The sequence below is a fragment of the Dreissena polymorpha genome, chromosome 3 (genome assembly GCF_020536995.1).
Source record: "Dreissena polymorpha isolate Duluth1 chromosome 3, UMN_Dpol_1.0, whole genome shotgun sequence".
Taxonomy (NCBI): Eukaryota; Metazoa; Mollusca; class Bivalvia; order Myida; family Dreissenidae; genus Dreissena; species Dreissena polymorpha.
Window position 1 is genome coordinate 110,858,373 of NC_068357.1, and position 68,535 is coordinate 110,926,907.

The 68,535-nt window shown below is 35.7% G+C and overlaps 1 protein-coding gene, 1 long non-coding RNA gene and 2 pseudogenes across 2 annotated transcripts; 2 read left to right on the forward strand and 2 right to left on the reverse strand.

Moving 5' to 3' along the window:
- Window positions 1-6,551: 6,551 nt before the first annotated feature.
- Window positions 6,552-54,154, reverse strand: LOC127871015 (beta-1,4-mannosyltransferase egh-like; annotated as a pseudogene).
- LOC127871017 (nose resistant to fluoxetine protein 6-like) lies at window positions 9,462-12,069 on the forward strand. The gene is made up of 3 exons (XM_052413630.1): window positions 9,462-9,677; window positions 10,365-10,444; window positions 11,338-12,069. The coding sequence occupies exons 1-3, from the start codon at window positions 9,498-9,500 to the stop codon at window positions 11,591-11,593; spliced, it is 516 nt and encodes a 171-aa protein (XP_052269590.1). The 5' UTR covers window positions 9,462-9,497; the 3' UTR covers window positions 11,594-12,069.
- Window positions 17,030-54,448, reverse strand: LOC127871014 (beta-1,4-mannosyltransferase egh-like; annotated as a pseudogene).
- A 2,115-nt stretch (window positions 54,449-56,563) lies between these two features.
- LOC127871021 (uncharacterized) lies at window positions 56,564-59,566 on the forward strand. The gene is made up of 3 exons (XR_008045043.1): window positions 56,564-56,612; window positions 57,330-57,427; window positions 59,259-59,566. It is a non-coding gene; the product is annotated as an uncharacterized LOC127871021 (long non-coding RNA).
- The last annotated feature ends 8,969 nt before the right edge of the window (window positions 59,567-68,535 follow it).

A 68,535-nucleotide genomic window follows, 5' to 3' on the forward strand; every position in this document is an offset into this window, starting at 1 on the left:
CTTGATAGAGTATTTCTAGATAAAGACAACTTACCAGAAACAACTGGCGTTAGGCCACAAAAGAAAAGTTCAAAGCAATTATCTTTAACTGCTGACCCTTTGATGACAGATCCTCAGTTTAACAGTCATGTTCAATACATAACAACGGCATATATTTGATTTCATGCTCTGGTGGGCAACATGTATCCGACATAAGACAGCTATTGAACCATTTTACATATTTCTGAGTGGTGGAGCAAGAGTTGGACAGTCCCACGTTATACATGCAGTCTATGAAGCCATCACTCGTACTCTCGGAATATCCGGACAAGATTCTAGTCAGCCCACATTATTACTTACAGCTTCTACTGGCAAAGCTGCTGCACTTTTTTATGGACTCACCTTACACTCAGCCTTTAGACTGCCTGTGAAGGACAATACCAATACAAAACTACAGTATCGCAAGCCTGGTTCGGAAAAGCTAAATACATTGAGATCAAATTATACCAAACTCAAACTAATAATTGCAGATGATATTTCTATATTTGGTGCAAAGAACATGTCAAACTTATAATTGGACTTCCAAGACATATTTAAAGAAAACTGTGATCCGTTTGCAGGTATATCAATTCTTGCAATAGAAGATCTATTACAGCTGAACCCTGTTTGTGATAGGATTGTTTTCAAATTTAGTCCTGATGGATATGGGGCACTTGCTGGATCACTTTGGGTGCAGCTTTTCAAGCTTTATAAACTGCACACAATCACAGGTGGAAGTAACGTACCCTGGATAGTATTTTTATTTTTTATTTTTTAGGAGCCCAATATATTCAAATAAATATATAAAATCATGTTTAATGAGAAAAAAATTGACAAAGAGCCATGAAAAAAAATCCCCACCCTCTGATATTGGAATCATAACAAGGTCATTAACTAGAATTTATCATAGACCTGTCTTCGCTGGCCGTAAAAATGTCAAAAGTAGCTTTAATCAAAAGCATCCATTGATCCCCCTATGGGCAATTGGACAACCTTTCGAAAAAAGTTAACTTCAAAAATATCTGTCCAGCCGTTAACTCACAGTCGGTCAAAAACCGAGCAATATTTCGAGTCCGTTTGTCAACCCGAATAAATCTTCTACAGACTTTCAAACACTATTTTTGAGTTTTTGCCCCTTAATCGATAGCTCGCGTCCTATTACTTTGAAACAACGAAGCGTGTCAAATAATCTCGTGTCAGCGCCCTATGCTACCGACACTTTTTTCGTCATCAGGTTCGTATATGATACAGTCTTGTGAGGAAATATTAATTATTTATTCTAATTTTCCTGCTTCGTCAATATAATTATGCATCATTATACATGTGTATTTGCATTTATTATATGTTGTATTTAAATGACTGTTTACAACAGCAGTGTTCTCGTCGAAGCATAAGTAATCCACACCATGAATATCCTAGTATTACTTATTGTAATACGTAATGTATGTACATGTACACTATTTATCTATTAATTTACATAAATAATGTCCAATGTGTAATGTTAAGATCTTTTAAAACTCTACTTTGTATTCAGTTGCATGTGTTTTCCCGCCCTTGCAACTTCCCCTATGTGTTTCATTGGCTGTTTGATCTCGTATTGGTTCCACGTCAAGGACGATTTTAGGACATTTTTCGGGTCAAGGAAGTCTCCTCGAAGCAAAATCCAGTTTAGATGTAAAGTGTAGTCCCTGATAAGAATGTGTTAACTGCAAAGGCATATCAGTGACAACACTTTAAGCAAATACATTAAGCTCCGTTTTCACAGAGCACACCACATACAAATTGCCCGATGCTTAATGTACTTGTAATTACTTTCTCACGCATCTGTTTAATCTGCATGAGATAACAGGTAACGTCCGTGAACTCTCTCGTTTATATGACAGGCGTACTAGTTCGTAGGTCACCTCGTAGTAAACTATGCCGCTGCCGTCGCCGCCGCCCTCGTGTTTTACTTTCCCTTCCGCAACCCTAAGCGAGTCATTCATGGGAAAGAGCTGGAATCATTCTTCTAGGCGTAGTGCACGTTTCATTCGGTGGGCTTTTTCTACGTACAAAAGATGCCGGTATTTGCAATCGCTGCTCACTTGTGTGTAGAAGAGCTAGAAGAGGACATTTTTATTCGAATTTTGTGTAGACTTTAGAGCGAGCTGATACTTTTGTGAACAGTGTAACTTCACATGTAAACTTCCTTGTGAATTTGTCATTGTTATATATACTCATGTATATCATTAAGAGACTACCACTTGCCTTTTTAGAATGTATTGTCGCTTTCACAAGTTCGAATATTTTCGTATTTTTGAAAAAAAAAGTCATTAAAAATATTTTCTAACAAATCGTTAATGTTTTTAATGATATTAAATAAATAACGTATTAGTAATAAAAAATAAAGAATTCCTCGTGATTCGAAAGCGAGAGCTACTGCGCCACCCTGCGCCACGCGGGATTACATCTTGTAACCACAACATACACGCCATATTAGTAATCAACATATTTACCTAAATGCCGAGGAAAAAGTAATATATTTTTACCGATTTAGAAGGGTTATTATCTATAACTTAGCAATTGTGTGTAACATGTTTCTTATTCAGGAGTTTTATTTGACTTGTATAGACATACTCCAGTGATAAGTGATTTATTAATTGATGTATGTAACTTGAACATTGTAATTATTTATATTCAGCACGCAAGTCTGTAAAATTATCATGTATTAGTATGTGACGATAAGCTTGCTATGCTTAAGTCAAAATATATATTCTGCTCTGTTCTGTTCTATAAACATACTGTACACAGTCTTTTCGAATATGTGACAATTATTTTGACAATCGTCATTTGACCAAACTGTAAACACGTCCCTTTAAGTATGCGTTTACAGTATGATTAAGTTAAAGTGTTGACACTCGAAACTTTTTCAAAACCTTTTAATGTGTTCGATATCTTTTTTTTATTCTAAGAAAGAACATGTTGATGGTTATTCTGAATAATTGTTTGTTTTTGTTTTTAAAAGACGATCTTTTCATTAAAGCTAAAAGGTCAACAAACAGACACAGAGTGACAAAAAGAAGATAATGCTAGTGTATTTAACTGTTACATATTCACACTGCTTCCCCCATTTAATTTTTTCAAAACATTTCCATGGACAGCACACGTCAGCATCCTTTTTTCAGCGCATGCGCTTAACACGATTTATATAGAATAGTAAGCATAATACTAGTAGAATACCAGCGATATACTGCAGTATAATTCATTCCTAAGCTGCATGATTATATCCGTTCGCAACCATTAAGTTACTGGACACACGCAGCTTAATTTTGGCTAATGGTCACACTGTCACGAATCAGGGCTACGAATGAGCTACGATTGAGTCGCTACCAATTACTACGAAATTGTCAAAATTCGTAGGCCGCTACGATTTCAGTACGGAGCACTACGATGTGAGTACGGATTTCGACGAATCTACCATCAAAATGTTGGAAAACAAACAAGGAAAGATACGGACTGCTACTGATCGACGCGATTAAGTACGGAGCGCCACGAATCGGTACGATCGAACTACGAATCCGCTACGGTCTGGTACGATTAAGTACGATGCTACGCGAATCAGTACGATCTATCTACGTACCCGCTACGGTCTAGTTTCGGTAAGTACGAACTAGAACGGTCCGCTACGAAGCAGTGGGAATTGCGACGGACTGGTACGGACAGGTAGGAACGAACTACGATTTAACAATGCGCCCTCAGCCTCTTGTATTGTCATACACAAGATGCCTCCAATAGAAGAGAACATGCAAGCGGCAGCAACAGCGCGTAACAGAAATAATGGAATGGAAGCCGTGTCTGGGGAAGAGTCTTTGTGGCAGAATAGACATTAAGCATCGGAATCGCTGAGCGAAAATACCAAAAGCATTCCCCACAACTCTCCTGGCTCTAGAAGAGCGATAGTTTAAAATTCGCTCGTCCTTCTCAAGGCCTCGTCGTGAGAATGCTTCATGAGCAATGTCCTCATGGCAAATACATATTATCTGTGATGATATAGTATCCTATTGGTCTGTCGTCACCTGGAAGAGGTGTTGCTTCTGGCATGCCAATCAACCCCCTTTCGATTGCCAACTTTAGGTCGCTTTGATTCCAGATTTGTGCGTCGGAACATCCTCCTTGCGATCCAATATTTACCCATATGATTTGGTAATCGACGTCCACCAGGGCCATCAGCACAACAGAATGGTAACCTGTATAGTTTTAGCCACCGTTCTTGGGACATTGTTTGGCTACATGCTTTCCATCTAGAGCTCCAAAGGCATGTGGAAATTGCCATTTAGCCGCGAACTGATCGGCTATGGCCTTCCACTCCTCAGGCTCAGTAGGAGTCTGGATAACACCCCTAGCACATCAATGTACGGTAACTGCCCCCCCCCCTGTGGCCAAGAACCTTAAGGTAATTGCCAACTTCAAATCTGGATTGATGGACTGTCTGAACCAGGTGTGGTTCTTCGTGATCCTGGGACCAACGACCTGTAATAGCTCATGGAACATATCAGGCCCGATTCTGGTGAAGTTTCTAAATGCCTCCGGATCTTCAGCCATCAGTTCGGGCATCAAAGTATCGTATTGGGCGAGAGCGGGTCGTCTTGAAAGCCAGTCTCTTATCCACCACCTCATTTTACTTCTCTGATCTGATAAAGTTTGTAATTATTTATGTAGAAATATAGATTATGCTTAGGAAAGTGTGATTAATTTTGTATTTTATTATGTCGGCTTTTAATTTAACAAGTATTACATCACGTAAAAATTAGAGCAAGATTCAAAAGGCATATGAGTCAGACACTTACCTGCAAATTAAAAAATGTATTACTCGTAAGTTCAAATTCTAATATTTTCTAAATACGTAACTTTTAGCACAAAGCTATACTAGTTATACGATATTGAATCATTATTACCTCTGCGCATATCATCAAGCAGCTCGACTACGGCCTCTGCATTTTGTGCCATATCAATATCCAAGTGTAACAAATTTATCGCAAACGCTGGCGGTTCATGATTGTTTACTCAACAAATGCAAGTACGGTTGTTTTAATTTCAATGATGCATTTCATAATTTCAATGATGTTTTTCAGTAGCAATTTATTGTAGTGGACCGTACATGTCCGTACTGTTTCGTACTGAACTGAAGTACATCGTACAAGATCGTGCAAATTCCTGTATATCCGTAGTACAACGTACTAGAAGCGTGGCTTTCCGTAGTATATCCGTGGAATAATCGTAGCTTATACGTAGCGTAACCGTACCGCTCCGTAGTTCTTCGTATCAATCCGTAAAAGTTCTTGAAAATCTTTGGGCCTACGAAAAGGTACGGACGACGTTACGAACTAGTACGGATCACTACGGTTTAGTACGGACTGCTACGGATACGCTACGGTCGATAAATTCGTAGCAATTTTTTGAACATGTTCAAAATTTGTCAAGAGTCGCTACGGACATCCAAAAACTACTACGACTGATCACGGATCAAGTACGGAGAGCCACGGTTCAGTAAGGATAGCTACGAACTGTGCCGAAAAGTATTCGTAGCTCGTTCGTAGCTCTGATTCGTGACAGTGTGACCGAGGCATAATCTTCGTAGGATGGATCCCTCTTATAACAGTGATGTAATATTACTAAGCATGTCACATATTTAATTGATCTTGTAACTTTAACAAACACTTAACACACATAGATCTCGTATATATAGCGGCTGAACGGTCATTCTCTTAGGATTACTGTAGAACTATGTCAAATAATTTTACAACGATGTGTCTTCGTGATTTGTTTTTTATATTTATACTTAGTTTATTTTATCCAATAAAACCTTGGTACATGCGACCGTAACAAAAATGCACTTCGAATGACAAGGGAATAACCATACATTCGGTTTAGTGCAGGATTTAAAGCTGAGTGTAACATGATAGCAAAACAAGTTGATTCCTGCGCATTTTACGACATTTTTATGTGGGTACAATTGAGTCTTGTACAATTCATGCATTGACATAACTTGAAGTATAAAGAACAAACATGTATAAACATGTATAAACAACATTACAAAATATATGGATAACATCTTCAGGAATGGAAAATATAAAAGAAAATCGGGCTTTTGACCACGGAGTTATAAACAGTTAACACGAGAGGGTATACGCGACCACCAACTTGCATCACAATTAGCACAATAACATGGTATATTGCGTATGTATGTATTGTACTGTATTATTGTGTAAAAATGAACTCTAAGTTATTTATTGAGGCAAAAACAGACACACGCACTGTTTCAATGTGCGAACGATCTCGTAATCAAGGTAGATCACTATAGATGAGCAGGTGTATATTGGTTGTATGAGTTGTCTTTCAAGTGATGAACTACATCCTTACTTTTGGACGGTAACACGAAAACATTTTCAGTTTCTAATTAAATATGTATGAAAGGTCGATGACCGTATGTCACACTGTGTCAATTTGTGAAAAACTATCTACACAAAACAACAAAATAAATAAATGCACTATGATAAGGCTCGATTTTTGTTTGCATAATTCCCATTAGCCCTGAATTTTATTAGATCAAGTCCATGTCGATCTGAGACGATTGTAGTTTCGTTTGTTTCTGTGTTTCCTTCATAACGATATGGAAGCCACCGGAATTGCGCGTGTTGAATCCGTACACCGACGCGATGGCATCCAGACAGGCCGCCAGTGGGATAACGGGAATTGTAGCGAAAATAAGCAATAGTTTTCTAAATAGTCCATATTTTCGCGAGCTAAATGATTTTATTGATCCGAATGTAAACAAGAACAGAATCAGTCCTCCCATACTTCCAGCGGTAACATTCAGCACTAACGGAAGTGGGATTGGAAACGAAAACGAGGCTGGAAAATTCAAAATATTCCCGACCAGTAGAAACCAGCCTAAATCCGTTGGGATCATGCCGAGTTTGCACTTAAATGGGATTTCAGGACTCAAAAGGGTATACACGTGAAAAACAAGCCAGCGTTTTCGCTGCTTGATGTAGTCCACGAGCGTGAAGGGGCTTTTCTCCCACATCTCCCCCTCGACAAAGTTGAACTTGTATCCCTTGCCCCAGGCCACCAGCGCAAACATTACGTCCTCCGCCACGCTTCCCTTCGGTCCAAAGTCAAACCCGATGTCTTTTTCCACGGACTCTTTCACGATGATGTAAGAGCCCTTAAAACCCCATGAGCGGACAGCCGAGCTTGCGGAAGGAGAACCTCATCATGCCCAGGTCCACGGAGACGCGCACGCAGTCGGCCAGGGTGGTCCACCAATTGACTATCTCCTCGTTGGTGTACGAGATGACGCCTTGCCCGATGTCCCCGTGGCCCTGACTGGCAAAGTTCGCGAGTCCGATGGTGGAGCTCTCAGTTAGCAGCGTCTCCTCATCCAGATGCACCACCCAGTCATCGTTGGAGAGGATGTTTACTTCCGGCTCGTTGCAGTACTGCAGCGCGCGCGCCTTGAACAGCGAGTTATTCAGCGTCTGGTAGTCGTTAGGTACAACCAGCTCCCGTACTAGTGCAGACTTCGGGAGATTCAATGCGTTATCAGTCACCACCTCAAACTTAAAGTTGTCCAGACCCACTTCATAGCAAGTCTTGATGTTCCTTTCCACATTGGTCTTCACGAGGTCGGGGTACATGCCCCGTGTGACTACCCGGAAGCAGAGGAACGGGATCTTGGCCTTATCAGCCTCCAGTGTGGGCGGCGCTGGAAACGTGTTCATCGTCACTATGCCTAAAACAACAATAACCCTATTAAATGTCTAACCTTTTTACTCTGCCATGCACTATCGTACCTAATCCTTATATTTCGCAAAGTTGCATTTTACAATTTACACGGCGATCTTCAAGACAAATTTTGTACCTTAACACTTAAAGATTGTGTTAAAATTGAACGTGGAGAATTGTTACTGTTGTTTGCGAGCCATGTGATGAACTTGCACAACAAAAATGTGTTTGCGATGTGTTTGCATACTTTTTACTTTGAACTGGTTTGAAAGTTCCAGTATTTGTAAACACAATAAATGCATGTCTAAACACAATAAATGCATGTCTTTATCTGAATGAATATATCTGATATTTAAGATTAAAAAAGCCTTAATCTTATGTCTATCTTTTATAGCTGACTTAGTGTGCAATACAAGCATTACTGTAATAGTATTTTCTACTGGTAATAATAATGAAACATAAATTTAAATTCTTTTACAAAACATATGTCTAAATTCCGCTCAATCGTGCAATAACACCATACATTAAAAGTAGTTCGTAAGTTAAAACAGTATTGACATCATTGATTTATTGAACTTGTTTTTATTGCTGTTTAAGTTAATGGAGATTTATTTCATGTTTGTAAAGAAGGAGAACTTAAATTGAAACCGGCGCTGAGCCTGCGGGAAGAGATTTAATTAAATGATAAATTAATCTATAAAACTCCGCGAGTTCAGGTCTGCTATTTCTATAACACCGGATTGTTCCCATCTGTATGTAACATCGATTCCAGGGCAGAATTGACAGACGCCTAACACTTTAATTAATAACGAACAAACGTACCCTAAAATGTAGGGTCGATACTCATTCAATAAGCTTTCTTTTAACGTAGAGCATTTCATTTCACAAATCCGAGTTAAGTAAGGTCTTCGTTACGTTTAGAATACACAATGGCTATGGTAGGTAATGATGGGCCTTACCAACTGTGTTCGTATATCCGTTATTCCTATGGCATTTAGGCATAGATTTAGGAAATGTGACTTACCGGTACCTAGTATGTTAGCTACATTCTTCCATTGCCCAAGTTCTATTGAGGCCAGGTCTGTTAGTGAGTTATAAATACTCGTACACATTCATCAAGCCATTGCTCAAGTTCTATTGAGGCAAGCTCTGTTGATGAGTCATAAATTCTCGCGCACATTCATCAAAGTATTTTGTCCAAGTTCTCTTGAGACAACATCTGTAGGTAAGTCATAAATACTCGTACACATTCATCAACACATTGTCCAAGTTCTATTGAGACAGGCTCTGTTGGTGAGTCATAAATATTCGTACACATTCATGAAGACATTGCCCAAGTTCTATTGAGGCAAGCTCTGTTAGTAAGTCATATATACTCGTACATATTCATCAAGCCATTGTCCAAGTTCTATTGAGGCAAGCTCTGTTAGTAAGTCATAAATATTCGTACACATTCATCAAGCCATTGTCCAAGTTCTATTGAGGCAAGCTCTGTTAGTAAGTCATAAATACTCGTACACATTCATCAAGACATTGTCCAAGTTCTATTGAGGCAAGCTCTGTAGGTAAGTCATAAATACTCGTGCACTACTATGTAATTCGAGTTTGAGTTCTATTGATAATTATTAATATCTCAAATAATTATTTTAAACGTAACACATAGATTGATCAATTGTTTGCCCTTCGTTACACAATATCAATGTTCATTCAGAATGACCCCTCCCTATGTGCTAGTCATAGTGACCTTTGTGTACCTCTACATGTACCTGAGGGACGGGCCCATGTGGCCGGACAAAATTGCCGTCGCCGACAGCTGCCGACAGGACTGGTGGAAGCACCTCAAATACATCAATAACTTCGTCGGCGTGGAAGGAGTGCCGGCTGAAAAACAGGTATACAAGCACCACGTCACGTTGTGTCTTGTGCAGTTCACTTACATATAGACGCTTACTTATTCTAAGTTATTGAAGGTAAATCATATCAATAGTGTAAAAGACTGAATATTTTTAACCAATGTGCGACTAGTCGCGTATTGCTTAACATAAGGAGAAGAAGAATATTGCATATGTCCTCCAGAACGTATGTCATCCCGGTTATTTTATCAGGCACTTTTTGTGGCATATCTCAAACCGGAAATACCCAACCATGTCAATTATTAATTTTCATCAATTATAGCCTTCTTATTAAGGTCAGCATATATATCAATCATTATTAAAATGTTTGAATATTACTTTAATACGAAATTTTGACTTCGAGAAACCTTTAAATTAAAATAAATTATTAAGCGTCGTAGGAAAACTGAGCTGAATTCATGTGCGTTAAGTGTCGTCTCAAATTAGCCTTAGCAGTCCACATAGGCTGATGGGCGACGACATATCCCGCCTGTACTTGTTTTTTGTTAGAAGAGACATCCTTTATACAAAAAAAAATAAAATAATAAAAGCGGAAAGTGTCGTCAATGACAAACTTGTGAGTTCTGCACAGGCTAATCTGAGGCGACACTTTACGCTTATGCATTAAGTACAGCTTTTCCATAAAACTATTTGTTGGCCAGTTAAAGGATTCCCCGTGTGTTTCAGTGCATGGCCTGGTCCTGGTACATTGCGGTCACCATGCAGTTCTACCTTACATCACCTATTATACTCACCTTCATGGCGTTGTGAGTATTACATAAAGAACCAGTACGAATCAAAAGTTTGGATATTCAATATATGTCTCCACTTGATAACCACATACATTTGTACTCATATGAGTATAGTGACCGCATTAATTTTATCCGTGTTATTTAATTGTGTGATAACTGCTATACAGTATATCGGTGAGCGTTCACACGTCGATAGTTTACTGATATATACAAGTAAACAAAATTAAACATCTAATAATATATCTGATAAAATATTCACATATTTGCTATAGCTGACCTTAATACTGCCACCTTCATTTAGCTGCCTACACTATTCCACTGCACAGTGTGCAGTCAGATTGCATGTCGTGATTACCGCTACTATTCCACTGCACAGTGTGAAGTCAGATTGCTTGTCCTGATTACTGCTACTATTCCACTGCACAGTGTGCAGTAAGATTGCATGTTGTGATTACCGCAACTATTCCACTGCACAGTGTGCAGTCAGATTGCATGTCGTGATTACCGCAATTATTCCACTGCACAGTGTGCAGTCAGATTGCATGTCGGTATTACCGCTACTATTCCACTGCACAGTGTGCAGTCAGATTGCATGTCGTGATTACCGCTACTATCCCACTGCACAGTGTGAAGTCAGATTGCTTGTCGTGATTACTGCTACTTTTCCACTGCACGGTGTGCAGTCAGATTGCTTGTCGTGATTCCCGCTACTATTCCACTGCACAGTGTGCAGTCAGATTGCTTGTCGTGATTACTGGAACTATTCCACTGCACGGTGTGCAGTCAGATTGCATGTCGTTATTGCCGCTACCATTCCACTGCACAGTGTGCCGTCAGATAACATGTCGTTATAACTGCTATAATTCCATTACGTGCACCGTGTAAACTCAGATTGCGTGACGTTTAAGCTCCTCCTCCATGGGTGCTGTGGTGACGGCGGTGCTGGCGGTTGCGGGAATGGTGGCTGCCGGTGTCAAAGAGATGGAGCGCGGCGGTGAGATACTCACGTACGTTGTACCGTGTGTTTGCTACACACTAGCAAAACCGACTGGGTTCACTATATTGAAGTATCACTATAATAGCATAATCGGTCAGTCCCGGAATAGTACAATTATTATGATTATAAAAGAATGTCGGTATTATATAGATCATGTACAAATATAATGTGCAACTCGTGTCAATCAGGAGCACAACGCCGTTCCATTCAATTACTCACATAATCGGCTATTGTTTTATACATATGTACTAGAATTATTTATATAAATACGAACATCAACCACGAACATCATTTCACAATATAAATGTAACTTTCAAAGGAATTAATCAATCACATCGCACTTACCAATAAGTTCAAGACAATAACACTAATGTTAACGCGAAACACATCGTCTGAAACAGTTTTCGTTCCATAACACGTCTCTGCATTATCTGGTACTATTCGGTTTTTACTTCAAAACTACTAACTGAAAGTTTCCCATCCGTCCACTGTCAATCATGTGCCTGATCCCACGTGCAAGAGCCGGCTGGACGGGGGCGCCTACTGGAACCACGTGTTTACGAAGCCCTGGTGCCGGGTGGCGCCCTACTGTGTGGGACTGCTACTGGGGCTCATAATGCTGCGCGCCGGCTCCAGGCGACCCAACAAGGTATATTAGAGTCTTGCTCTGGGGAAAATTGGCTTTATGGATGTGCGTAAAGTGTCGTCTTAGATTAGCATGTGCAGTCCTCAGGGACGACACTCTCCGCCTTGAATGCATTGTCGCTAAGAAGAGACTTTCTTTAATGTAAAAAATAAAATAAAAGCGGAAAGCGTTTTCCCTGTTAAGCCAGTTCGGACTGCGCTATTCATCTAGACGAGACTTTGATCATATGCATTAAACCCCGTTTTCCTAGAGCGCAGCTTATTTTTTTTTTTAATGATTGTGTATCTCTTTCAATTTCACGCGTATTTAAATATATACACATCAATACAAATAATAACATTACGCAGAATGAACATATAATGAGTAATAAAAATCAAAACGGTTTTGTTATAACTTTTAACGAGAGATTGGACATCAACCAGCAAGAACTTAACCTTGAAGATTCCTAAAATAGAGATCAACATTTAATTTAAATAGCAGTTTATAAAATAAATTTAACATAAATAGATATGTGATGGAAACAGCAATTACCATAAAAGCGTTTAAAAATAGTATGTTCATATTTAATTGACGTTTTGGTGTTGTACGATTTTTTTAACAGAAATTAAGTTATGAACATGAGGAAACTTATATGTAAAGTATTTTTTTTATACAAATACGTCTATCGGTCCGGAAAGCAACGTTGTTGCTGTATGTTTTGTTGATTGAAAGTAATTAAACGACAATTCTATATAGAAATAGTCATCTTTTCATTTGTTTAAAGGGGTCTACTGTAAGTAGTTTTGATTGACACAATACAGAAATAAGTGAAGATCTCGGCATAACATTTAACAAAAGCAACCTTCTGTGAAACAAATAATACATAACGTGCTTGTGTGCGTGTGAGACTATGTGAATTTCGTATTTTAAGCGTATACATTATTTCATTCATTGGTAAAAGCTGCAAATATAAACAAATACTATTGTATTCCAGCAATGATAATGAATAATTCTGTACGTGTGTTCCTTTTATTCCCAGTTGGTGGTGACGGTTGGCTTGCTGGTGGCGCTGTGCCTGGGTATCTTCCTCGTCTACATCCCCTATACCAAGTACGCAGATGGACTCGAGCCCTGGACCCTGGCACAGCAGGCAGTCTATGAGGCACTGGGCAGGCCCGTCTGGGTCTGTGTGTTGCATGGGTAGTTTACGCATACGCAACAGGATTTGGAGGTTCATTCGAGTTATTATTTTGCTATAAATAAGTTCCGTTTTATTGAACAAAAACTCAACACCGTTTTTATGATTTTCCACTTTTCATTTATTTTCATTTTCGACATAATAAATGTCGTTTCTAAGTATAGATTATTGTTATCGTTTCTTGCAAATACGTGTTTAAAGGAATTTCCAGAATCAATAATCAATAACGGGCAGGTCGATTTTTGAAGTACGTTTCGATTTTTTGCTGTGAACACAATTCAAACAAGTCGAATGAGACGATTTATCATTTTGAACATCATCTTTTCAGTGCAGTACCACATTTTCCAAATTTGAATGAAGTGCTTCTTAAAGCGTTTATGAGCTTCTCTTAATGACAGTCTTTTAAGTTTGTATCTTTCTAAGATATAACCTGGTGACCTAGTTTTTAAACGCAGTTTACCCAGATTTGAATTAGGCTTATATATTTTTAAGGATTATAGTATACCAACTTTCATCTGAATTAAGTATTAAATGTGGTTACAATTGTTTTAAGATTTAATTTGGTGGCGTTTTCTTTGTTTTACCTGTCTTGAATCAGAAACGCACTTGCCCTAGATTCTCTTAACAACCTCTAACAAAGTGTCAAAAGGGTTCATCAATATGTGGCCTCTAGCGTGGTTATTTGTTTTTAACGATTTCACCTAGTGACCTTGTTTTTAGTTCCCATTTGTCCTATGTATTGCACGTGTAAGGGTGATTTCTATTTAAGTACTATTTATACACAATGTAACATGCTTTCCGAATTTGAATGTCCGCTGAACGAGTTCTTGTCGTGGTCGGGTTTTATACCGTTGTCCCGGGTTACGTACCTCGTGTACCTGCTACATCCTGTTCTCATAGTGCTGGTCATCTACTCGCGGCGAACATTGTTGCACCTCAGTGACTTCGAAATGGTGAGCAGCCCTGTCTGCTAACAGGGAGGCGTTTGTAGTACACTGTAGGATGTTATATAGCGCATTGAAACGTTGCATATTTAACCCATTAATGCTTTGCGCCAAGAAAAAAGGCCTTGGCAAACAGCGTAGACCCAGATGAGACGCCGCATGATGCGATGTCTCATCAGGGTCTGCGCTGTTTGCTTCAAGGAATTTCTGTAAGAAGTATTCTAAATTTAGAAATAAATATATTAGACATCCCTAAATTTGAAAATAAATTGGCCCAATTTAGAAGAATGGGAGAGTCGACAAGGCATACATGGGTTAATCAATGCATAGACTTGAGCAAACGCGTTTATGCGGTTCTTTTCAACGCGTATACAGGGTGCTTTAATGCGAAGAAAACGCAAATCTGCTCTACATCAATGCTATCATTAAATACGACGAATTCACTATTGAATGTATCGCTGATAAACAGTGTGTTTTTCCGTCCTCCATACATTATTTTGTTTTTCCATTAGTCATTCTCTTTGTTGTTTTAATTCAGTAAAATGAAACAAGATGAACAACATCAAAGCAGAAATTAGCGTGATCGCATCAAACTCATGGGCCTGATCGGGTTCATACAAAACTTGATATCTTCGTGCAACTTTTGAAAACGGTGAGTAGTTTTCGGTACCTGGACCTCACGGTCGTGTTTTGACTAGACTAATACAAACGAAACGTTACTGCGTTTATAAGGAATGAAAGACAAGCCTATTATAATAAATATCAGCCTCGGTCTGAGAAAACGGGGCTTCGTGCATAACGTGCCGCCCCAGATTAACCGATGCAGTCTGCACAGGCCAATAAGGGACGACACTTTCCGATTTTATGACATTGTTCGGGTCAAGTAAGTCTCGTTGAAGCAAACTCCACTTTAGATGTAAAGTGTAGTCCCTGGTTAGCCTTTGTTGACTGCAAAGGCATATCGGTGTCAACTCTTTAAGCAAAAACATTAAGCTCCGTTTTCGCACAGCGCACCACATATAAATTGCCCGGTGATTTATGTACGTGTAATTACTTTCTCACGCATCTGTTTCATCTGCATGAGATAACAGGTAACGTCCGTGAATTCTCTCGTTTATATGACAGGCGTACACGTTCGTGGGTCACCTCGTACTCAACTATGCCGCTGCCGTCGCCGCCGCCCTTGTGTTTGACTTCCCCTTCCGCAACCTTAAGCGGGTCATTCATGGGAAAGAGCTGGATGCCGTCTTCTAGGCGCCTCACGTAGTACACGTTTCCTTCGGGTGTGCTTTTTCTACGTACAAAAGATACCGGTATTTGCAACTGCTGCTCTCTTGTGTGTAGAAGTGTTAGAAGAGGACATTTTTATTCGATTTTTTTGTAGACTTCAGTGCGAGCTAATACTATTGTGAACAGTGTAACTTCATATGTAAACTTCCTTGTGAAGTTATCATTGTTATATATACTCATGTATATCATTTAGAGACTACCACTTTCCTCTTTTGAATGTGTTGTTTCTTTCACAAGTTTAATGAATTTGTTCGAAGATTTTCATATTTTTGAATAAAAAAGAGTCATAAAATGTATTTACTAACAAATAGTTAATGTGTTTAATAATATTAAATAAATAACGTATTAGTAAACAAATATCGAATTCCTCGTGATTCGAACATGAGAGCTACTGTTCCACCCTGCGCCACGCGGGATTACATCTTGCAACCACAACATACACGCCATATTAGTACTCAATATATTTTCCTAAATGTCGAGGAAAAAGCAATACTATTTTACCGATTTCGAAGGAATAGTATCTATAAATTAACAATTATGTTTAACATGTTTCTTATTTAGAAGTTTTATTTAACTTGTATAAAAATTATATATGCCGTCTTTTCGAATATGTGACAATTATTTTGACAATCGTCATTTGACCAAACTGTGAACACGTCCCTTTAAGTATGCGTTTACAATATGATATGTAAAAGATATAAGTATTGACACTCAAACATTTTTTTCAAAACATCTTAATGTGTTCAATATCTTTTCTTATTCTAGAAAAGAACATGTTGATGGTTATTCTGTATAATTGTCTGTTTTGTTTTAAAAACACGATCTATTCATTTAAGGTAAAAAATCAATACAAACACATGATAAATGACAAAAAAAAGAAAGAAAATGATGTAATTAACTGCAACATATTTACACTGCTACCCCCATTTAATTTTGTCAGAACATTTCCATGGATAGCACACGTCACCATCCTTTTTTAACCCATTTATGCCTAGTGGACTATCACATCCTTCTAAATTGGTTCAATTTATTTCCAAAATAAGGGATGTCTAGTATATTGTCCTATATTTCAAATATTTCTTACAGAAATTCCTTTAAGCAAACAGCGCAGACCCTGATGAGACGCCGAATCATGATGCGTCTTATCTGGGTCTACGCTGTTTGCTAAGGCCTTTTTTTCTAGACGCTAAGCATAAATGGGTTAAGCGCATGCGCTTACACGATTTATATAGACTAGTAAGCATAATACTAGTTGAATACCAGCGATATACTGCAATTTAATTCACTCCTAAGCTGCATGATTATATCCGTTCGCAACCATTAAGTTACTGGACACACGCAGCTTAATTTTGGCTATCTTCTTAGGATGGATCCCTCTTATAACAGTGATGTAATATTACTAAGCATGTCACATATTTAATTGATCTTGTAACTTTAACAAACACTTAACGCACATAGATCCTGTATATATAGCGGCTGAACGGTCATTCTCTTAGGATTACTGTAGAACTATGTCAAATAATTTTACAACAATGTGACTTCGTGATTTGTTTTTATAATTGGACTTTATTTATTTTATCCAATGCAACCTTGGTACATGCGACCGTAATAAAAAAATGCACTTCGAATGACAAGGGCATAACCAGACATTCGGTTTAGTGGAGGATTTTAAGCTGGAATGTACCAGGATAGCACAACAAGTTGTGTCCTGCGCATTTTAAGCCATTTTTATGTGAGTACAATTAAGTCTTGTACAATTCATGCAATGACATAACTTGAAGTAAAAAGAACAAACATGCATAAACACAATTAAAAAATATATGGAAAACATCTTCTTAGGAATGGAAAATATACAAGAAAATCGTTTTAACCGCGGAGTTATAAACAGTTAATACGAGACGGTATACGCAAACACCAGCTTGCATCAAGATTAGCACAATGACATGGTAAAATGCGTATGTATGTATTGTACTGTATTATTGTGTAAACTTGCAATCTAAGTTATTTATTTAGGCCTTACAGACACACTCACTGTTGCCATCTCGTAATCAAGGTAGACCACTATGGATGAGCAGTTGTATATTGATTGTGAGAGTTGTCTTTCAAGTGATGAATAACATCCTAACTTTTGGACGGTAACACGCAAACATTCTCAGTTTCTTATAAAATATGTATGAAAGGTCGATGGCCGTATATCACACTGTGTCAATTTGTGAAAATATATAAACATTCAACACAAAACAACAAAATAAATAAATGCACTATGATAAGGCTTCATTTTTGATTGCATAATTCCTATTAACCCTGAATTCTATTAGATCGAGTCCATGTCGATCTGAGGCGATTGTCGTTTAGTTTGTTTCTGTGTTTACTTCATAACGATATGGAAGCCCCCGGAATTGCGCGTGTAGAATCCGTACACCGACGCGATGGCATCCAGACAGGCCGCCAGTGGGATAACGGGAATGGTAGCGATGATAAGAAATAGTTTTCTAAATAGTCCATATTTTCGCGAGCTAAATGATTTTATTGATCCGAATGTAAACAAGAACAGAATCAGTCCTCCCATACTTCCAGCGGTAACATTCAGCACTAGCGGAAGTGGGATTGGAAACGCAAACGAGGCTGGAAAATTTAAAATATTCCCAACCAGTAGAAACCAGCCTAAATCCGTTGGGATCATGCCGAGTTTGCACTTAAATGGGATTTCAGGACTCAAAAGGGTAAACACGTGACCAACAAACCAGCGCTTTCGCTGCTTGATGTAGTCCCCGAGCGTGAAGGGACTTTTCTCCCACATCTCCCCCTCCACGAAGTTGAACTTGAATCCCTTGCCCCAGGCCACCAGCGCAAACATTACGTCCTCCGCCACGCTTCCCTTCGGTCCAAAGTCAAACCCGATGTCTTTTTCCACGGACTCTTTCACGATGATGTAAGAGCCCTTAAACCCCATGAGCGGGCAGCCGAGCTTGCGGAATGAGAACCTCATCATGCCCAGGTCCACGGAGACGCGCACGCAGTCGGCCAGGGTGGTCCACCAGTTGACTATCTCCTCATTTGCGTACGAGATGACGCCCTGCCCGATGTCCCCGTGGCCCTGACTGGCGAAGTTCGCAAGTCCGATGGTGGAGCTCTCGGTTAGCAACGTCTCCTCATCCAGATGCACCACCCAGTCATCGTTGGAGAGGATGTTTACTGCCGGCTCGTTGCAGTACTGCAGCGCGCGCGCCTTGAACAGCGAGTTCTTCAACGTCTGGTAGTCGTTAGGTACAACGAGCTCCCGTACCAGTGCATACTTGGGGAGATTCAATGCGTTATCAGTCACCACCCTCAAACTTAAAGTTGTCCAGACCCACTTTATAGCACGTCTTGATGTTCCTTTCCACATTGGTCTTCACGAGGTCGGGGTACAGGCCCCGTGTGACTACCCGGAAGCAGAGGAACGGGATCTTGGCCTTAACAGACTCCAGTGTGGGCGGCGCTGGAAACGTGTTCATCGTCACTATGCCTGAAACAACAATATCTCTATTTAATGTCGTAAGTTTTAACTCTGCCATGCACTTTCGAACCTAATCCTTATATTTCGCAATGTTGCATTTTACAATTTACACGGCGATCTACAAGACAAATTTTGTACCTTTACAATTCTGCCATACAATATCGCACATAGTTTTTATATTCTGCAATATTTTATTTATAATTGACAAGGCGATCGAAATGATGTACCTTAAGAATTAACCATGCATTCTCGTACCTGATCTATATATTCCGCAATGCTCCATTTGATAATTAAAACGGAAATTGAAATTCTTGCCTCGTTTTATTTTGAGCGGGTTTTGTATTATTCTGAACATCCGAGTAAATTTCTGAGATCGATATAAATATGAACATTTTTGTTAAAGGTCATATAAGGCAAATACCAAATAAAACTTTTTTTGTGGAAAAAATGATTGACAAATCCGCTTTTAACCAATGCACGTGCAATGGTCTAATAGGTCCCATTTGTCGAACAATAGATTCACTCAAAGATTGTGTTTAAATTGAAGGTGGAGATTTGTTACTGTTGTTTGCGATCCATGTGATGAACTTGCAGAACAAAAATGTGTTTACATACTCTTTTCTTTCAACTGGTTTGAAAGTTCCCGCATGTGTTAAACACAATAAATGCATGTCTTAATATGATACTTAACGTAAAAGTATGTCTTCAATATCTCTCATATCCTTTAAGATTAAAAAAGTTTTGATCTTATGTCCTTCTTTTATAGCTGACCTGTGCACTTAGTGTGTAATACAAGCATAACTGTAATAGTATTTTCTACTGGTAATAATAATGAAACATAAATTTAAATTCTTTTACAAAACATATGTCTAAATTCCGCTCAATCGTGCAATAACACCATACATTAAAAGTAGTTCGCAAGTTAAAACAGTATTGTCATCATTGATTTATTGAACTTGTTTTTATTGCTGTTTAAGTTAATGGAGATTTATGGCGACCCGAGATTTATTTCATGTTTGTAAAGAAGGAGAACTGAAGTTGAAACCGGCACTGAGCCTCCGGGAAGAGATTTAATTAAATGATTAATAAATCAATAAAATTCCGCAAGTTCAGGTCTGCTATTTTTATAACACCGGATTGTTCCCATCCGAATGCAACTCCCTTATCAGGGCATCTAGATCGATTCCAGGGCAGAGTTGACAGACACCTAACACTTTAATTAATAATGTACAAACGTACCCTATAATGTAGGGTCGATACTCAGTCAATAAGCTTTCTTTTAACGTACAGTATATCATTTCATAAATCCGAGTTAAGTAAGGTCTTCGTTACGTTTAGAATACAGAAAGGCTATGGTAGGTAATGATGGGCCTTACCAACTGTGTTCGTGAATTCGTTATTCCTATGGCATTTAGACATAGATTTAGGAAATGTGACTTATCGGTACCTTGTATGTAAGTTACAGTATTCCAAAGGGCATATAGGGGTAGGGAACATTAATTAACCAGTATGTTAAGGTATTCCAACGGGAATACCCGGAATAGATATAGGGCATGTGACGCTTTAATTACGCTGTTACAAAGGTCGAAAGAGATCTGGAATATGACTTACCAAGTATGTTCGTGTATTCCAAAACGAAAAGAGAGGTATGGAATATGACTTACCCAGTATGTTTGTTATTCCAAACATAGAGAGGGATATTGAATATGACTTACCAGTATGTTCGTTATTTCAAAAGGTAAAAAGAGGTACGGAATATGACTTGCCCAGAATGTTCGTTATTCCAAAAGGTACGGAATATGACTTAACGAGAATGTTAATTATTCTAAACGTTAAGGTAGGTTGTATGACTTACCCAGTGTGTTTGTTATTCGAAAGGAAGAGAGAGGTAGGGAATATGACTTACCCAGTATGTTCGTTATTCCAAAAGGAAAAGAGAGGTAGGGAATATGACTTACCCAGTATGTTCGTTCTTCCAAAAGGAAGAGAGAGGTAGGGAATATGACTTACCCAGTATGTTCGCTATTTCAAAAGGAAGAGTGAAGTATGGAATATAACTTACCCAGTATGTTCGTTATTTTAAAGGGAAGTCAGAAGTAGGGAATATGACTTACCCAATATGTTCGTTATTCCAAAATGAAGATAGGGGTAGGGAATATGACTTACCCAGTATGTTTGTTATTCCAAACGGAAGAGAGAAGAAGGGAATATGACTTACCCAGTATGTTCGTTATTCCAAAAGGACGAGAGAGGTATGGAATATGACTTACCCAGTATGTTCGTTATTCCAAAAGAAAGATAGAGGTAGGAATATGCCTTACCTAGTATGTTCGTTATTCCAAAAGGAAGAGAGAAGTAGGGAATATGACTTACCCAGTATGTTCGTTATTCCAAAAGGAAGAGAGAGGTAGGGGATAGAGCGCAGCGAGTACAGCAGTATGCAGCCCAATAGACCGTACGACTCTAAGGGGTGCAAATGACTCTGGTCCGTGGTCGTGCCGAATACCATGTTTACGAACCAGATGCAGAACACGAGATGCAGGCATGTGAACGCGTGCTGAACAACCGAGCCGGTCGTCTGAAGACATTTTGCGACCATGCCACCAAACTTGGCACCGGTACGGGAAATGTTAAGCTTGGCTGGACGAAACATTACACTGGAATTGAACAAAGGACAGTATGTGTGTGTGTGCTCAACAAGATCACATTGGACATTAAAGACTAGGAACACAATGTAATCGGTTGCATGACCTTACTATAACATAATTATAAGTGAACATTTGTTTTCCGGGCGAACACTTTGTTCACCGATTAAACTCCAGTCTCTGTATGCGTATATAAGTTATAATGCCGGCACGATTTTACATTTGAACTCATCTTTTTTACATTGACCCTGATATAAAAGGTTGGTTCTTCCGTGTGGCACTTTATCTATGTTGGTTACTATTTTGTATTTTGTCATTTTATAATAATCACACAGACCAGGCAGATGTTGAAGATCAGTACCCCAAGTTTTCCACGTTTTATAATAATCGATTGACTTTCATAACAATTTATTCCTTTATTCAATGTCAACTAAAAATTCCAATCTCAAACACTAAAAAACTAATTACAAAAGCTTTCACTCAAAGATGCTCTAAAAAAACGCAATTATCAATGTTAACCGACATGGCAGATGTAACGTTACTCTTTGAATAGTTTTTACTAAGTGTCCATCGTGTTACTATTTAGAACAAATTTATTATTTACATATTACTCAAATATTGTACATTACGAGATTAACAATAACTTAAAATATTCAAAGAATAATTGCTGAACGTAATTAAACAACAAATGTTGCTGACAACAACAAATATGTTGCCCAAATATGTTCTTATGTTAAAAAGCCCAACAAGTGACATCTCACGACAACGATTTGAAAACTTGCAAATAGTTAACATCCCTGAACATAAATGTAGTTCATTCTTTATTAAGTTACAATATTTGCACAATACAACAAATACATGTAACTTTAAAAGTATATTGACACGGAATAAATTAATCGAATTAGGTTATAAAGTCCTACAGGGCCACATATTTTACAGTTTTCGGGCGGGACACGAACTTTGCATTAACTTCCACTCTATAAACCATTTAAATTCAAGCTTGACGTTGACCATAAACCTGAATAACCTGAAAATGTTTACTGATAAGAATGGGAAACGTTCTAATGCACACTAAGATCTCATGCAAATCCGATCAACTAGTGAGGCAGGCCAACATCAGGTGATATAAAAAGTAATTGTCATTTCTGAATAGCTCGTTTGAAATTCCATTAATACTTGAAAGAAGAGTCTCACAGTCCAATGAAAGATATTTAAACAGGAAATAAAATTTCTACATTTAATAAAAGTGTACACTATGCCACGTTAAAAAAAGACATTAATCGATAACAAATCAAATAAAGGTAACTCGTTTTTTTGAATGTCGAGATACCTAAAACGAAGACCGCCATGTTTATTTGTAGTATCGAATCGCTCGATTGACAGCAAAAACTGACTGATGTGACCGATTACACTTTTTTAAACGCATGTCACTAATGCGACTAAAAACACTCTTGTTACTAACGCATGTCACTATTGTGACTAATAACACTCTTCGTATAAGCGCAGGTGACTAATTTGACAAATAACACTATTCGTACTAACGATGGCGACTAATGAGAACACTCTTCGTACTAACACATGCGACTCTTGTGGACGATAAAACTCTTCGTACTAACACATGTGACTTATGTGAATAATAACACTCTTCGTATTAAACACATGTGACTTATGTGAATAATAAAACTCTTCGTACTAACACATGTGACTTATTGTGAATAATAAAACTCTTCGTACTAATAAATGTGACTTATGTGAATAATAACACTCTTCGTACTAACACATGTGACTTATGTGAATAATAACACTCTTCGTACTAACACATGTGACTTATGTGAATAATAACACTCTTCGTACTAACACATGTGACTTATGTGAATAATAACACTCTTCGTACTAACACATGTGACTTATGTGAATAATAACACTCTTCGTACTAACACATGTGACTTATGTGAATAATAACACTCTTCGTACTTACACATGTGACTTATGTGAATAATAACACTCTTCGTACTAACACATGTGACTTATGTGAATAATAACACTCTTCGTACTTACACATGTGACTTTTGTGAATAATAACACTCTTCGTACTATCACATGTGATTTATGTGAATAACAACACTCTTCGTACTAACGATGGCGACTAATGAGAACCACTCTTCGTACTAACACATGTGACTTGTGGTGGACGATAAAACTCTTCGTACTAACACATGTGACTTATCGTGAATAATAACACTCTTCGTACTTACACATGTGACTTATGTGGACGATAAAACTCTTCGTACTAACACATGTGACTTATGTGAATAATAACACTCTTCGTATTAACACATGTGACTTATTTGAATAATAACACTCTTCGTACTAACACATGTGACTTATGTGAATAATAACACTCTTCGTACTAACACATGTGACTTGTGTGAATAATAACACTCTTCGTACTAACACATGTGACTTATGTGAATAATAACACTCTTCGTACTAACACATGTGACTTATTGGACGATAAAACTCTTCGTACTAACACATGTGACTTATGTGAATAATAACACTCTTCGTACTAATACATGTGACTTATGTGAATAATAACACTCTTCGTACTAACACATGTGACTTATGTGAACGATAAAACTCTTCGTACTAACACATGTGACTTATGTGAATAATAACACTCTTCGTACTTACACATGTGACTTATGTGGACGATAAAACTCTTCGTACTAACACATGTGACTTATGTGAATAATAACACTCTTCGTACTAACACATGTGACTTGTTTGGACGATAAAACTTTTAGTACTAACACATGTGACTTATGTGAATAATAACACTCTTCGTACTAATACATGTGACTTATGTGAATAATAACACTCTTCGTACTAACACATGTAACTTATGTGAACGATAAAACTCTTCGTACTAGCACATGTGACTTATGTGAATAATAACACTCTTCCTACTTACAACAAGTGACTTATGTGGACGATAAAACTCTTCGTACTAACACATGTGACTTATGTGAATAATGAAACTCTTCGTACTAACACATGTGACTTGTTTGGACGATAAAACTCTTAGTACTATCACATGTGACTTATTTGAATAATAACACTCTTCGTACTAACACATCTGACTTATGTGAATAATAACACTCTTCGTACTAACACATGTGACTTGTGTGAATAATAACACTCTTCGTACTTACACATGTGACTTATGTGAATAATAACACCTTCGTACTAACACATGTGACTTATGTGAATAATAACACTCTTCGTACTAACACATGTGACTTGTGTGAATAATAACACTCTTCGTACTAACACATGTGACTTATGTGGACGATAAAACTCTTCGTACTAACACATGTGACTTATGTGAATAATGACACTCTTAGTACTAACACATGTGACTTGTTTAGACGATAAAACTCTTCGTACTAACACATGTGACTTATGTGAATAATAACACTCTTCGTACTAACACATGTGACTTATGTGAACGATAAAACTCTTCGTACTAGCACATGTGACTTATGTGAATAATAACACTCTTCGTACTAACACATGTGACTTATGTGAATATAAACACTCTTCGTACTTACACATGTGACTTATGTGGACGATAAACATCTTCGTACTAACACATGTGAATTATGTGAATAATAACACTCTTCGTACTAACACATGTGACTTACGTGAATAATAACACTCTTCGTACTAACACATGTGACTTATGTGAATAATAACACTCTTCGTACTTACACATGTGACTTATGTGGACGATAAAACTCTTCGTACTCACACATGTGACTTATGTGAATAATAACACTCTTCGTACTAATACATGTTACTTATGTGAATAATAACTCTCTTCGTACTTACACATGTGACCTATGTGAATAATAACACTCTTCGTACTTACACATGTGACCTATGTGGACGATAACATTCCTCCTACTAACACATGTGATTTTTATAACTAATAACACTCTTCGTACTAACGTTACGCGTGTAACTGATAATCTACTACTGATTTATGGTTTCCTACATTTACCAACTCATGTTGATGTCACTACAGGTGCATCTCTCACTTTTAATTCAATTTCAGTTGTTTCTACTTTCCAGTTTACTGATAATATGCCAATACCGTCAGTACTGTCAATACCACTACTACTGCTGCAAAACGCACAGCGAATATGTCTGTTACCATTACTACTGCTACAACACGCACAGCGAATATGTCTGCTACCATTACCACTGCTACAACACACACAGCGAATATGTCTGCTACAACTACTACTGCTACAACACGAACAGCGAATATGTCTGCTACAACTACTACTTCTACAACACGCACAGCAAATATGTCTGCTACTACTACTACTGCTACAACACGCACAACAAATATGTCTGCTACCACTACTACTGCTACAACAAGAACAGCGAATATGTCTGCTACCACTACTAATGCTACAACACAAACATTAAATATGTATGCTACTACTACTACTGATACAACACGCACAGCGAACATGTCTGCTACCTCTACTACTGCTACAACACGCACATCGAATATGTCTGCTACCACCACTACTACAACAACACGCACAGCAAATATGTCTGCTACTACATCTACTGCTACAACACGAACAGTGAATATGTCTGCTACCACTACTACTAATACAACACGAACAGCAAAAATGTCTGCTACTACTACAACATGCACAGCAAATATGTCTGCTACTACTACTACTACTGCTACAACACGCACAGCGAATATGTCTGCTACACTACTACTGCTACAAACACGCACAGCGAATATGTCTGCTACTACTACTACTACTACAACACGCACAGCAAATATGTCTGCTACTACTACTACTGCTACAACACACACAGCGAATATGTCTGCTACCACTTCAACTGCTACAACACGCACAGCAAATATGTCTGCTACTACTACTACTGCTACAACACGAACAACGAATATGTCTGCTACCACTACTACTGCTACAACACGAACAGCAAATGTGTCTGCTACCACTACTACTGCTACAACAGGAACATCGAATGTTTCTGCCACTAATACTACTGCTACAACACGAACAGCGAATATGTCAGCTACCACTACTACTGCTACAAAACGCACAGCGAATATGTCTACTACCACTACTACTACTACAAGACGAACAGTGAATATGTCAGCTGCCACTACTACTGCTACAACACGCACAGCGAATATGTCTCCTACCAATACTACTGCTACAACACGCACAAGGAATATGTCTGCTACTGCTACAGTAAAACACGCACACCGAATATGTCTGCTACTACTTCTACTGCTACAACACGCACACCGAATATGTCTGCTACTGCTACAGTACAACACGCACACCGAATATGTCTACTACTACTTCTACTGCTACAACACGCGCAGCGAATATGTCGGCTACTTCTACTACTGCTACAACACGAACAGCAAATATGTCTGCTACCACTTCTACTACTACAACACGAACAGCGAATGTGTCTGCTACCACTACTTCTGCTACAACACGCACAGGAAATATTTCTGCTACCATTACTACTGCTACAACACGAACAGCAAATATGTCTGCTACTTTTTCTACAACACGCACAGCGAATATGTCTGCTACTACTCCTACTGCTACAACACACACAGAGAATATGTCTACTACCACTTCTACTGCTACAACACGAACAGCGAATATGCCTGCTACCACTACAACTGCCACAATACGAACAGCGAATATGTCTGCTACCATTACTACTGCTACAACACGAACAGCGAATATGTCTGCTACCATTACTACTGCTACAACACGAACAGCAAATGTGTCTGCTTCCACTACTACACGAACAGCGAATCTGTTTGCTAACACTACTGTTCCTACAACACGCAAATCGTATCTGTCTGCTACCATAACTTCTGCGAATATGTATGTTATTGGTACCACTGTTGCTGAGATTTATTTGTAATATTGAAACACCCTACAGCATGCGCAACTGAGGACTTCCGGACACCCAAGATAGTGCTCGCCGTTAAGTATCGGTAAGCTCGTGTACAGGTTACTTATCACCATCTTCGTCAATATTAAAAGAGGAGCACTCGCAGTGTTCAGATGGTTGTTCATACATACATTTCTACCAGAACAAATATATACATGACTTCTGGAAAGAAATGTTAAATACTTGTACGTTCAATAAAGCGTAACGAGTAAACATACTTTCGTCGTTCATTTTGACTCATCGGTCCAACTAATTCAATGTTAAGGCTACTTGAAATTCTCCGACAAACACATTTGAACAGTCAGGCGGAGCGACCAATGTTTTCAATGGTCATCATACACATGCGATCAAAATATTCCCATGTTATATAACTTTACGCTTTGGAAATAATGTGAAGTTAAGTAAAATAACTGTTATCTTTCGGAAATTCACTACGTCGGCAAGTTTTCATTTCATGTGTTACAAAATTTCTTAAAGCAACCTCATTACAATGAGATTTTCAATTGCTCCTTTGAGAAATGGGAGTTTTCTTTCCATCGAATCAAACACCATGCACACAAAAACCAGACATCATGTAAATATATTTATTAATTTATTTATTTATTGAATAGTGAAGTTTTTTTTCAGAAAAGTTTATTTTCGTTATAATTTCATTATGTATCATTCAAAATAATGTTTTCACTAATTAATATAATAGCCACACGCTTAACCAACTGTGGTTACGAACAGTTGGGGTTGTATTATGGGAGCCATTCAAGTCCATTTATGTATGACCTATAAATGCAATATTTAATGGAAAAAAATGTGTTTTGATTATAACACATGCTCCCGGTTGGTGCTAAATGCCAAATTAGGCTTTGCTTAGATGGGAATGATCAAACGCAAGCATCAGAGAGGTCAACATTTGACGAATGACAAGGGCGCGATGAGATCTGATGATATGGGGACGAAAGATCATAAGCAATACTTGTTAAAGTATTCAAATATCGAACCGATGTTGCTGCAAGACGATATGTGTTATTATTTTAAGCAAGAAAGCGTTAATTTAAGGTAATCGCAGTCAAAATGTTGGAATTTAAAATAAGATAAAGTTCGAAGTAAGGCTGGGTTACACGGATGGACAGTAAGTGGAGTGTCACCAACATCAGTTTTGTGCCGGCATGTGTCAACTAGTATTAGCAACGGTTGCTAAAAGAACCCGTAAAATAATAACCAATATACAGCCCAGGAATAGCCCATGCTCAGTGTAATGAAACCAATATACAGCCCAGGAATAGCCCATGCTCAGTGTATGAACCAGCCAATATACAGCCAGGAATAGCCCATGCTCAGTGTATGAAACCAGCCAATATACAGCCCAGAATAGCCCATGCTCAGTGTATGAAACCAATATACAGCCAGGAATAGCCCATGCTCAGTGTATGAAACCAATATACAGCCCAGGAATAGCCCATGCTCAGTGTATGAAACCAGTCTATACAGCCCAGGAATAGCCCATGCTCAGTGTATGAACCAGCCAATATACAGCCCAGGAATAGCCCATGCTCAGTGTATGAAACCAGCCAATATACAGCCCAGGAATAGCCCATGCTCAGTGTATGAAACCAGCCAATATACAGCCCAGGAATAGCTCATGCTCATCAGCCAGGAATAGCCCATGCTCAGTGTATGAAAGCCAGCAATATACAGCCCAGGAATAGCCCATGCTCATTGTATGAAACCAGCCAATATAACCAAGCCCAGGAATAGCCCATCGCTCAGTGTATGAAACCAATATACAGCCCAGGAATAGCCCATGCTCATAGTGGTATGAAACCAATATACAGTCCCAGGAAATAGCCCATGCGCAGTGTATGAAACCAGTCAATATACAGCCCAGGAATAGCCCATGCTCAGTGTATGAAACCAGTCCAATATACAGCCCAGGAATAGCCCATGCTCAGTGTATGAAACCAGCCAATATACAGCCCAGGAATAGCCCATGCTCAGTGTATGAAACCAGCCAATATACAGCCCAGGAATAGCTCATGCTCAGTGTATGAAAACCAATATACAGCCCAGGAATAGCCCATGCTCAGTGTATGAAACCAATATTCAGCCCAGGAATAGCCCATGCTCAGTGTATGAAACCAATATTCAGCCCAGGAATAGCCCATGCTCAGTGTATGAAACCAATATACAGCCCAGGAATAGCCCATGCTCAGTGTATGAAACCAATATACAGCCCAGGAATAGCCCATGCTCAGTGTATGAAACCAATATACAGCCCAGGAATAGCCCATGCTCAGTGTATGAAACCAATATACAGCCCAGGAATAGCCCATGCTCAGTGTATGAAACCAATATAGAGCCCAGGAATAGCCCATGCTCAGTGTATGAAACCAGCCAATATACAGCCCAGGAATAGCCCATGCTCAGTGTATGAAACCAGCCAATATACAGCCCAGGAATAGCCCATGCTCAGTGTATGAAACCAATATACAGCCCAGGAATAGCCCATGCTCAGTGTATGAAACCAATATACAGCCCAGGAATAGCCCATGCTCAGTGTATGAAACCAGCCAATATACAGCCCAGGAATAGCCCATGCTCAGTGTATGAAACCAACTGAATTTCAGTCATATCATGCCGATCAGTTTACCTGCTCACACATTTTATTGGTCGGCTGAGTTAACAGTGTAAAGTGTACAAACTCTTGCCATTAACAGACATCTGCCCAACTTAGATCCGAGCTAGGGGAGATTGGAAGTATTACATGACCAATCCATTCAAGATAATTTAGTCGGGTCGGGGAACGAACGGGGATCCTCCGCGATGCAAAGAGCTTTTAAAAATTTCCCGTTTTGTCAGATAAAGAGATACAGAAATTTCAACAGGCTTTCTACGGATCCACATTACAAATATGGCAAACTTGCTAACACCCCCCCCTTCATGCAGCGCGCGCATGTTGAAGAAACAGAACAAGTCGTTGGTTACGCAATAACATGCACGTGCTTTTTTCCGAGTTAATATCGATATTTTATAGTGTATCAGTGATAGACTGTTGGGGAAAAACTTAAAAGAATGTTAAAGCGAGATTATACGATTTTGTCAAAAATTAATGAATTTATATAAAATGTGTAAAAAAAACTTATTATATATATTTTTCAATATGAAATAAAATAAAAATTTAGAAGAACATGTTTCGAAAATGCGAAATAAGCCAGATATTTAATTCTGAAATCGAAAACGGCTATACAATCGAATTCACCAGCATGTATATCATGCATGTACGATATGAATCTAAACTTAGTTAAACGGTTCATTGAAATTCCCGCAACGACATTATTCATACGACACACGAACACTAACTCTGGTCCTAATAAAAAGACGAATGCTTCGGTTATTGTAGGAAAATATATTCGTCACAATCGGCTCGGGGCGCTAATTTGTCTTTGCTGCATTTTATAAAATTCGTATTTAATGTATAATTTTTCTTGCCTATTTTGTGTTATTGTAACATATTTTATCAATATTTTACAATTTAACACATATAAAAAAAATCGTATAATCTCGCTTTAAAGTTTGATAATATTTGAAAGTTGTATTTAATTTAAGACTGTTTGCGTTGACTTTGAAGTCCCTAGTTATGAATCCTTACTCATCGTTGGGACGTGTGACATCAAATACAAAATTTCTTATAAACAAGTGGTTAGATACGCACTGCAATGTGTGCATTATGAAAGGCTAAACAAACGGAGTGGCCATAGGAACTTCACTCAACATGCGTAATTGTGCTGACTCATTATGTTGGTCTTATCCAACATCCTAGTTGTTAACGGTTTTAGCCTCTGTGCCATATCTAAACGGATCAATTTTTTGCAACTTTATCAAGTGTACACACTCTGCATGTCAACGAGAAAATTCAACGAATAACTTCCTCAAATGGAACATGAAACCGACTCGGCCTTAATTTCAGACGGGACAATCATAAGAATACAATGGGGCGATGACATCTTTAAAACCAACCAGGTATAACAAATAAAACGCATCGGAATTCTATGAGGGAATATCCTTTGATATTCCCTTTTTTCGTTGCAAAATGAAGAAAAACAGGTGTTTTTTGTCACTTTTATTGCACACAAATTTAACATTGAATCAAAATGCATGAACAGGAATTATCAAACTTGTATATTTCCTAAAAAAAGTGCGTAAATTTACGAACATTTTTCATGCAAAAAGGACACATTTGACATCAACTAAGAAATTATTCGTAAATTTACGAACATTTTGAGAGAGATAAATCAGTTTTTTTTTTTCATTGCTTGTCACCATGTGGCATAAATTTATGAACTTCTTTTCTTTTAAGAAATATATGATTAACAAATCCATTATTCGTAAATTTACGCACTATTAAAAATGTTCAGAAATACTTGTTGAATTCATAGATTCTTACCAAAACCATACTTTGTTAATTTACGCCTCAAAAAACCAAGACATACTTGTTTAATTCAAAGACTTATAACAAAACCATACTTCGTAAATTTACGCACTATTTAACATTTTCATTGGTAAATTCATATTCTTCTTAATAAAACCATACTTCGTAAATTTACGCACTTTTAAAAATTTTCAGACATAATTGGTAAATTCATATTCTTAACAATAACATACTTCATAAATTTACGAACTAGTAAAACTTTTCATTCATCAATTCATATATTCTCAACCAAATCTTACTTCGTAAATTTACGCACTTTTAAGAATCTTGAAGTATTTCTGAATTTTTTTTAAAATTTACGAAGTATGTTTTGTTAAGAATCTATGAATTCACCAAGTATTTATGAAAGTTTTTAATAGTGCGTAAATTTACGAAGTATGTTTTTGTTCAGAATCTTTACCAAGTATTTATGTTGATAGTGCGTAAATTTACGAAGTATGGTTGTGTTCATAGATTCTTAACAAAAACATACTTCGTAAATTTACGCACTATTTAACCTTTTCAGAAATACTTGGTAAATTCATATTCTTCTACATAAAACCATACTTCGTAAATTTACGCACTATTAAAACTTTGCAGACATAATTGGTAAATTCATATTCTTAATAATTCCATACTCCGTAAATTTACGAGCTAGTAAAACTTTTCAGAAATACTTTGTCAATTCATATATCCTTAACAAAATCATACTTCATAAATTAACGCACTATTAATTTTTTTCAGAATAACTTCATCAATTCATATATTCTCAGGAAAACCTTACTTCGTAAATTTACGCACTATTAACAAGAAATACCAGGTCAATTCATATATTCTTAACAAAACCATACTTCGTAAATTTACGCACTATTATATTTTTTCAGAAATACCCTGTACTTTGTCAATTTATATATTCTCAACAAAATAATATTTCGTAAATTTATGCTCCATTAAAAAAAATCATAAATACATGTACTTGGTCAGTTTATATATTCTTAACATACGTCGTACATTTACACACTATTATATATTTTCAGAAATACTCGGTACTTGGCAAATTAATAGATTGTTAACAAAACCAGACTTCCTAAATTTACGCATTATTAAACAATTTCAGAAATACTTGGTGAATGCATAGATTCTTAACAAAACCAGACTTTGTAAATTGACGCACTATAAATTTTTTTCAGAAATACTTGATCAATTCATAGATGTCATCATTGTTGGTATTTATACAAACATTTTCAGGGAAAAGGTTTTTTTTGCATTAACAATCAACATTTTTGATATTTCGTATTAAAACGAACTATTATTAACTGTCATCTTTGTTCGTATTAAAACGAACATTTTCACAAACAAAGTCATTTTTTTGCATTAAAAATCATCATTTTTGATACTTGTATTAATACAGCTATTATAAATTGTCATCATTTTACATATTAATACAAACATTTCCAGGGATAAAAAGTCAGAATTTTTTGCATTAAAAATCAACATTTTTTATACTATGTATTATTACGAACTATTATTAGCTGTCATCATTGTTCATATTAATGTTGATATCTTTTATAGTTTCTGAGATATAGCCCTGAACAGTTTTGTGACAGAAAGACGAGCGTAATGAAGGACAGAAAGATGGACGAAAGCCAATTCTATAACCCTCCCACTTTAACGGGGAATAATAATAATTGTATATTCATAAACTTTTATCGAAAATATACTTTGTAAATAAACATACATTTGTAAACGCATTCAATATAAAATTGACAAGTTTGACATTTTCCTTTTCTTCATAAATCTACTTACAATTATAACAATTTACATATTTACTAACATTTGCAAGTGCAATCAAATTCCATATAAAATGAAAAAAACCTCAATTGTTCAAATTCTTTTAAAATACACTAACACATAATAACTGTGAGAAATACTTTGATAATTTATGGATTCTTAACACAAAAATACTTTGTATATGAACATTTACAACCGATGCAAATACATTCAAATAAATTCATAAAATGCATCAAAATCAATGTAAAAATTACAAAATGGACATTTTTCAATACTTAGTTCATTAAAAAAACTATAAAGAAAATTAAAATACTTTGTTACATCATTGCTTCAAAACAGCTAAGAACATGTACTCTATGTATTAACAAAAATAAGAAAATTATGACTTTGCTAAATGTGTAAAAATAAATCAAAATGTTGCACCCAATTCTTGGCAAAATTAGAAGGCGTAAATTATTTGAAATACTTGCAAATTTAAACATTGTTGAGAAACCATTTGCAACAGTTGATAAAAAAAATGTTTTATCCCACTTTTACAGCGAAATCGGTTGATTAAAGCCCCGTTGATTAAATTTCATCTATAATCAACGGCAAGGCTATAATCAATGGCACGAAATGACGTCATCAACTGCCGAACCGGGACTACTTTTTCCCACGCACCTCGTCACCTGTATTTGCAAAGTGCATCAATAATAAAAACAATCTCAAAAGTTTGTCAATCTTAATGACCTTAAAACAAAGAAAAGTAGCAAAAAAACGTGTTTTTTGTCATTTATTTTTATTAAAACCTCTAGTACTAGATAAATTTAGCACTATGCAAATAGGTTCTGTTGTTGTTGCTCCCCTTTGAAGAAGTCAGTTCGAGTTGCTCCCCTTTGACCGTAGAAAACAATCGTCTGGACCAAGAAATCCTGTGTTAATTTACAAGCTGTACTCGGATATGCGTCCATCTGATTTTTCTTCAAAGCATCTTTTCAACCTGGCAATACGCACAAATGACACTGCATCCCAGTGGTTCTTGCGTCAACAATTGGGTGTCAACAAGCTAGGTCAGATGCTGAAGGCCATGGCAAAAGACGCCGGCTTTCTCAAGCACAAGAGAATAACGAACCACTCAGTTCGCAAATTCCTGGTCCAAAAACTTCGAAATGCAAACATTACACCCACTGAAACCATGGCCATAACAGGGCACAAAAATGTCCAGTCCATAACCAATTATTCCAACATATCTGTTTAACAGCAGCAAAAGGGTTCATTCTTGCTCAGTCCAGTAAATGTAACAATCCAACAGATTCCTCTTGTTCACCTTCATGCACCGAAACTATGGCCGAAATGCAGCCTAGACAACCACTGTCTACCGTCGAACAAGTTGATCATGATGTTCGCCCCACCCAGTCACTTCACCAGCAAATGTTTTTTTTAGTTCGAACAACTTTGCCTCAAAATTCTTTGGTTTCACTTTCAACATTCAAAATGTTAATGTATATAATTAGCTTAAATCCAAGTAATCTTTGTTATTTCGTCACGAAATAACCACATATAACAAAGAAGCAAATATTGTGCACCTCGTGATCGACTTGATCGATAGTTTGATATCGAAAGTGAATTGTGTGTGGTGTTATGCTACGTTGTAAACAAATGTAGTTCCTTGTAACAACTTAATGTCATATTGATATCATAAAACTTAAAGATTTGCAATTCAATATGATTAAAATTGTAATTAATAACGCTCGACACTGTTACAGAACGATATTCTGATTTAAAAAAAATGATTATTTGATCAGCGGTTATTTTTGGAACGCGGAGTAATACACTGACCTTGGTTACACTACAGTCATTATCGAAGTACGACAAACACTCATGAAAACTTATTTTGTTTAAATAAAAAAAGTTTACTTAATAAAAAGTGGGATAAATAGAATAATAGGTCAGTGTTGATTATAGATCAGGTTTATCATGCTCGGCACGAAAACGAAAAAGCACTCGCCAAGGCTCGTGCTTTTTGTTTTCTAAGCCTCGCATGATAAACCTGATCTATAATCAACACTAACCTATTATTCTCTATTTAAAACATTAGCAGTATTCATGAACTATTACGAAGTAAATGGTAAATTATGAACAGCACCTTGTATGACCTGTATTATTATTTTACTTTTTACAACAAATCAATAGTTAAATAATGGACCTTTTGTCAACACTTTAAAGGGGCCTTTTCACAGATTTTGGCATTTTTTAACTTATTCATTAAATGCTTTATATCGATAAATGTAAACATTGGATCGTAAAAGCTCCAGTAAAAAATCAAGAATAAAATTAAAAAAAGGAAAAGAACATTGCCCGGACCAGGTTTCGAACCAGTGACCCCTGGAGTCCTGCCAGAGTCCTGAAGTAAAAACGCTTTAGCCTACTGAGCTATTCCGCCGAGTACATATACTTGAAGTATTTTATACCTTATATAAGCAATCTTCGTAATTTCACAAAATTTAACGACAAAAACAGAACTCTCCAAATTATTCAATCGTTTCGCGTTGCAACGCTTTATAATTTTTAGGTTTTAAAATCGTCAAAAGATGCATATAATGGCTATATTAGACCATGGTAAATGTTCAGTATTACTGTTTCCTTACAAATATCATAACTAAAACGAAAATTTGCGAATCTGAAACAACTTTTTTCAATTTTGTCAATTTACCAAAGCGTGAAAAGATCCCTTTAAACCAACTTTAAATGAAGTGAAAATAATCCCAAACTTATATATGCATTATATCACACACAATTAGTTATTACACTCAAAACGATTTACTTTTATCAATCTGTCTTTTTTTTTTAATCATTGTTTTCTAATTTACACAAATAGCAAATATGCAAAATCTTCCTTAATAATACATGAATAGCGTAAGTTAAAATTGTCAGTATTTGGGTCGTTATTCCATCCACGGACATTCCAAAACCCGGCTTTAAACTAATGATTGTTTCTGTTTTGACCTTTGTAGTGCCCACGACCACGGCTTCTTCCACGTCCTGTTCCTCCCCTCTGCCATCCTCCCCTATTCCGAGAGGAGTCATTATTCCCGACCAGCCTGTCACTTTATCTGTTGTTTTCATGCACATCACGATCACTATTCCCACCCCGCCTGTCATTAATACCGTTGTTTTCCTGCATATCGGGGCCATTATTCCCACCCCGCCCGACACTATATCTGCTGTTTTCCTGCCCATCATTACCATTATTCCCTCCCGTCCTGTCGTTGGAGTAATTCAAACCTCGTCTGTCATTGTTGGGATTTCCCCCCCTGTCGATCCCTCTGGGAATTTCTCTCCGGCCTATAATTGAGAAATTTCTATCCCTGCTGCTACGGTTATTATCATGAAATCCATCAGTAGGGGAACAAACTCGATCACGTTTGTTCCCTTACATCACACGTGAACCCTGCATGACGAGATCACCGACATTCAAAGAATTTAAAATGGTACGGAAATTGTCTGCCATCCGCCTTTCCTGTAAGTATTTATCGTGATTAATATAAACACCTTGGTATTGCTGGCTATACCTGAGAACGCTCTTTTTCTCCATGAATTTTCGTTTATAATTGTGCGAATGAAACCCCACAACCACAAGACCGGGCTTACTAGAGTTCCTGGATTCTTTTCTCTCAGCCCTTGCACATTCGACACCGGATACTTTCAATCCGTCTTTGATAAGGGCGTTAACTTTATTTATAATATTCTCTGATGCTGACTCCGGTAACTCCCTTATAACAACATTTAATGAAAAATCATGGTCTGAATTGTTTCTTGGCAGAGACTGGGCATTAACTACATCATTTATTCTGTCATTCAAAACAAAAAACAAAAAAAAGTTTCATACACCTGTTTTTCAACAATTTAAAATTCTCCAATGCAAATTGTTTGTTTGCTATTAAAGTGGTTTAAAAAATGTAGGTCACTTGTATTCACAGACAGACTTGTGGTTATAAAAAGTGCATATAACAAACAAACATATAACAAACCTTAAAATTTAACTAAAATAATTTATCTTAAAAACGCTCTGTATATTCTGAAGGAAATGAAACAAGAAATTTAATGTTGCTTTGACAACAGGCGTTGAAATCAGTATTTAAATGTCATGTTTGCACTGATTATTTTACAAGAGGAACATGATCAGATACGTGACTTTTGTGACCCCAGATAGTTCTGCGCATACTAAGATGTTCTTAAAGTGTCTTGTGGAACACTACACAAAGAAACAATGAAGAAAACTAATCACATACTAAATTAGTTGATACCAAAATAATCAGAATCAATATCTTTTTTTTTCACAAAGATAATAACCGTTCTTTTTATTTTAACAAAAACATGTTCACGCAAAATGATTATTTAGTACAAAACAAATTTTTTATAAATACTTACTGATTTAAGTAATTACTAAGCCTTTATTGAATAGTTTCAAACTACGAAGTTGATATAAAGGCGCAATTGTACAAAGTTCTTAGCAACGCGCAGCATCAATTCAAATATCTATGACCAATAGTTAAGTCATATGAACAGAATGCGGAAAAAAAACACACGCTAACTTAAAAACACGTTTACTTTATGACGCGCAGGCACTATACGTTAAAACCTACTTCTCGCTCTGTGAATTAAAACGTTCACTGTTTAGGCAGTGTATGCAAATATTGCAATTATTTACTTGTTCACGAATAAACTGCTTGAAAATATTACCAGTCCGCAAGCCAAATATTGGTCGTTAACTGTGGTTAATTTCGATTTATATTTCAAAACAGTGATGTTAAAGGAAATTTCAATTTAAACTGAGTTATGTCGGAACACGCGTTGTTTTCCGCACATGACGAGCCAATGAGTGTTCGGTAGTAGAACTTGTCGGTGTATTTTCCGCATGACTTTTTATGTAGGAGTGATCATGCCTCGTGGCTTGACCCCAGCATACCCAGGCCTCGTGTCTAAACACCATCGTGCTTTTACCTCGTGACTAAACCCAAGGGTACAAAGGCCTCATGTCTTAAACCCAGTGTGATTATGCCCCATGACTAAACCACAGCGTGATCACGCCTCATGACTAAACCCAAGCGAGCCAATGCCTCATGTCTTAACCCCAGTGTACCTAGGCCTCATGTCTTAAACCCAGCGTAATAACGCTCCATGAATAAACCGTCTTTGCAACAAATCTAAACCTCAGCTTTATCATGTCATTTAAACCATTCACTTTTATATAAACATAATTTAAACTTTTTTCACTAACATGCCGCCATTCTTAAAGGAGCCTTTTCACGTTTTGGTAAATTGACAACATTAAAAAACTGTTCCAGATTCGCAAATTTTCGTTCTTGTTACGATATTTGTGAGGAAACAGTAATGCTTAACATTTACCATGCTCTAAAGTATTTATTACATGCATCTTTTGACGATTTAAAAACTTGAAAATTAAAAGCGTTACAACGCGAAACGATTTAATAATTTGAGAGTTTTGTTGTTGTCGTTAAATTTTGTGACACTACAAAGATTGCCATTATAAAGTGTAAAAGACAACTATCATAGTATTAGCTTTTACTCCAGGGGTCAGTGTTTCGAGCCCAGTTAAGAATCACTTCTTTTCTTAAATTTTATTCTTGTTTTTTTACTTGAGCTTTTTAGATCGAATGTTATTATTGTCATTATTATTATTATTATTATTTTTATTATTATTATTATTATTATCATTATTATTATTATTATTATTATTATTATTATTATTATTATTATTATTATTATTATTGTTATTATTATTACTTTTGTTATTATTTTTATTATTATTATTATTATTATTATTGATAATAAAAAATGTAAAAAAACTAATAAGCATGTCCATGTATATGCAGCATTTACAGATACAAATTACATGATTCTGGTGATTGTTGATCAATTGCGTTTGTTTTTTTGTGTGTTTGACTTCTTATTACGATGCCAACGCGTGTAATTCACATATTTGCGAAATTACATTTTCTATCTGATCAGTACAATCAAATTTATATAAAATGGCTTGCAGTTTTATACAAATGGAACGACACATTAATTGCATTTACTAAAATAGCAGATAAATTGTATAAGCATATTTGTATTGATGTGTGTCACGGTTGAAAACTGCTGTTTTGAAAGAGTCAAGAGTGTGGTACACTTTTATAAGAATTACGCAAGTTCAATTATTAACCGGGGGATCGCTTGTATAAATAGTTAATTTTTAATCCGCCTGGGCATGAATGGCAACAATACCAGTTGACATAAGCAAACATCTAAAATCGACATGAAATGTTTACTAAAATCACTTCAACCATAACGTCTCCAATGTCATTAACGCGCTCTTGTTCGTGTGTGCATGCGTTATTATTATATTATGCAATTATTCTAATTATTATAAAATTTAAATATATACCGCAAGTATCAAATTTGCTGTGTAGTTACTGTTCGGTGCTGTAGTTAAGGCTGAACAATACAATATGTTATGACTGGTATTTATATACTACAAATTATTTAATTTATTAATGATTAATTAATATTTAACTTTTTTAGAGATAGCCGCTATGATTACATCAATATGATGTTACTGAATAGTTGCATGCATATTCATGCTCTGTTTGTTCATTCAATATACCAACAACACCTATTCATTATTATACTAAATCGAAATTAATTTCTATGTTAGTTTTATCATAACAAACTTCGTCACTAATTCGAATACAACTACTCATACGGAAAGCAAAATAAACGAACCATATTTAAACAAGTAAAATTCACATCCAATACATATACCTTGCAATAGGGGTCAACGTTTATACACTTATTCACTAACTCAAATATAACTATCCCAGATTCCTGTTAAAGTTGATAAAAAGGCGAGTGAATCAACCTTGGTCGAACGTTTTCCAACCACACGCTGACCTCAAACAACGCAGCAAGCTCTCCGTTTCAGACACTACAAAAAACACTAAAACTTATCAGGTAATAGGACAATGCCGAAGGCGACAAACTGGACCGGTATGTCCGGATTAATGGCGCGTTTCCTACATTTACCAACTCATGTTGATGTCACTACAGGTGCATCTCTCACTTTTAATTCAATTTCAGTTGTTTCTACTTTCCAATTTACTGATAATATGCCAATACCGTCAGTAATGTCAATACCACTACTACTGCTACAAAACGCACAGCGGCGAATATGTCTGTTACCATTACAACTGCTACAACACGCACAGCGAATATGTCTGCTCCCATTACCACTGCTACAACACGCACAGCGAATATGTCTGCTACAACTACTACTGCTACAACACGAACAGCGAATATGTCTGCTGCAACTACTACTTCTACAACACGCACAGCAAATATGTCTGCTACTACTACTACTGCTACAACACGCACAGCGAATATGTCTGCTACCACTACTACTGCTACAACAAGAACAGCGAATATGTCTGCTACCACTACTACTGCTACAACACGAACAGCAAATATGTCTGCTACTACTACTACTGCTACAACACGCACAGCGAACATGTCTGCTACCTCTACTACTGCTACAACACGCACAGCGAATATGTCTGCTACCACCACTACAACTACAACACGCACAGCGAATATGTCTGCTACTACTTCTACTGCTACAACACGAACAGAGAATATGTCTGCTACCACTACTACTGATACAACACGAACAGCAAAAATGCCTGCTACTTCTACAACATGCACAGCAAATATGTCTGCTACTTCTACTACTACTGCTACAACACGCACAGCGAATATGTCTGGTACACTACTACTGCTACAACACGCACAGCGAATATGTCTGCTACTACTACTACTACTACAACACGCATAGCGTATATGTCTGCTACTACTACTACTGCTACAACACGCACAGCGAATATGTCTGCTACCACTACAACTGCTACAATACGCACAGTAAATATGTCTGCTACTACTACTACTGGTACAACACGAACAGCGAATATGTCTGCTACCACTACTACTGCTGCAACACGAACAGCAAATATGTCTGCTACTACTACTACTACTACTACAACAGGAACAGCGAATGTGTCTGCCACTACATTACTGCTACAACACGCACAGCGAATATGTCAGCTACCACTACAAGTGCTACAAAACGCACAGCGAATATGTCTGCTACCACTACTACTACTAAAAGACGAACAGTGAATATGTCAGCTACCACTACTACTGCTACAACACGCACAGCGAATCTGTCTCCTACCAATACTACTGCTACAACACGCACACCGAATATGTCTGCTACTGCTACAGTACAACACGCACACCGAATATGTCTGCTACTACGTCTACTGCTACAACACGCACAACGAATATGTCTGCTACTACTTCTACTGCTACAACACGCAAAACGAATATGTCGGCTACTACTACTACTGCTACAACACGAACAGCAAATATGTCTGCTACCACTACTACTACTACAACACGAACAGCGAATGTGTCTGCTACCACTACTTCTGCTACAACACGCACAGGAAATATGAAAGCTACCATTACTACTGCTACAACACGAACAGCAAATATGTCTGCTACTTTTTCTACAACACGCACAGCGAATATGTCTGCTACTACTCCTACTGCTACAACACATACAGAGATTATGTCTACTTCCACTACTACTGCTACAACACGAACAGCGAATATGCCTGCTACCACTACTACTGCTACAATACGAACAGCGAATATATCTGCTACCATTACTCCTGCTACAACACGAACAGTGAATATGTCTGCTACCATTACTACTGCTACAACACGAACAGCAAATGTGTCTGCTTCCACTACTACACGAACAGCGAATCTGTTTGCTAACACTACACATCCTACAACACGCAAATCGTATCTGTCTGCTACCATAACTACTGCGAATATATATGTTATTGGTACCACTGTTGCTGAGATTTATTTGTAATATTGAAACACCCTACAGCATGCGCCATTGAGGACTTCCGGACACCCAAGATAGTGCTCGCCGTTAAATATCGGTAAGCTCGTGTACAGGTTACTTATCACCATCTTCGTCAATATTAAAAGAGGAGCACTCGCAGTGTTCAGATGGTTGTTCATACATACATTTCTACCAGAACAAATATATGCATGACTTCTGGAAAGAAATGTTAAATACTTGTACGTTCAATAAAGCGTAACGAGTAAACATATATTCGTCGTTCATTTTGACTCATCGGTTTAACTAATTCGATGTTAAGGCTACTTGAAATTCTCCGACAAACACATTTGAACAATCAGGCGGAGCGACCAATGTTATCAATGGTCATCATACACAGGCGATCAAAATCTTCCCATGTTATATAACTTTACGCTTTGGAAATAAGTGAAGTTAAGTGATATAACTGTTAACTTTCGGAAATTCACTACATCGGCAAGTTTGCATGTTATGTGTTACAAAATGTCTTAAAGCAACCTCATTACAATGAGATTTTCAATTGCTCCTTTGAGAAATGGGAGTTTTCTTTCCATCGAATCAAACACCATGCACACAAAAACCAGACATCATGTAAATATAAATATATATTTCTGAACAAAAAACACTTCACTATTAATATTTATTTATTTATTTATTTATTTATTTAATAGTTAATTTTTTTTTCAGAGAAGTTTATTTTTCGTTATAATTTCATTATGTATCATTCAAAATAATGTTTTCACAAATTAATATAATAGCCACACGCTTAACCAACTGTGGTAACGAACGGTTGGGATTGTATTATGGGAGCCATTCAAGTCCATTTTTGTATGACCTATATATGCAATATTAAATGGAAAAAAATGTGTTTTGATTATAACACATGCTCCCGGTTGGTGCTAAATGCCAAATTAGGCTTTGCTTAGATGGGAATGATCAAACGCAAGGATCAGAGAGGTCAACATTTGACGAATGACATGGGCGCGATGAGATCTGATGATATGGGGACGAAAGATCATAAGCAATACTTGTTTAAGTATTCAAATATCGAACCGATGTTGCTGCAAGACGATTTGTGTTATTATTTTAAGCAAGAAAGCGTTAATTTAAGGTATTCGCAGTCAAAATGTTTGAGTTTAAAATAAGATAAAGTTCGAAGTGAGGCTGGGTTACACGGATGGACAGTTAGCGGAGTATCACCAACATCGAGTTTGTGCCGGCATGTGTCAACTAGTATTAGCAACGGTTGCTAAAAGAACCCGTAAAAAAATAACCAATATAGAGCCCAGGAATAGCCCATGCTCAGTGTATGAAACCAATATAGAGCCCAGGAATAGCCCATGCTCAGTGTATGAAACCAATATAGAGCCCAGGAATAGCCCATGCTCAGTGTATGAAACCAATATAGAGCCCAGGAATAGCCCATGCTCAGTGTATGAAACCAATATAGAGCCCAGGAATAGCCCATGCTCAGTGTATGAAACCAATATAGAGCCCAGGAATAGCCCATGCTCAGTGTATGAAACAATATAGAGCCCAGGAATAGCCCATGCTCAGTGTATGAAACCAATATAGAGCCCAGGAATAGCCCATGCTCAGTGTATGAAACCAATATAGAGCCCAGGAATAGCCCATGCTCAGTGTATGAAACCAATATAGAGCCCAGGAATAGCCCATGCTCAGTGTATGAAACCAATTTAGGGCCCAGGAATAGCCCATGCTCAGTGTATGAAACCAGCTGAATTTCAGTCATATCAAGCCGATCAGTTTACCTGCTCACACATTTTATTGGTTGGCTGAGTTAACAGTATAAAGTGTACAAACTCTTGCCATTAACAGACATCTGCCCAACTTAGATCCGAGCTAGGGGAGATTGGAAGTATTTCATGACCAATCCATTCAAGATAATTTAGTCGGGTCGGGGAACGAACGGGGATCCTCCGTGATGCAAAGAGCTTTTAAAAATTTCCCGTTTTGTCAGATAAAGAGATGCAGAAATTTCAACAGGCTTTCTACAGATCCACATTACAAATATGGCAGACTTGCTAACACCCCCCCCCCCCTTCATTCAGCGCGCGCATGTTGAAGAAACAGAACAAGTCGTTGGTTACGCAATAACATGCACGTGCTTTTTTCCGAGTTAATATCGATATTTTATAGTGTATCAGTGATAGACTGCTGGGGAAAAACTTAAAAGAATGTTAAAGCGAGATTATACGATTTTGTCAAAAATTAATGAATTTATATAAAATGTGTAAAAAAACTTATTATATATATTTTTCAATATGAAATAAAATAAAAATTTAGAAGAACACGTGTCGAAAATGCGAAATAAGCTAGATATTTAATTCTGAAATCGAAAACGGCTATACAATCGAATTCACCAGCGTGTATATCATGCATGTACGATATAAATCTAAACTTAGTTAAACGGTTCATTTAAATTCCCGCAACGATATATATTCATACGACACACGAACACTAACTCCGGTCCTAATAAAAAGACGAATGCTTCGGTTTTTGTAGAAAAATATATTCGTCACAATCGGCTCGGGGCGCTAATTTGTCTTTGCTGCATTTATAAAATTCGTATTTAATGTATAATTTTTCTTGCCTATTTTGTGTTATTGTAACATATTTTATCAATATTTTACAATTTAACACATATAAAAAAAATCGTATAATCTCGCTCTAAAGGTTGATAATATTTGAAAGTTGTATTTAATTTAAGACTGTTTGCGTTGACTTTGAAGTCCCTAGTTATGAATCCTTACTAATCGTTGGGACGTGTGACATCAAATACAAAATTTCTTATAAACAAGTGGTTAGATACGCACTGCAATGTGTGCATTATGAAAGGCTAAACAAACGGGAGTGGCCATAGGAACTTCACTCAACATGCGTAATTGTGCTGATAACTTTAAATGAAGTGTCACATTTATTATAGGCCTACAGATTATAAAGCATATAATGTAATGCGAACGTACACATGTCGCGCAAGGAACTGATAAGAGAGACGAATTGATACAGAAATAATACCCTTCAACTTGTCCGTGTCTGACGACGCAAACTCATTATGTTGGTCTTAATAAATAGTGTGTCGTTATACAAAATCCTAGTTGTTAACGGTTTTAGCCTCTGTGCCATATCTAAACGGATCAATTTTTTGCAACTATACCAAGTGTACACACTCTGCATGTCAACGAGAAAATTCAACGAATAATTTCCTCAAATGGAACATGAAACTGACTCGGCCTTAATTTCAGACGGGACAATCATAAGAATACAATGGGGCGATGACATCTTTAAAACCAACCAGGTAAAACAAATAAGAAGTTTCATACACCTGTTTTTCTCCAATGCAAGTTGTTTGTTTGTTATTTTAGTAGTTTTTAAAAAATGTAGTCACTTGTATTCACAGACAGACTTGTGGTTAAAAAAGTGCATATAACAAACAAACATATAACAAACCTTAACATTTAACCAAAATAATTTATCTTAAAAACGCTCTGTATATTCTGAAGGAAATGAAACAAGATATTTACTGTTGCGTTGACAACAGGCGTTGAACTCAGTATTTAAATGTCATGTTTGCACTCATTATTTTACAAGAGGAACATTATAAGATACGTGACTTTTGTGACCCCAGATAGTTCCGCGCATACTAAGATGTTCTTAAAGTGTCTTGTGGAACACTAGACAAGGAAACAATAAAACTAATCACATACTAAATTAGTTGATACCAAAATAATCAGAATCAATATCTTTTTTTGGCAAATAACTCGATCGTATATTTCACAAAGATAATAACCGTTCTTTTTATTTTAACAAAAACGTTTTCACGCAAAATGATTATTTAGTACAAAACAAAAGTTAAATAAATACGTCGCAGATAGTACTTACTGATTTAAGTAATAAGTAAGCCTTTATTGAATAGTTTCAAACTACGAAGTTGATATAAAGGCGCAATTGTACAAAGTTTTTAGCAACGCGCAGCATCAATTCAAATATTTATAACCAATAGCTAAGTCATATAAACAGAATACGGCAAAACAAAACACACGCTTACTTAAAAACACGTTTACATTATGACGCGCAGGCACTATACATTAAAACCTACTTCTCGCTCTGTGAATTAAAACGTTCAGTGTTTAGGCAGTGTATGCAAATATTGCAATTATTTACTTGTTCACGAATAAACTGCTTGAAAATATTACCAGTCTGCAAGCCAAATGTTGGCCGTTAATTGTGGTTAATTTCGATTTACATTTCAACACAGTGATGTTATTAGAAATACTAAACATATAAATATGATTCAGACCTAAATTCAATTTTCATTTCAATTTAAACTGAGTTATGTCGGAACACGCGTTGTATACGCACATGACGAGCAAATAATGAGTGTCCGGTATTGGGATTTGTCGGTGTATTTTCAGCATGACTTTTTTATGTAGGAGTTTGACATTAAAGTCGTAATGACCCATTAAATACTAATCAACTCAATTGTTATTGTGATTAAATAAGATGCCACACATGTTTAAAATCGCTTAATTGAATTCTATACCGTTCTGATTTCAAGTCAACTACAATGCATTCTGAGTGGTGCGGTTGTCGAGTGGTAACACTCTGGTCTACCATTAAAGAGGTCCCCGGTTCAATTCCTGGTCGGGGCACTGGACATTTCAGTAATGCTTCAAGTGTTTTCCACCTAACTATATATGTACTTGTATGAAACCCAGGTAATTCTCGCGTGTATTGGTGCTAGAACCAAGGGATCTATTCGCATATAGCTGGAGTATCGCACATGGATTCCTTGTATCCCAATACTGTCTCTTCAGCAAAACCAAAGGACCCAATTGGAAATAAGTGCTTGCACTTTCATGCGTTATCCTTGACTGCAAGTTCAAAATAAATAAATAAAGAAAGAAAGACCGTAATCAGTTATTTAGTGATGTTCAATACATCGCGATTATGCATTCACGCTCGTTGATAATTATTATCAATCCGATTTTCATATAGGTAAATCCAGGTTGGTCCGGATTTAACCAAAAGTAAATATCTCTATGGTGGCATAGATGAGACATCCAAAATATGTTTTCATGAGCGCGCGTTAAAATCTCACACGCTCACGTGCAGGTTTTCACGTGTTCAAACGGAGAACAATATATTTTTGATAATCGTTACTTGTGAGCGTTTATGACTGTTGTGAAGCATGCAAGATATGTGAACGGATTAAAGCAAAATGGAAGTGTTCTGTAACAAGCTATTGTCCGAAAATTGGAAGTAATAATTATAGCGGAAATCTGGATTGTATTTTTTTTTTTTTTTGGAAAATGAAGGGGGTTGAAATGTTGCTTATGTGTACTAGTTACAGCTGTATGCAAGCTTAAACCGGACAATTTAGTATTTGAATATATTGACTAGATGTTGTAAGCGACCTCTCAAAATGACTTCGTGAAAATTTTTGGAGGTCTAATCATTTATTTTTATCCGAAACCAAAGATACGACGTTCTTGCAAAATAAGCATATATCAATTGAATATTTTCTTGCTACATTTTCACTTATTTTAAATGGCTGACAAATAATATTGCGATCGTCTGGGTACTTGATGATTTTTTGAAACGCATTACCGTTTATGCCGACATTGCGATACACGCGTATGGATTGTCACGCTTGTCTTATTTTTTTTCAATAATTTACCATATATATGTATTGTACTTTAAAAATCTTGATTTTAATCGAACGTATAGTAGTATTGTATGCTTCCCTATAGGGCATAGTGTATGCAGAGTGATCGCGGCGCCCTGTTGACAGTTCAATCCACCTGAATACGCGACAGTATCGATCAGCTTTCATGAAACAGAAAGGTACGCAAGAGTGCGCAGGCGACCGCTACAATATCGATGTGCCTTCGGGAGGAGAAGGGGGGGGGGGCTTTACCAGTTTCAATAAATGATGCAAAGATCTATCACTAAACACTGTTTATTCATATATCTTTGAATGGTTGCAATTGATTTTGCCACTTAAACTAGGTCGGTGACACGAACATCCTCTGGGAAGAACGATTGATTATGCGTACAGTAATTATGAAAGGTTGAACATATCGGATCATTGAAGAAAAGCTAAAAATACTCTGTATATAGCGATAACAACATCAATCCGAAGACGTGTGTAAGGGTTTGTTAGGGACCACTAAACTTAACTTAATAAAAACAAAACAGAACCCGTTCTTCAAAATACGACTATACACTAAAACTGAACACGGACATCTAAAAGAGCAGCGTTGCGGCACATGTAGAGCTTGACTCATATGTAGTGTAGGTCATCAAAACATGAACAATTTCATGAATTGTTAACTCACATGAAACCTATGACCATAAACAGCAATATTCTTCCAGCGCTTAATAAAACTATAAATTTTGGCACTTCATAGTTACTAACACAATAAACATTGTAAATGCACTTAAATATCTATAACAATGTTCTGTGCAAGACAAATATCGAAGCATCAACATTTATGTGTGAAATGTTAAAAAGCAAAACAACGTGTCATTAACATTAAGAAATATTTTGTTCAACTCAAATCCAAGTGTCAAACGGCACTTCTTTATTATGTTACCAACAATGGTAACTGTAAAAGCGAGTTATATGTTGAGATACAGCTTCAAAATGAAAATTATTGGAACCGGACGAAAACAGATAACAAAAGAATAGTTAAGTGCTCACTCATTTATATTTCCAGTAGGAAATATAAACAGATCGAAAGTATGACCATTTTCCCGGTGATTATGATGTTGGATTGGATCAAAAATATTCATTAAAAAAAATCAACTTTTGCCAATTATTTGGACAGAAAACTTGAATGTAAAACAGCTTACAAAACGAGAGCTGTGTTTGTGGAACACAATGCTCCCTACTGCGATTTGATGTCAAATGCAGCTATTTAGGATGAACTTGTGAAGTCCAAGGCCCGTTTAATATCAATGGACCGGAACGAAACTTGAACTTGATCTAGAAGTCATTAAGGCACACTCACATACCAACAATAAGCACCAAAAAATCTGGAAAATTGTCATTTCAAGGTCCGTATTTTCGTCGAAAATCTATGTAAGTAGACTCTCACACCAAAATCAGGTCAATATATGCAAGCGTTTAGGATTAAAAGTCGGAAAAATTGTTATTATAGAGAAAATTCAATGGCTCGTAACTTCGATAACAATCAATGTACCGAAACGAAACTCGATCTGAAAGTCATGCAGGTAGACTCACAAGCCATCAATCAAATATCTGAAAGCGTTAAGAAAGAAAACTCTGGAACCAGATTCCGAACTGACGGACAAACGGACTTACAAACTGACAGAAGCGCAGTGAAACGAAATGATGTGGCTTCACCTAAATGCAATATCAATCGTATCCTGGTTTCAGTGATCCGTAATCACGTATATGTTCATCATGCATTACCGATACGCATTAACCCGTTTCGGTTAAACGATCAACATATAAACGTAAACTTTGCCGTTCATGCAAACACTAGCTTAAAAACAGAAATGGAATCTGGAATCTGATTGTAATAGGCGTTATTCAGACTGACATCATTGTCAACAATTTCAATCTTTTATAAAGAATGTTAAACAATAACCTCAACGAAACTGGATTCTTTCGTTTCTCTAAATAAAATGCCGACAAAGAAACCTCTACGAATAAATTGCGAAACTGAATAGTCAATACCCCGAATACATCACTGATGTCACCACAAACAACTAATTATGTATTTGTATTATGGTCGTTTGATTGTCAGTTTAAATAGCCTGTTGTGAGTTTGTTACGAAATGTACACCACGACGTATACCACGTTAATTTAAATTTAGTCGTAAGGAAAAGCACTCATCATACAAGGAACGAATCCCAGCGTGCTCATGCCTCGTGACTTAACCCCAACGTGCCCATTTATTATCTATAAAACCCAGCGTGCTCATGTCACATGATTAAAACCCCAACGTGCTCGTATTTCGTGACTAAACTCCAGCGTACTCATGTCTGAAGTCCAAACACTAACAAGCTCATGCCTCATTACTACACCCCAGTGTGATCATGCCTCATGTCTTAACCCCAGGGCGCTCATGTCCCATGACTAGACCCCAGCGTACTCATGTCTCAGTTCTAAACTCCAGCGAGCTCATATCACATGACCTCACCCAAGTGTGCTTATGCCACATGACCTAAACCCCAGCGTGCTCATACCTTAAGTATAAACACCAGCGTACCCATGTCTCAAGTGTAATACCCAGTGTGCTCATGCTAAATTACTAAACCCAGCGTGCTTATGCCTCAAGTCTTAAGCCAAGCATGCTCATGCTTTATGTCTTAACCCCAGCGTGACCATGCCTCGTGGCTTGACCCCAGCATACCCAGGCCTCGTGTCTAAACACCATCGTGCTTTTACCTCGTGACTTACCCCAAGGGTACAAAGTCCTCATGTCTTAAACCCAGTGTGATTATGCCCCATGACTAAACCCCAGCGTGATCATGCCTCATGACTAAACCCAAGCGAGCCAATGCCTCATGTCTTAACCCCAGTGTACCTAGGCCTCATGTCTTAAACCCAGCGTGATCAAGCTCCATGAATAAACCGTCTTTGCAACAAATCTAAACCTCAGCTTTATCATGTCATTTAAATCATTCACTTTTATATGAACATAATTTAAACTCATTTCACTAACATGCCACCATTCTTAAAGGAGCCTTTTCACGTTTTGGTAAATTGACAACATTAAAAAACTGTTCCAGATTCGCAAATTTACGTTCTTGTTACGATATTTGCGAGGAAACAGTAATACTAAACATTTACCATGCTCTAAAGTATTTATTACATGCATCTTTTGACAATTAAAAACTTGAAAATTATAAAGCTTTACAACGCGAAACGATTTAATAATTTGAGAGTTTTGTTGTTGTCGTTAAATTGTGTGACACTACAAAGATTGCCATTATAAAGTGTAAAAGACAACTATCATAGTATTAGCACGGATGGTCGAGTGGTCTAAGCGATAGGCTTTTACTCCAGGGGTCAGTGTTTCGAGCCCAGTTAAGAATCACTTCTTTTCTTAAATTTTATTCTTGTTATTTTACTTGAGCTTCTTAGATCGAATGTTATTATCATTATTATTATTATTATTATTATTATTATTATTATTATTGTTATTATTATTTTTGTTATTATTATTTTTTTTTTATAATTATTATTATTGTTATTATTATTATTATTATTGATAATAAACAATGTAAAAAAACTAATAATAATAATAATAATAATAATAATAATAATAATAATAATAATCATCATCATCATTACCATCATCATCATCATCATCATCAGAAGAAGAAGAAGAAGAAGAAGACGAAGAAGAAGAAGAATAAGAACAAGAAGAAGAACAACAACAACAAGAACAAGAAGAACAAGAAGAAGAAAAGGAAGAAGAAGAGTATACGGCTGCGGTCATTTATACACAAAAAGCATCTACTCGTTATATGTGGAAGCATGTCCATGTATATACATTATTTACAGATACAAATTCATGATTCTGGTGATTGTTGATCAATTGCGTTTTTTTGTGTGTTTGACTTCTTATTACGATGCCAACGCGTGTAATTCACATATTTGCGAAATTACATTTTCTATCTGATCAGTACAATCAAATTTATATAAAATGGCTTGCAGTTTTATACAAATGGAACGAAACATTAATTGCATTTACTAAAATAGCAGATAACTTGTATAAGCATATTTGTATTGATGTGTGTCACGGTTGAAAACTGCTGTTTTGAAAGAGTTAAGAGTGTGGTACACTTTTATAACAATTACGCAAGTTCAACTATTGACCAGGGGATCGCTTGTATAAATAGTTAATTTTTAATCCGCCTGGGCATGAATGGCAACAATACAAGTTGACATAAACAAACATCTAAAATAGACATGAAATGTTTACTGAAAATCACTTCAACCATAACGTCTCCACTGTCATTAACGCGCTCTTGTTCGTGTGTGCATGTGTTATTATTATATCATGCAATTATTCTAATTATTATAATATTTAAATATATACCGCAGGTATCAAAGTTGCTGTGTAGTTACTGTTCGGTGCTGTAGTTAAGGCTGTACAATACAATATGTTATGACTGGTATTTATATACTACAAATTATTTAATTTATTAATGATTAATTAATATTAAACTTTTTTAGAGATAGCCGCTATGATTACATCAATATGATGTTACTGAATAGTTGCATGCATATTCATGCTCTGTTTGTTCATTCAATAAACCAATAACACCTATTCATTATTGACACTAAATCGAAATTAATTTCTATGTTAGTTTTATCATAACAAACTTCGTCACTAATTCGAATACAACTACTCATACGGAAAGCAAAATAAACGAACCATATTTAAACAATTAAAATTCAAATTCAATACATATACCTTGCAATATGGGTCAACGTTTATACACTTATTCACTAACTCAAATATAACTATCCCATTCGGAAAAAATAAACGAACCATAATTAGCCAATTATAATCCACCTCAAATATATTTAACTTACACTATGGGTCAACGTTTATTCACTTATCATAAACCTATTCAAATTTAACTTCTCATACGCGAAATAAACCGCAAATAAACGAACCATATATATCCAATTAAAATTCACATCCAATATATTTACCTTGCAATATGTGTCAACGTTTATACACTTGTCATTAAGAAGTGAAAATCCAGCTGTTTCATATTATCATAAAACTGTATTCACTTTTTCAAATACAACTACTCATATTTTAAAAGTAAAATAAAAGAACCTGATTTATCCAATAAAAATACCCATCCAATATTTATACACTGCAATACGTGATGGGTCAACATTGTTCAACGTTTATACAATTATGAAAACCCGATTTACTTGTTACAATACAACTACTCATACGGAAATAAAGAAAAATAAACGAACCAGATTTATCCAATTAATATTAACATCAAATGTATATACTCCTCAATATGTGATTTGGCAACGTTTATACAATATTTATGAAATACAATTACTCATACGGAAATGAAGTTAAAACAAAACGAACCAGATTTATCCAAGTAAGATTCACATCCAATATATTTTCACTGAAAATTGTGATTTAACAACGATTTTACATGACAACCCATCAAATACGACCCGCTGTTACACACGGGTGATAACGGGTGATATTTTATTACACATCGTAGTAACTTTGATATACTTGCCATTTTTTCCGTTGGCGAGTTTCAACCTTTTTCAAATCATGCGCCGCTATCATTCTCACTAAAAGCGAACACTGTGTGTCGGAACGTCAATGGAAATGTAAACCTAAATATAACAAATTTGATTACAAATACAAAGAAGTGTTTACAACCGATATAACAACTAATTTAGATTCTCTAATCTATGATTTAAACATTGAAATCAGCGGAAATGGAGATGTTAATTGTCTAACGTCGATTTTTACCAACTTTCTATGTAAATACGGTAATAAATATTTCGAAAGAACCTGTGGTATTTGGAAATCATGTTTTCAAGAGGGAAATAACTCGAAAGAGCGGTTTGACGATGAATGCAAAAATAAATATAATCTTTATAAACAAGCGGTTAGAAAATTTACCAATACATTGGCGGACGCGGACGCGGATCTATATAATAAAAAAAAGATTACAAATATCAATGTCGACAGTCAAAAAAATCATATAATAATGGCCGCTGTCGTAAGATGAATGATCTAAGGCGAAAGTCACCGAAAGAATTTTGGAAAATATTTCAATCGCGAAAACAATCGGCAACCGGAGATGATATTTCAAATGAAGAATTTAAAAACTATTTTAATACACTCATGTCTGATGGCGACACGCAAACGAATGATGATTATTCAAACTTTATTAGCCAGTTTGATAATGACCAAGATATTCGATCGACATTTGAGTGACTAGATAGCCCAATCTCGGACACTAAAATTTTAAAAGCAATTAAGAAACTTGGTGTTTATAAATCATCATCGATTTACAATGTTCTGTATGAATATTTTAAGGTATGCGCACCACAAATAGTCCGCCCGCTTAACACATTTTTTAATCACATACTGAACTCAAAGTCATTTCCCCGTGCTTGGGCCTCGGGCATGATTATCCCCATTCATAAAAAAGGTGACCAATCCGACCCAAATAATTTAAGGGGGATTACACTAACAAGCTGTTTTTCTAAATTGTTCACTATTGTATCGAACGAGCGACTTAAATTATGGGCTGACAAAAACTCGGTTTTAACTGACGCTCAATTTGGATTTAAAAACAATTATGGCTGTCTAGACCCAGTGTTTATTTTAAACTCGCTGATACAGAGACAAATATATAATAAGAAAAAATTGTATTGCTGTTTTGTGGATTATCGTAAAGCATATGACTGCATAGATAGGAATAGACTGTGGTACAAACTAATACATTTAGGAATCGACGGAAAATTTTTATCCGTGCTCCGTTCTATGTACAGTGAAGTTAAACTTTGCGTAAAACATTTAGGAACATTGTCAAATTTTTTCAATAGCAACATTGGACTATTGCAGGGTGAGATCACCTCTCCGATCTGCTTTTTTTTCTTTCTAAATGATATTGAGATGCACTTACAGGAAAATATAGATGCAGGTATAAATATTGACCAAATCGCTATTTTCTTATTACTATTCGCTGACGACGCAGTGCTCGTATCTGAATCCAAAGATGGACTGCAAAATTCTCTCAATAGCCTTTATTCATATTGTCAAAAACGGAATTTTACAGTAAACATCGAAAAAACTAAAGTAATGATCTTTCGAAAAGGGGGGAGGGTAGGTGCTACCGGTAAATGGTTTTATAATAATCAAGAGGTAGAAATTGTTAACTCCTTCAACTACTTAAGGGTTGTGTTTACCGGCGGCGGGTCATTCGCTCTAGCAATGAAAACACTTGCTGGGAAAGGATTGCGATCTTTACATGCGCTTATGTCTTTAGTTAACAATAACAAAGTACCAATAAATATAATGTTTAACCTATTTGACGCGTATGTCCTATCAGTAAATAAATATAATGTTTAACCTATTGGACGCGTATGTCCTATCAGTATTAAATTACTGCTCGGAAGTTTGGGGTTACGATCAAGGTGAAACTTTAGAAAGAGTACACAAGAAGTTTTGTAAATGGGTCCTTAATGTAAAACCTACGGTGGCATACAGGTGACATTCACTTCTCTTTTTTTAAATTGCTCTCCTCTTTTTTCTAGAAAAAGAGGAGTGCAAAACTAAATAAAAGCGGCGTACAATTAAAAAAAAAGAGCGGTGCTTCTCTTGTTTTAAATTGCTCTCCTCTTTTTTCTATATTGTGGCCACGAGTTAGCTATGTCGTGGCCACAAGATAGAAAAAGGAGGAGTGCAAAACTAAATAAAAGCGGCGTACAATTAAAAAAAGAGCGGTTCAGTAAGAAGGCAGAGCGCATTAAACAAAAGAGTAGAGAATTTTTGCTATCTCGAGATCCCGACTTAGCTCAGCCAATCAAATTGTTTGTTATGTCAATTTAACGTTTAGTCTGGATTACCTGTCCCTTTGTATACAAAGAGTCAGCAGGTACAGACGATGTTATAGCGGAGGCGATGGCAATAGTACGTTAACTAGCACCTTTAAAAGGTGGTTCGTTGTGCAAATTATTTATCTCTTATCAGTATTATAATTAAGTATTTCAATGGTATGACTCATTTTCACCGAACGATTGATTTTGTATGAGATTTTTCACTCTTTATAAGTTGAATAGTTTTCGGATAAATTAATGGAAAATGTAATTTCGGATAACATTAATTATATGGATTATTGTACCGTCAAAATCCTTATTTTTACCTATGATATGTTTATTTTTGGCTTACATAATTCATTTTTTTCTGTTTAAAAATCGATTATGTATTTGTACATCCATTTAATTTGATTGTTTTATCAATGCTCATTTATTACAAACAACTATATAATAAATTTTACAAGCCACTGCGCATTCTAATAGAACTATTTAAATTTTCCTATTGTATTTGCAATTTTTGCTATGATGGCTGAGAGAGCTGAGTTAAAATAATTATTATTGTAAATAATCGGTAATTTTTTTTAATGTTAAATTCAACTGCTAAGCAATTTACATAGTCATAGTACACAAGAGAAAGAGAATATGACACATGCAGGACTAAAACCTGTGATGACCATTATTCTAGCATGCCTACCAAGCGAGCTTAAATCCAGATGCTTGTAATTTTCCTTGGTGGGATGATAATCCTGTGTAACCAAGGTCTAATTATTTCAACTAATCCTGACACTACACTGCTTTCTTCTTTTTTCAGGTTATCAACAGCCAGTCAGTTACAGATGCATTGCGACAGAGACGTTGTTATCTACGTTTCTGATTGCGAACACAGAATTTAACAACATTGGTCATAAGGTAAGCATAATTATGCTCCAATCTTAGATATAAAAGTCAACAAAACTATTTGAAGTTTGAGCAATGAGCACAGAATTGAGCATTGAGCAAAGATAATCAATATTTAATAAAAATATGTCAAATATCAGAGACATAACACTGCATGGATTTTAATACTACCAATTAAGGCTTAGGGGCCAGATTTATGACCCTAGAAAACACAAGAGTTCTGTTTGTCTATCTGCTTATCAAATAGATATATCAATAGATAAGTGAAATACTATGGTAACTACAATAGTAATAATACTTTAGTAACAGATGGGATACACTGAGATAAAGATATTGCCTTAGTGATAGTCCTTATGTATTTGAGGCCGTTTCCATAAATAATCAAGAAGTATTTTTTTACAGCTTTAAAGATTTTTTTTACAACAAATAACCAAAAAAAGTATATAAATTACAGAATTGTTATTGATTAATATAAAATAGCTCCATTGTGATGTTTAAATGCTACAATTTTCAATCGATCAGTATTGACTGGTAATAACCAGTAATGACCAGTTTTAATCGGGTATTGACCACCAGCCCGGTCAATACTAAATTAACCAGTCAATATGCCAACCCTGTTTTAAAAGCAAACATGCAATATATTATCCTCTCATAAAATTATGTTGGAAAATAGGTTTCATCGTATCTATTAGCTTGTTCACCATTTAAACATTGATAATTACAAAAACAAACTTTTTTACCGGCTTTTGCCAAAAGTTATTTCAGTTTGATACTGCACATGTAGCATCATATGTCGCCAAATCTGCTTAATACACAACATATTTGTAGCTAATATTACGCACATTTACATATCAGCAAAGAAATCTAGACATGGCTTCTATTGAAGCATGTAATCTGAGTTGGATGTACCAAATTAATTGGTTTAAACATGCCCTGCAGATACCACTGCATTAGTGTACAACACGCTCTCTTGAATGATGAATCAAGATTGTTTGCAATGCTTTACATACCATGGGGTACTCAAATTAACAATATTCAACAAGAGATGTGTTTGTCAGAAAAACAATGCCCCTCCTGCGCCATTTTGAAACCATATATTTGACCTTTGACATTGAAGGATGACCTTGACCTTTCAACACCCGAAATGTGCAGCTCCATGAGATACACATGCATGTCAAATATCAAGTTTCTATCTTCAATATTGCAAAAGTTATGACCAAGGTTAAAGTTTTGGGACAGAATGACAGAGTCAGGGTTCATACAGATTTTCTCCAATGAAATTCAAGCACTTTTTAAGCACTTTTCAAAGGTAAAAATCCAAATTCAAGCACTTTTTTAGTCCGACCTACTGAAAACTGTATATTATTTTGTGGCCAACACTGACAATATTTTTGCTTAATTGGTCTCTTCTTGCCTAACATTCTATGGGACTTACAACAGTCTGCACTACCTTGCTACAGTAACAACTGTTTAATCAAAAGTAAGATATTTCATTGTGATATAGTAATTGACCAAGGCATTACACATACCAAAAAGCCTGTTATTTGTATTGAATATCATTATTTATTCTAAATGTTCATAACAGATATTTCAGTGGTATAATATAGCTGCTACAAATGTTAAAGACAATTATGCATCTGATACAAATTAATTCTGAAGTAAAAATAGAAAACTACAAATGTACAGAATCTCGCAACAGCAATATAAAATGCCATGTATTAATTGAGGCTTTTAAAAATTATACTTATTAAGTAATTTTCTACAGCAGGTACACATGTGTGTATATTTATATATATATATATGTATATATATATATATATATACACACACATTATATTTGCAGCTTACATACAAGAGATCGGCAGAGCAGGAAGAAGCCATGATGATGCCCTGGCCATTCTCTTCTTTTGCAAATCAGTCATTGCATCTGCACATATGACCAGAGAAATGAAGGACTATTGTGGAAACTCAACTATCTGCCGAAGAACTTTAGTTAACCAGTATTTTGGTTTTGAAACTAAGGAAGTCTAACAGTTTACAATTTGTTGTGATTTGTGTAATAATCAACTGGGGATAGAATATGATTTTAGTAAACTGTCACCTAACTAAAAGCATACATATAATTATTACAAGATTCCTTTATTAATTGAATTTTCACATCTTTTTAGGAAAGTCTATCCTCGAATATTTTAAATATCTTAAATATATTTGATTGGATTGATTTATTTAAAATTTAAGTTTGATGAAAATGTATATTCTATGTTGAATTGATGCATATGTTAGTGTAAGTGTGTGTGTGTATGTTTGTGTGTTTCTGAGGATAGTGCGTATGGATGAAAATGTGTGAGAATGGTACGGGAGTTGCGTGATTTATGTTTATAAATTAACATTTGTTTGTAACGATATACCATGTAGTATAAGTTACCTAATAAAGTTCTTTTTTGTTCTGTTCTTAATTGTGCTGCTATGCTTATTTTGGTTGAAACGTGATCAAATCTACCTTAAAAATAACTTACTTATAAATAATTGACTTTTGACATTTTTAAAGAAAGTGTCAATAAAAAAAGATTGGGTAAGGATACAAAAGGAGGGTCAATCTGGTGACCAGAAACAAGATTTCTTTTGGCCTTATGGGAAACAGTTTAGTAATAAAAATTAATTGTCTATAACAATGTTTTTAAAATTCAAACATTCTATGTTATTTGAATAAAGAGTTCAGAACAATTAAGCATAATAATGTAACCCTATTTTTTAACGTCCAATTTCATAATAGCACTTAATTTGGTTCTGAGAAATCCATGTGTGCAGTTCTTCCGTGTTTATCTTCTTTACCGGATTTTTAGCTCGACTATTATATATGAAATATATATATATATAGTGGAGCTATCCTACTCACCCCGGCGTCGGCGTTCCCGTTAGCGTGCAAGTGTTTGCATACTTCTTAACCGACATGACCCCAACCTATAAACAAGAGCAGACAACTCTATCAAGCATTTTGTAATAATTATGGCCCTTTTTACACTTAGAATATGCATTATATTGATAAATCTATGTTAAAGTTTGCGTACCACCCCAAATATTTTCAATGTGTCTTGACATATTGCTTTCATATTTTGCATACTTCTTAACCAACATTTCCCCAACCCATTAACAAGAGCAGACAACTCTATCAAGCATTTTGTAAGAATTGTAAGAATTATGGCACTTTTTCCACTTAGAATATGCATATTATTGAAAAATCTATGTAAAAGTTTGCGTACCACCTCAAATATTTTCAATGTCCCTTAACATATTGCTTTCATATTTTGCATACTTCTTTAACAACATGACCCCAATCTTTAAACAAGAGCAGACAACTGTATCAAGCATTTTGTGAGAATTATGGCCCTTTTATATCTTAGTAACTGGATATTTTGTTAAATTTTGTGTTTTGACTTGACTTCTTAAGTATCAAAGCTATTGCTTTCAAACTTCAAATATTTTCTTACTATCATGAGGGTACTGTACCTGCCAAGTTCAATTTGACCTTGACCTTTGAATGACCTTGACCTTTGAAGGTCAAGAGTAAATTTTAGTTTAATTGCCATTACATCTTTATTTATGATCAGATTTTATTAATACTTTAACAAAACAACACTTACCTGAATACCACAATGGATTCCACCCAAACAATACCCCATGCCCCAACCCAGAATCCCTACCCCCCCCCCCCCACACTTTTTTATTTTGAACGATCAGTCTTATAAATGACCACAACCCATATTATACCCCCTCTCAACCCCCACTAGTTCCAATAAAGAATTTTTTTTTCTTTGAAACATGGTTAAAAAAATATATTTATTTACTTTATTTTTGAAGGACCGTCCAAACTTCCCACCCAAGCTATTGCAATCAAACTTTAAATAAAATCTTATTAGTTTGTTTTATGTGTTTACAAATGTTCATTAGATTAAGGAAAATACACCTGAACTAGTACCTTGACCTTATTGAATAATTTGAATATTACCTCATGATGGCTTACGTTATACTGTCAAGCACTCGAAAAGTCGAGCGCGCTGTCCTCTGACAGCTCTTGTTGGGACAGTGCTTAAACCTGAATGAAAGTTAATGTTGTCCCCAACAATTCTGAATTTTTTTCCACATGCAATGGAATCAATTAATTCAGTATTAAAATGTCCCGATATCTGATCGATTGTATACAACATGCCTGAATGGCTTAGAGTGACACCCAAAGGTTGAAGTCTGTCATACACCTACAATGATCAAACATTTTTGTCTATAATTCATTTCATTTTTTTTTAAATATTACCTTAAATAAATAAACTAAATTGGGTTTGAAAAGCTAAACCAAACACATTTAGGTAATACTTCATATATTTCCATTTACCTGAAAGGCATTATATTACGTGAAATTATATAAGGATACATTATATACAAATATATATAGTGAATAATTCATAATTTACAGCACCTGTTTCAAGTCGGTGCTCTTAACTTACTATAGGAACAATTAGTTTAAAGGCTCATAGAAACATCACATTTCAGAAAACTGTAGAATGAATGAGCCAATGAAAAATCTTATACATTGTACTTGGTTTTGCTTCATTTTAGAAAAATTCCATTGGTTTTTCTCTATAATTTGGTCAAAAGGTGATTGTCATTAAATGTAAGTAATATTAAAAAAAGATTGAAGCAATAACTTTAAGCTTTAACTAATTCAGTGTGTTTGGTTTTTGAAGTTCTATAATACTTTAAGGATAAATAACAAATAAACATAACCAAAGTATAAACAAATAACAACAAACTAACAGTCACGAGGTACATTTTTTTTTCTTCTTATTTATGACATCTGCTCTGTAGCAGAGCAATTGATCATTTATTAGGCTGACCTTAAAGGGGCCTTTTCACGTTTTGGTAAATAAAAAAATTTTTAAAAAAAAGTTTCATATTCGCAAATTTTCGTTTTAGCAATGATATTTGTGAGGAAAAAGTAATACTGAACATTTACCATGCTCTAAAATATTCATTATATGCATCTTTTGATGATTTCAAAAACCTTAAATTATAAAGCGTTGCAACGCGAAACGATTGAATAATTTGGAAAGTTCTGTTGTTGTCGTTCTAGTTTGGGAAACTAAGAGGATTGCTTATTTCATTAAAAAATACATCCGCTTATAGCATGAGCATAGATGGTCGAGTGGTCTAGGCGGGAGACTTTTTACTCCAGGACTCCAGGGGTCAGTGGTTCGAGTCCAGTTGAGGCTTACTTTTTTCCTGTTTTTTATTGTATTCTTGTTGTTTTTTACTGGAGATTTTTAGGTCCAATGTTTAAATTTATCAATATAAAGCATTTAATGACAAGCTTCAATACATGTCAAAATCTGTGAAAAGGCTCCTTTAACATTTCTATTGTTTGGAGATCCCTGACTGACTCATGAAATTGACAGGACCATTTTTTTTGCTTCTTTATAAGGCTAAAAATGATTTATTAGTTAAGAATTACAAACCCTGAAAATCCTGCTGGGAAATTCACTTTTGACATCAAATTGAACACATTTTTACGTAAGGTATATTAATGAAATTTAAATGGTGTTCTAATTACATATAGAACTACAGTTATTAAACATTTGAAACGAAATGGACAAGAAATAAGAATATTTTTTTGGCAAGATTTGTAAACTTATTCCTGATTGTGTTAAGGGTAGAATTAAAACAAAAGGGCCATAATGTCCCTATATCGCTCATCTAAGTACAGGTAGCCAATATTTGTCAATGTCATAGTGACCTAGTTTTTGACCCCTGATGACCCGTCTTTGAACTTGACCTACAATTCCTCTAAACAATCATCCTGACCAAGTTTCTCGATCTATGAGCAGAAAAAAACACCAAAGGGGACTTAAAAGAAGAAGGACGGACAACAAACATTCATCGATCCTATGACCTCATCTGAACTCAGGTGAGCTAAAACATCAAGGACCATAAGAGGCTGGGTCAGCGCTATTAAATAGATGTTCCAAAAGATTTATTTAATTTCCAAACAAAACATGTTTCATGAACAGTAACACAAACATTGAAATGCCCAATTTCACAAACTTGAGGTTAAGAAAATAGTACACAATTTAATGTTTAATACTGTTTTTTTATCAAATTTCAAGAAACCATACATGTATATTGCTAATTTCTGGCTAAGAAAGATTTTTTTTAAATACCTGGTATGTTTTTTACTTTATGTGTATTTAGATATTGCGAAATATTTAAAACATATAAAGATATATTTAAAATACATACATTGAATATTATATAAAATAAACATTCATTCACAGCTGAGTTTGGCAACTATTTAATGAAATTTTCTCTTGAGTTACTCATAAAATGGTTAAATATAAATTGCACACTTTACAATATTCCATTCTATACACAAGGTGTTAAGTTCATATTTTGTGCTTTTGGGCATTAACATAACATTTGAAGAAAAAAAGAAACACAGTTGAAACGAATGTAATTTCGGCATGTTTGTTCATTAGCTCAAGTCATTGTGATTATCTTTTGAACTAACGAGTTGTAACGACAACTCCTTGTATCCTGTATTCATCAACATTCCAAACACAGTAGATATGACCACTATTAGTCTCTGAACAGATTTTGTATTCCCTATCTTAGATGTTGGTAGAGACACAGCCAAGAGAACATCAGCTTGCAGTGGCTGTTGCTCTCATAGTTCATCAATGAGTTCATGCCATTTAAATTCAGCCAGTTCACAGAAATCCTTTTGGGCTAAAACACTGTCCTTGTTGTAGCATTCTTTTGCTGCATATTCAATTTCATTTAAAAGTTCTACAACGATACTTCCTCTCAATGGAGAAGACAATATATGCCCTGCTACTTCTCTTGGAGAGCTGGAACCTGATTGAAGCAAAAAAAGTAAAATAAAAAAAACAAAACAGAAAAAATAATATATGATAATATTGCTTGATAAATCTTTTTTTCTTTTAAAGAAATGACAATATAATGTTATTTTAGCAAACATTAATAATCTATGTTTCTATATCATAGACTTCTTAAAAAGTGTTTTATACATTATAAGTAGTCATTTCAAAAAATTCATTTGTTTAAATTGACTAAAAATTAGTCACATATTTTACAAAAACAAAATATCTGATTGTTAGCCGTTTTTGATTTTTTATTTTATAAAATCACCCACCCCTTTACTACATTTATCATCTCCCACTGTTTCTGTTGGGTACATATGTACAGCTTATGACATATGGTAATGACTGTTTTCTAAATTCAATTTAATAAGCATGGTTCATATGACATTGTATCACACATGAATATAAAATTGAGTGCTCTGCCAGCAAAATAAGGAAAATATACTAATGTTATCACTGTCTAAGAATCATTATGTACCTGTTCTGTTTTTTCCACCAAACATGTTGTTCATGGCAATTGCACAGTTTTTCCAGAAACTCATTTCTGACTCGCCATCTTTTCGTAATTTCTGACTGTATTCTTTCAGAAAGGATTTCTCTTCGATAGACCATTTGTTGTGTCTGGTTTTTTCATCCTAGATCAGTGATGAAACATGAAAATTTGAGTGTTTAATGGCAAAGCTTAAAAAAGGATTGATGGGCTTGTGCCATAATATTTTATATGAATGAAGAGTGGTTTATTTGATCTTTGAATTAAAATTTTAGCCCATGTCCTAATGCAAAGAACTTAATATTAATGGCAAAAATAAAATATACACACAACAAGACACTTTCTATTAAGCAAGCCTATGTTAAACAAATATTAAATCCATAGTATATTAATAATATACTTATTTGGGTAATAAGTACCCAAATGTTCGTACTTATTAAGTGATATATACCAAATGTTGGTACTTAATAAGTGATATATTGTGTTTTCAACAAATTTTACAATGGGTTGAAGAGATTTCACAATTATAAAAATACAATTGAAATATTATAGAAAAGAAAGTAGTACTAGAAAGTGAAAAATAATCACCAGTTTAATCCTTTTATGTTCATGTTTAGGTGTTTTTCCTGTGGGAGTTGATATTGCCCTCATGCTTCCTCGTTTTTGAGGGGTACTTGAGTTTTTTGGGCACAGGCACTGTATGTTTGATCTGGGCCAGACCTACTCTCAATTACTTGGAACCAAGTATGATCCATCTGAAATATTATTTATGATTTGAATTATGAATTATGAATAACTTTGTCTTACCACGAACCATTTTTAATGGAGTTTAGAAAAGATATTTAGAAGCATTTTGCTAATCTGGGAAAAGCAGGTCTGAAATTCTGACTGTGGTGAACCTGGAAAAAGGCCTGAATACATAAAAATGCATTACTACGGTAAATCAAAGATAACCACACCGCAATGCTTTCATATTTGTCACACTACTCAAAAATACATCACAAATATTAATACAGTATGTTACAAATTTACTCAAACATCCGAAATTACACTATCTGTGTACTTGTCCGAAACATACTCAGGTTATGGAACATTAATTATTTCTAATATGCGGAAGAACCCAAAAAAAGGAAGAACGTTTACGGAATGAAATATATGCATTTCGATTGAAAAATGAATGATACCCCGACGAACCACATTTTTAAATATTTGGTTAACTCACCATTATCATCGCGTCGACCTTGATTACGCCAATGCCAGGCTTCTATTTGTTTACAGTAGAAGCTGGGAACCAGAATATATGCGTACAGAATATTTACACATGTTACGCACAATTCGATTATCTGACTCACTCGGGATCTCGAGATCGCACATTTTTTATTTAAAGCACCCTGCCTTTTTTTACTGCATCGCTCATTTTTTACTCCTCTTTTATTTAGTTTTGCACTCCTCTTTATTCTATCTCGTGGTCACGACATAGCTACGTCGTGGCCACGAGATAGAAAAAAGAGGAGTGCTTTTTTCTATTTCGAGATCTCGAGATCCCGACTTAGCTAACTCGTGGCCACGAGATAGAAAAAAAGGAGTGCAATTTAAAAAAGAGGAGTGAATGTCACCTCTATGCCACCGTAAAAACCATGTACAAATACTCTTGCATTGTATAGCGAACTGGGTAGATTTCCACTGTATATCGAAAGATACATTAGAATTGTTAAATACTATTTAAAGATACACACAGTCAAACAAGAAAATTGTATTTTAAATACCGTTTTAAACGAACAATTAGATGACACAAATGCTAACATTTTTCGTTCAAACTGGGCATCAAAAGTGCGTCTGATACTTCAATCCTCGGGCTTACATGAAATATTGATGTATCCGAACTCTGTTAAAAATAGAAACATCCACCCCAAAGCTAAGAGTCCGACTTCGCGATATCTATATTAGCGATTGGCGATCAGGACTAGAAAACTCATCGTTTCTAGATGTATATAGAGAAATAAAACTTAATTTTGAAAAGTCAGCATATATTAGCCAGTTGGTAAATCCAAAATACAGAAATGTATTGGCCAAATAATATTTATCATCCCACAAATTAAATATTGAAATCGGTCGTCATAATAATGTGCCTAGACAAGATAGAAAATGCACTCTCTGTAACCTAAATGATATAGAAGACGAGTTTCATTTTGTCCTAAAGTGCCCCATATATATACATATTCGGAAAGAATATATTTCAAAATAGTTCTATGCTCAAACGAGTATGCTTAAATATGTTCTACTTATGCAAAGCGAAAATAAAACTACTTTTAAAAAGCTAGCAACATACTGCCAAAAAGCTTTCCAACTAAGAGAAACGTTAATATCTACAGTTTAAGTATAAAATCGGTGATTTACAAATCACTCAAAGCTTTCATACACCCAAATCGTTTTGAATATTCAGGTTTATGTATGCTTTTTGCTGTATGTGTTTTTATTTGCTTTTCAAATATTTAATGTATTGTATAATTGGTATGAAAGTAAGTTTGACGCATACAAACCCTTGGATCATGTTTGTGTATTTTTGTGCTGCTTCTCCTTTTATTTATTTTTCAAATACTTAATGTATTGTATAATTGTTACGAAAGTAATCTTGCCGCATACATACCCCTGTATCATGTTTGTGTATGTTTGTGTGCTGTTTGTATTTTTATTTGTTTACCAAATATTTAAAGTTTTGTGTAACTGCTACGAAAGTAATTTTGTCGCATACATACTCCTAGATCATCTATATTTCTTTTTTCGCATAGATGGTCGACGCTGGGGTATGATACAATTTAAATTAAATTGACTAGTGTATATAGATGGAGATTTTACTTTTAAAACTAAGATTTCCCTCTAACTGATACTATTTTAATATTTACTAAGGAGCAATATCACTATAGACCAACTATAGTTTCGTTTTCGTGGTCATCAAAGGGGAAAGAACTATTATTAACAGTAATACATTACTTAACTACAATAAGCGTAACACATTTCGACATATGATTTTCAATAATAACAGCTTTAAAGTTATCAGCATTTCTATCCATAAGTATAAATTTCATTTGACTACGAATGAAAAATAACATTCAAATATAAAATTGGATTATGCGGTTATATATGCCCATCATACGAATTCATATTCATGTATTTTTCCTTGTTAAAAAGACTCAAAGGTTTAAATGCATACAAAAAAACGAGTAATATCTTCCATATGAAGATTGAAACAATAATTCTATTCACTAGTGCAACTTGTTGCAGAATAATACAAAAAATTAGTGCTGCAATTATTAAACTACGCTTGAAATTATGTTATAACATTCTCACGAAAACACATTTACATGTTTACTCCTTATATTGTAAATTGATCTTTCTTCGAAATGAGTATATTTTTGTTTGTATTAACTTCATGCTGTTATTGTATACGATTGTAAATGACGATGAGCTTGTAATGCTTAAGTCTGAATAAACGATTCTGATTCTGATAACTATTGGGCCATGAAGTTCATTGGTCGATAGTCTCGTTCCAGCTCGCTTCGCACGGACTTGTAAGGCAAAAGGCAAATGGATTAGCAAAATTAATGCATAGAAAATACATAACGGCTTTCAAACAGATGAAAAGACTTTGACTTATAATGATCTAATCCACCTACATATTAAACGTGCGTTTAAAATAAAAT

Excerpts from the sequence above, each read along its gene's own strand:
- LOC127871017 (XM_052413630.1), top strand. The coding sequence starts at position 9,498 with ATGACCCCTCCCTATGTGCTAGTCATAGTGACCTTTGTGTACCTCTAC. Across the intron at positions 9,678-10,364 it reads GAGTGCCGGCTGAAAAACAG|TGCATGGCCTGGTCCTGGTA; the intron begins GTATACAAGCAC and ends CGTGTGTTTCAG. Across the intron at positions 10,445-11,337 it reads ATACTCACCTTCATGGCGTT|CTCCTCCTCCATGGGTGCTG; the intron begins GTGAGTATTACA and ends GTGACGTTTAAG.